Source organism: Dendropsophus ebraccatus, chromosome 3, assembly GCF_027789765.1.
Source record: "Dendropsophus ebraccatus isolate aDenEbr1 chromosome 3, aDenEbr1.pat, whole genome shotgun sequence".
NCBI classification, from domain to species: Eukaryota; Metazoa; Chordata; class Amphibia; order Anura; family Hylidae; genus Dendropsophus; species Dendropsophus ebraccatus.
Genome location: NC_091456.1, coordinates 98325936 through 98398024, shown reverse-complemented (window position 1 = coordinate 98398024; position 72089 = coordinate 98325936). Strand labels below are relative to the sequence as shown.

At 44.8% G+C, this 72089-nt stretch overlaps 1 protein-coding gene across 1 annotated transcript; it reads left to right on the top strand.

The window, feature by feature from the left end:
* The first annotated feature begins 19506 nt into the window (after positions 1-19506).
* Positions 19507-53046, top strand: NR2F6 (nuclear receptor subfamily 2 group F member 6). Its single transcript, XM_069962319.1, has 4 exons — positions 19507-20785; positions 39781-39875; positions 48748-49275; positions 49860-53046. The coding sequence occupies exons 1-4, from the start codon at positions 20514-20516 to the stop codon at positions 50132-50134; spliced, it is 1170 nt and encodes a 389-aa protein (XP_069818420.1). The 5' UTR covers positions 19507-20513; the 3' UTR covers positions 50135-53046.
* The last annotated feature ends 19043 nt before the right edge of the window (positions 53047-72089 follow it).

Genomic DNA, 72089 nt, shown 5'->3' with positions numbered 1-72089 from the left:
GAAGACCTGTCAAGGAGAAGCTTTATAGGTTTAGATTTCCCCACTATAGGAGGAGTAACTACTGTCTCAGTCAGATTGATTGACAGCCGATGGACCTGCTGCGCTAGTTCAGATACCAGACCTGCCACCTCCTCTAAACGAGTCCCGAGGTCATGGATGGATCCATATCCATTTAGAGGGAAAGGAAGTATGGGCAGTTATTCTGTCAGAACTGGAGTAGGAGCTGAGAGAAGAGCTTGGTGACGGTGACAACAGTAATTAGGTCTGTGTGAGTTAGGACACTTCCTGGTGGGGGGTGAAGGGGGGAAACGATAGGGAAGGGAGCCAGATAGGTGATTGAAGCATATTACAGAGTTATATAACTTTGTAACGTGCTTCAATTACTGGGAAAAAGTTTTTCATGGCACTTGTCCTTTAATGTGTATTCTGCACGGGGGGGGGACTCTACTATATGTGTATAATGCATGGGGGGATTTTATTATATGTGTATGTGTGGTGTCCGACCACAGGTGTTGCTAGTCTGAACACCCCTCGCAAAAGGCTGTACTCAAAGTCAAATGGTAATGAAGTTATGTCTAAGTTTTGCCACTAGATGTCGTTAGTATGTATCTCTGTATTTGTATATTGCACAGCTGTAGGGAGCAAGGGGTTATTGTTTATTTGTGATCTGCACCAATAAGACCTGTTCTCCTTCTTCACCTATCTTTGTTCTCCTTTTTGTTTGCACTCTCTTCTCCACCACTCACAGGAGTTGTTACACACTCTGTAGGAAGTTGTCACATGGGCAGAGGAAGTGTACATCCAAACTAGTTGAGTTCTTCTCTGGTTCTTGTAGAGGCTAGACACACAAACCAGAGTCTCCTGCAGAGCTTAGTCAGGAGCCTGGCTCTGCCAGGTTCCCCCTCTGGGACAGACCAGCTGTAGTGTTTCTACATGGGAAACATAGAGACTCTTTTCTTCCAAGGTACACTTATTCCAACTATGTTGTGCTAAACATCAACAGAGAGGATAAGTCAGGGATCACCCCGACCCACACCGTTGAACATCTCTGCAGGACAGTATTCTACCAGCTAGAGGAACTGATCCGGATAGAGCAAAGTTGCTATAAGCCCACGTACTCTATCACACAGCACGGGTGTAACCAGGTAATCTTGGCCACCTTGCTTAACTCAGGTAACAAGGACTAGAGCTTGTGTCACCTTGTTAGGATGGGTCACCCGACATTGCAGGGCAAAAGGTGCCCCTGTAAAAAACTGATCTATTCTCATCCATCTTAGATGTGAACAATGTTTGTAAGAGATTTGACCCTAAGGAGACATTTCTTCAAAGATGAGGAATGATTGAATCCAAATGAAATCAATGGACAAAAGGAGAATATCCTTAAAGGATTATTATTTCAAGATCAAATAATACTTAACTGTTTAAGTGATTTACATTCAGATGAGAGAAATATAACCTGTCGAGACCTTAGAATTTAAAAATACAAAATCTACATTATTATCCTGTTTAAACTCGGGTTCCTTAAATGGAGCGCTTTCAAGAGATTATATTGAGAGAACTGGACAAACTATCAGAAGCTACTAAGGACACTATTGTTAAACAAAATCTAACTGTCAAACAAAAAAGAGGGGGTAACATTAAATGTGTTGACAGATAGGGAAGCAGAATTTGCTGCAGCCCCTCGTGCAGAGAGTGCCTGGCTTCTTGCGTGATACAGGTAAAGTTTTAACAGCCTTGTCTGGACTGGAATTGCAGGGCAACTTCACATGGCTGGGCCTGGATGTTGTCTCGATATATACGAGCATTCCGCATGCCCTAGCCATGGAAGCACACAGTTATCATTTAGACAAACACAGCCCATACGGTGAAGATCTCAAAAATTTCATGAAGGATGTTGTGTGGTTCTTGATGAACCCTAATTTCTTTTTATGTCAGGAAAAATTTTACCTTCAGAAGAATGGAGTTTCGATGGGGGCGAACTATTCCCCATCGATCGCCAATCTTATGATGTCGTATTGGGAAAGTAAATTTATTTATACTGAAGAAAATCCATATCATTTTCAGATTCTATGGTTCATAGATGATCTGCTGATCATCTGGTGTGGACAGCAGGATCATATCAATGAATTTGTACAATATACAAATAGCAATCCATAAGGATTACAATTTACCTCTTATTCAGATAAACATACAGTGGTGTTCCTTGACTTAGCATTAGAGGGTATACCTGGTAAAGAGATTCTTACACGGACACATGACAAACCCATATCAGGAAACACTTTTGTGGAGGAGCATCAGGGTTCAACTGATTTTTCTCAGGTAATTGCTATAGAGAAAATGTTCAAATCATCCAGAGGGGGCAACATACAGCAGAAAATAAAAACAGGTAAGTATATTGGATGTTTAAATTATATACATATGCCCCATTAGGTTTGAATTTACGTAAGGAATTATTGTTGTATTATTAGAATAAGTCTCTTTTCTGATCATGAATAATCATATATTTATTGTATATATCTTATCCTTTTGTGCATATGAAATGCTTTGTTTAAATTGGTATAGATCGTTCAGTAGGGAAAGGGTTAAGTTCCCTTATCCACAGTTAGCTTGTATTTAATGTTAGTTAATTATAGTTAGGGTCCGTTTACACACACAGATTATCTGACAGATATCTGACAGATGTTTTCAGCCAAAGCCAGGAATGGACTATACACAGGGAACAGGTCATAAAGGAAAGACTGAGATTTCTCTTTTTTTTCAAATCCATTTCTGGTTTTGGCTGCAAAAATCTGGCAGATATCTGTAGGTGTAAACGGACCCGAATGGTGCGTTTACACAGAGAGATTTATCTGACAGATTTCGGAAGCCAAAGCCAGGAATGGATTTGGAAAGAGGAGAGATCTCAGTGTTTCCTTTATGACCTGTTCCCTGTTTATAGTCTGTTCCTGTTTTTGGCTTCAAAAATCTGTTAGATAAATCTCTCTGTGTAAACGCACCATTAGTCTTCATGTGTAGAGTGAGAGGTTTTCACGCCAGCCACGCAAGATTAGTGAAGGGCTATATGTATATATATCACTACTCTAGTGAGAGAAGAAAGCCAAGAGTAAGAGTGCAAAAGCTGCACTCAAAACGCGTTGGAGTTTTTGTGCTGGGGGCATGTGTTCAAGTGTACCATAAGGTGATTTTTACTGAATAAATGTAATGTAAAAATAAATGTGATTTCACTTGCTACAACTAAGCCTGCTGGATTATTTGTCTTTTTCTCATTACTCCGTCACCTACCATTGGAGTGGATCCGTGCAAGCTGCAAGATTTTCACAGGAGAGGTGAGCTGGCAAATCTTTCTCTTTTTGTATGAGGTGGTATAGTGACAAAGGTCGAAACACGAGCACAAGTATTCTTCTACTCTTAAGTATTTTCAAGTATTCTTCTTCTTAAGTTCTGGCAGAGCACATTACTAAATTGGGTTGGGACTCTCACCACCTACTCCTCTCCTCTCCTCTAAACTCGCTCTACTTCTCGGCACGCAACCTACAATATAGTGGTAAGGCCCCTCTGTGCATCCCATGTATAATGGCTGGGCCCCCTCCGTGCCTCCATATAGTATGTAGATCTCTTTGTGCATCCATACAGCAGTTAGGCCCCTGTGTGGCCCCATATAGTACTCAGTCCCCACCCTATATAGTATTTAGAGCCTCTGTGTGAGAAGACCTCCTATTGGTAGTATCCTCCATGCTGTCATCCCCTTTAGGTAATAGTAGTTAGCCCACCACCGAGCAGGTAACATAGGTATTTCTACTATAAGCATTAGTAATTCCCCTTCCCCCTAGCAGTGAGCCCCCCCCACACACACAGTCAAATAGGCAGTAAGAATCCTCCATGTAAGTAACACCCGACCCCAGACACCGCCACCCCTCCCCCGTTCCACTTTTTTACACATTTTGCTTGGGTATATGGCAAAATTTTTAAAAGCACATACTTACCCTCCTCGTTCTCCTGCTGCTGCTGTCATAGAGCCCAGGCCCCTAATGTGCCACACTTCTGGGATCATGGACAGCATAGGCAGGCCATTGCTTGCATAGTCATTCAGTGGCTGAGATGGGACAACCCTAGCCACTGAGGACAATGCCTCATGCCTACCCTGATCACAGAAGTTCAGCCTATTGAAGACTATGACTCCTTGGCAGCAGAGGAGCTAAAAGAGTAGATATGTGTTTTGTTTTTTCACACCTGCCTGAGCACAAATGGGTAAAAATTCGGATTGCCAGAAACCCCCTTTAAAAGTAAAGATCCAGCTGGATACCCTTGACTGTGACTTGACTAGGGTTTTATCCTTTCTAACTAGTTCAAATTTGTTTCTTACACTGTGCATCTAAAGCCAAGGGCGATAGCCCTTCATCTGACATATATGTAGGTTTCAAAATTGGATTAGTTTATGGAGAGGATGTATAAGGGACAAGGTAGTAAAGACTGGGAATATTGGCTGGGAACACTGAGGTGTGTCACACAAACATACATATATAACAGATCATCTTAGAATAAATCATGATGTGTCATGATTGTTTTCACCTATATCTGCTGCTGACAGTATGCCATATAGGTGAAGTAGATTAGTTTGATTATGCAATATGTTAAATACCTATGAGAGTTCTTCTAAAATGCAAAAACAGTGTAAAACATTGCAAATAAGAAAATTCTGACATGATCAAGATTGGAGAGGACTATTAGGACCACTGAGCTATTCAGAGATAGTCTCGCTGTGTTGCTCCCTGTGAGCATGCATAGACAATACACACTTTGAATTACCGTCATAAACATATGTGGCTTATGTACATAATAATAATGAAAAATAATCTGCAAAAATAATTGAGATTTTCCATTAGTTTTCTTTATGTAGCAACACCCATTTTGCCAATTTCTATCAATTTGTGTAAGGAAGTGCAAACTAGAGATGAAGTGCAATCATTAAGCATGAGATGTTGGAAGAAGTAATAAGGAACAGCTTCATGTGAGAGACAAATAGAGAGAGGGTGAGCACAGGGTGAAGACATTCCCAGGCTGGTAATAGTATGGCAGATGTTACTGCCACCCAAACTTTCCCATAATCCAGCAGTCACTATTTTCAGCTCCCTGTCCTGACTGCCCAACTGAGAGAGAGGTCACAGGTTAATACCAGAGCAGGAAAGGGATAGAGGGGGGTGTATTTGAGAGGGCAGAGGTTAGAGTACTGGAGGAGGAGGGGGAGGAACTGTGTGAATGCTATGTACTGGACAAACTGAAAGGTGGCATTGGTTTCTTAACCCTATTTAGGAGTATGTATTTAGTAAAACATTCATGGCAGAAAACAGTTTGATATTTACACTGCTCTCAAAGCTGTGCAGAGAAACATGTGACACCAGATCTGGCTATCATCCAGTTTAGATTTCTCAGAAAGCTTTGGATGATGTCCATGATTATTATGACCTTCCTAATTCTAATATCCAAAAGATGAATACTGAAAATCTTCAGGAGCAGGTTTACTATTTAAAATGCACCACTGAACTAGGCTTTGTGCCAAGCGTATCATAGGTCATGGAGATACTTTTCAAAAGTATCTACAAAAGTGGCTGTGGTTAAGTGTAATCCTAATTGCACCAAATGTATTAGTAGGAAAAAGTATATATATATATATATATATATAAGTATATGTACCACAAATAGCTGTTAATTTCAAGACAAAAGTGAGCAAACCAAGAGTTGGAAGGTGGAAAAAAATGATGTGCTTTTTGCAAGATGTGAAATCTATCACATAGCATGCACCACCGTCTTGTCTATATTTAAGCTGTCTAACGTGGATACAAACAATGAGTATTTGCCTTTTAAAAGAAAGATTTTTCTAAGTACTTAGCATTTACTAAGTACCAAAATTTTGCACACAAGTCTTTATCTAATCTGCATATTTATTAACCCCTTAAATTTGAAGCATTTTAACAGCCATAGCGCTTTTATTTTTCCACCTATAGGGCTGCTTGGGGTGTCATTTTTTTGTGCCATGATCTCTAGTTTTTATTGGTATCATATTCGTGTAAGAGAAAAATGTTGCTTTTATGTCTTTTTTTTTTTTTTAATATTTTTATTTGTATATTGGGAAAGGGGAGAAATATAAATGTTTATTGGTGCATTATATATGATTGCATATACCGATGAATGCTATGCCATAGCACAGCATTCATCAGTATTATCGACGATCTGTACATAGAGTCTGCCTAAGAGCAGACTCTATCTACAGATCGAAGATCCGACAGACCGGAGGTAAATGGCTTACCCTCGCCTGCCGGTAAAAGTGATCGGGACCCCATAGGAAGCCATGTCCTGCTCACTGTAAACCCTGCCCACTTTTGTAAAAGTGGTTTGAAAGGCAAAAGTAAAAGTCACAAACATATGCGCATAAGACATGTACAAAAATGTGCCGTCTTTTATAAAGGATGATGTTTGCTGACTATTTTATGCAGAGATTCTAACGGACATTACTTGCTATGTGCTGGAGGAACAGAAAGGGACTTCTAATCTAAAGGAAATTATACAGATTTACAGTGGCAGACGTTTTATGTTGTCTCGTCACCACTATGGCAGTCACCAGACTCTTTTGTGTTTATAAAATAACTGTAATATGGACACAGTGTCAAGTGACTCTTAAAAGTTAACCCTTTAAGGACCGGGGCAATTTTGATTTTTGCGATTTTGTTTTTTCCTCCTTGTGCATAAAAGGCCATAGCAGTTGCATTTGTTCACCTAGAAACCCACATAAGCCCTTATTTTTTGCGCCACTAATTGTACTTTGCAATGACAGGCTGAATTTTTGCATAAAGTACACTGCAAAAGCAGGAACAAATTCAATGTGTGGTGAAATTGAAAAAAAACCCACATTTTGTGTTTTTAGTGGACATGTGTTTTTACACCGTTCGCCCTGGGGTAAAACTGACGTGTTATATATGTTGCACAAGTCGTTACGATTAAAACAATATGTAACATGTATAACTTTTCTTGTATCTGATGGCCTGTAAAAAATTAAAACCATTGTTTACAAATATACGTTCCTTAAAATCGCTCCATTCCCAGGCTTATAGCGCTTTTATCCTTTGGTCTATGGGGCTGTGTCAGGTGTCATTTTATGCGCCATGACATGTTCTTTCTATCGGTACCTTGATTGCGCATATACGACTTTTTGATCGCTTTTTATTAACATTTTTCTGAATTTGATGCGACCAAAATTGCGCAATTTTGCACTTTGGGATTTTTTAGCGCTTACGCAGTTTACCGTACGAGATCAGGAATGTGATTAATTAATAGTTGGGGCGATTACGCACGCGCTGAACGTCCTTACCGGCATCAGGGTGTAAATATAAGCCCGATGTCGTTAAGGGGTTAAGGTACCCAACAGATAAAAGACTTTTACCTGTTGTACTTGACGTTTCAGTAAAGTAACTGTTGAACGATAGCACCTAGTTTCCCTGTTGGCTGATTTGTACTGCACCTCACCAAAACCAAGGACTCTGGACGGTGGTGGATCACTGGCGTACAGTAAATGATTATACGTCAGTGACCCATCAATGTCCACCGCTCACCAGGGTGAAGTAAAATCTGTCAGTCACCTGTCAGGTTACGTCAGGTGGTCTGTTGTAAAACTGTGTCTGGCAGCAGAATAAGTGCTACCTGCTCTGGGTCGCACTGTGCTGTGATAGTTTCGCTAAGGGTATGTGCACACTACGGAATCCCAGCTGATCAACTGTCGCGGATTCTGCAACTCGCACCCGCTCGCGAACGCCTGCGTCCCCACTCCTCCCATAGACTTTATTCTATGGTTTAACATATTCCGCCGTCCACCTGAAGAATGAACCTGAACAACCCGAAGAATGAATCTGAGTAGGTGCCAGCTGGGTGATCCGCCGGGATTCCGTAGTGTGGGCATACCCTTACTCTCAGCTTCCCTTGTTCTGAGCTGCCCTCCTGGAGGTTTGGGTTCCCTCTAGTGACAGGCATGCGCCTGTTCACCTGTATTGATAGGCACCGGCCAAAGGCTCTGGAGTCTTCTGGCATGTTCTGTTGAGGGTATATATAGTCTCCACCTCCTCACCTCTTTGCTCAGTTGTTGTTTGTCAGTCCGCAACCATGCCTGTGCTCCCTGGCTATCCATCACTTCCTTGTAGTCTTCAAGCAATTTGGATCTTAACCCATTCTTCGTTCCAGCTTAGCTTCAGTCTGAACTATGTCCTAACGTTGCATCCTGCATTTCTACCACAGACGACGAACACTTAGTCCCTGACTCCAGCACTCCTTCCATTCTTCAGTCTGTGGTCAGCAAGGTCCTTCTCGGGCTGAGGAGCTCCTTAGACTTGGGGAAGGAACGCCAGTACTCCTTAGTGATCCAGGGGATCCACCTCCTCATGCTTGGACCATCTATTACATGCTGCCAGACATGGTTTTACAACAGGCCACCTGACATAACGAAACCAGTGACTCACTGGGTTAACTTCCCACAGGAGAGCTGTGGACAGGGTGTACTGGCACACAAAATCACAGCACAGCAGCCATTTCACAGTTACACCGCTTACACTACTACCCTCAAACTATCCTTCATCTTTCCCTGATACCTAATTAAACTTCTATAACCCTCTCTAATTGTACCTCTACCTATCTGTCTCTAGTCAGTATAAGTGTATGTGTTCAGTTCACTGCACACGAACTGACATACTAAAATTTATATAGTGAGGGATAAATTGTGATGTGGCTGGAGGGGTGCTTTATTGCCTATAGCCTGGCTTCAGGGGATTATGGATAAGCCCTTGCACCTGTGCTGAAATGTAATGTATTTTGTGCGTCCCCATTTTTGACGAACTTTTGAAAAATTTGTTCACTTCCCAAATGAAAATTCTTTTGCAAAACTTGGAATAAATCTCGGTTTGGGAAGTTAAGTTCGGTCATCTCTAGATTCTATCAATAACAGAATTTATTGTGGACAAGGCCTAAATAATCAGAATAAGGATCAGACATGCAAAATTTTAATGCCAGATCCTCCTTTTTTCAGAAATAAATTGTGGCCAGAGATGTCTGGCAGTGCTTTTCCCTTTCCCCACTGACAACACACACTTGGCCGAACCAGGAAGACATGTGTATGAGAAGTTTATTAGGAATAGCTGTGGTCTGCAGTTGTATTGAAAGTGTATGACCAGCTTAGGTAAACAGAGAGCTTAGCAGCACAGGGCCATGGCACTGTTTTACATTTTAGTGATTGTGGGGACTTAGGCCCCCTTCACATGTCCATGGTTCTGTGGAAAATAGGGCCAATAGATTACAATGGCCCCGTTCACACATCTGTGTTTGAACTGGGCTGTGATCCGTGCCACAAAAAAAAAAAAAAAAAAGCACAGGTTCTAGTGCGGACCTGAACTTGCAGCATGGATCGCTTTCTTCTATGTAGTCGTCAGTGAAGCATGGAGCACTACTGATGCACATGTTGAGACAAAGAATGCATTCCATATTTCTTATTATCTCTTCAGTCTCCTTCCCCCAGTTCTGAGCTGCTGCTTTCTACTGAAGACACAAAAAACAGTGTGTATTTCTCTCCTTCTTCCCTTTCCTCCCCTCCCTTCTGAGATGGCTGATGTAAACAAGTCCCAATCTGCAACTTTGTAATGCTGGGAGGGTAAACCACAGTGAGTTCATCAACAACTTGACCTCAGTTTAACCCTCGAGCATTACAATCAAGCTACAAAGTTGCTGATACTAGCAAGAAGATAGCATACAGCAACACATCACATTAAAACCTTCATCTTTATTGAATTCAAAAGCACATACCAGGACATAGAGGAACACTTACTCCCTGCCCACAAACATTTTCTGCTACCAAGCACTTTCTCAAGGCCTTCCCCTACATCCTGTTATGTTCTTTTGGATACAATAAAGATGAAGCTTTTAAGATGATGTGTTGCTGTATGCTATCTTCTTGCTAATACTTACATGGATCTATGTGTAAGCTGAGCACCACCCGAAGCATTGAGGGCATTATGCACCTGACAGACCACAGAAAGCCTGTGATCAGTAGTGCCGGTGAAATACCTATTGTCAAAAGTTGCAGATACAGATGGCCAGGGACTTGTTTACATGAGCTGTCTTGGAAGGGAGGGGGAGGAAAGGAAGATGGAAAGAAAAGCTCACACGCAGTTTTTTGTGTCTTCAGCACAAAGCAGCAGCTCAGAACTGGGAGAAGGAAAAGTATGAAATGAATTGTTAGTCTCACAATGGGCAGCAACAAATAAAAAGTATTGTATTCATTCCCATCACATTATACATGGTTTATGTTCTGTAAGGTAAATTCCTTATTATATTGTGTACTGTGTAGACAACTGGACACACACACACACACATACATATTTCACTAGAACGGGGAGTATTTTAAAAGTCAAAACTTATCCTATTGTAGCCAAAGGAAACCTAGGACTATTTTTTACAAGATTATCATTAAATGTATTAATATACATCTCTTTTCCTATAGACTTCAAAAGATTCCTTTACAATACAGACTGACATTGGAAGCCATGTCCATTAAGTGCCAAACACAGAAATGAACTCCTGTTTACATTTGCAGTCTCTAGGTCTTAATAGTCTTCACTGTTCCTTATGCTGATATTCATGAATTCTTCAGTTTTCTCCAATAATGATTTTACACTACACAATCACTGTTTATTCACAATATGCTATTTTTGTGCATACAAAGTAAGAATTTAATCAAAGGGTAACAAAAGAGTTAAAAAAAGGGTAAAATCTCAAAGTTTATGGGAGAGGTCAAAGATCAAATAGTGTCCAGGGTTCTAGTGTATTATGAAAACAAACAGGCATTCCCCTCTAGGGGGTGGTGAAGGGAAAAGTTAGGCTATATCAAATTACAAATGCAAATCACTTATATTACAGAGCAAAAGGTACTCGAACACTGCCAGGAAGGTATACAAACCTTGTTACTTTTATAGGTGGGGAGAAACTATACCTGCTCTTTTCTGTGTTTTTTTTTTTTTTTTTTTTTTACATAATTACGCGTTAGTTTTCTGGGATAAAACCCTTCTCTATTTTACATAAACTTACGTAAAGTAAAAAATAAAGAGAGTACAGATCATTCTTTCGCCTGCCTGCTACGAGACCTGTCAGCTCCCCTTACCTTCAGACTTCCTAAAACCTCATATTACCACATGCACTGTGCCACACCAATGCCACTAGCCACTATTACTGATCACTGAAATAAGTACAGCTATAGTCCTTCCACCACTTGGCAGTTTCTGATGGAATGTTTGGCTTGTAAACAGAAGCTTTATTACTGCTGCACCCCTGCTTCTGCTCTGCTGGTAACATGAATGTTGTTTGGGGCCACCTGTCAGCATAGAGGTGGGTACATTTCTGACTGAATGATGACTAACAATGAAGGCCGAAAAAAGAAAAGGAAAAAAATTGGTCAGCTCTCCTAGAACACTGTTCACACTAGGCAGGAGCACGTTGCCATGGCTGAAATTGCAAACACACAAAAACACATAAAAATGCAACAGCTCACCGCAACAGCAAGATACAGACCCACCATAGACATGAAAATTAAAAGCAGCCCCCCCAACTGCCCAAAAAATTCCCACAAAAATAATGAGTCTCTTGGTTACTATTTGCAAACAGCGTAAACTGCCTCACCACGATAAGGTGGACTCATATCGAGGCAGACCCTACACTGTATGTACACTATGGCCTCTCCATGGCGTATAATACGCCTATGCTCTGGGCATGCAAGATCCGTCTAATACCTGCAAAAATAATTGCATCACCTGGGTGAGACAGGTGGAGTGCACGACCAAATAGAGGCAGCCACTCCCCCAACTGGAAAACAGAAAAAAAAAAAGGAAAAAATTGGTCAGCTCTCCTAGAACACTGTTCACACTAGGCAGGAGCACGTTGCCATGGCTGAAATTGCAAACACACAAAAACACATAAAAATGCAACAGCTCACCGCAACAGCAAGATACAGACCCACCATAGACATGAAAATTAAAAGCAGCCCCCCCAACTGCCCAAAAAATTCCCACAAAAATAATGAGTCTCTTGGTTACTATTTGCAAACAGCGTAAACTGCCTCACCACGATAAGGTGGACTCATATCGAGGCAGACCCTTCACTGTATGTACACTATGGCCTCTCCATGGCGTATAATACGCCTATGCTCTGGGCATGCAAGATCCGTCTAATACCTGCAAACAATGAACAATGAAGGCCACTGCCTACTTAAAGTGACACTGTCACCCCCTTTGTTCATTTTGACATCTCTACACAGGTGTAAAGGGTAAATTTAGTGTTTTTCATACCTTATTTCATATCATATGTCATGGTGCTTGTTCAAGTAAAAAGTGTCCTTTTATCATCTGCAGATTGTATTAAGTGGGCGTGGCCTCGCGGGACTAGCGCCACATAACCCCGCCCACAACGGCACAATTGGCCCCGCCCCCTCGCCGGCCATTGGAACAGGCTGGCCGAAAGGTCTAGACTCCACCCCCTTTACGTTGGACAACCAATGGGCGTCAAGGGGGCGGGGCCAACCGTGCCGTTGTGGGCGGGGTTATGTGGCGCTAGTGCCGCGAGGCCACGCCCACTTAATACAATCTGCAGTTGATAAAAGGACACTTTTTACTTGAACAAGCACCATGACGTATGATATGAAATAAGATATGAAAAACACAAAATTTACCCTTTACACCTGTGTAGAGATGTCAGAATGCACTAAGGGGGTGACGGTGTCACTTTAAAGTGATATTGTCACCCCCTTTCCATATAAGAACTACATAACCTTCTGACACCAGCCAGATTTGAAAGAAAACCCCCTTTCTCAGGGCCGGGACAAGGGGTTTTGGTGCCCTAGGCAGAGAAGGCAAATGGTGCCCCCCCCCTGAACTTAGCGTTATCAGAATTGGTGCTCCCCACACAGTATAATGCCCTGAAAGTTCCCCCACACTGTATTAAGAGCCCCAATACATACGGTAGTTCTCTTATAACACTCTTACCACCATGCAGTGATTATATTACATATGAAAACTGCACTGAACAAAACAGAAAGATACGACCAATGATACCATTACATAATACCGCCACACCATGACCCTTATCACTACAACCCTATAGCAGAGTGCAGTTACATCCAGTGACTCACAAGGGGCATCTTCTCTGATCAGAGTCTGTCACCTTTTCTTTTTCTCTCCATCCAACATGGGCCACCATGAACTCTCCCCCAGCTGTGAATCTTCTCTCCAGAATCTGCCAGAGAAACATTTTAGGCTCCAACACATCCAGTAGTTAGGTCCCCTGTACCACTATATAGTAGTTACACCCCTCTGTGCCCCCATAGTTTTAAGGTGTCCCTGTGTCCCAGTATAGTAAGGCCCTCTGTTCAGCCCAAATATAGTATAGACTGCTGTGTGTTGCCCCAGTAGTATATACACTCACCGACCACTTTATTAGGTACACCTGTCCAACTGCACGTTACCACTTAATTTCTAATCAGCCAATCACATGGCGGCAACTCAGTGCATTTAGGCATGTAGACATGGTCAAGACAATCTCCTGCAGTTCAAACCGAGCATCAGTATGGGGAAGAAAGGTGATTTGAGTGCCTTTGAACGTGGCATGGTTGTTGGTGCCAGAAGGGCTGGTCTGAGTATTTCAGAAACTGCTGATCTACTGGGATTTTCACGCACAACCATCTCTAGGGTTTACAGAGAATGGTTCGAAAAAGAAAAGACATCCAGTGAGCGGCAGTTCTGTGGGCGGAAATGCCTTGTTGATGCCAGAGGTCAGAGGAGAATGGGCAGACTGGTTCGAGCTGATAGAAAGGCAACAGTGACTCAAATAGCCAACCGTTACAACCAAGGTAGGCAGAAGAGCATCTCTGAACGCACAGTACGTCCAACTTTGAGGCAGATGGGCTACAGCAGCAGAAGACCACACCGGGTGCCACTCCTTTCAGCTAAGAACAGGAAACTGAGGCTACAATTTGCACAAGCTCATCAAAATTGGACAGTAGAAGATTGGAAAAATGTTGCCTGGTCTGATGAATCTCGATTTCTGCTGCGACATTCGGATGGTAGGGTCATAATTTGGCGTCAACAACATGAAAGCATGGATCCATCCTGCCTTGTATCAACGGTTCAGGCTGGTGTTGGTGGTGTCATGGTGTGGGGAATATTTTCTTGGCACTCTTTGGGCCCCTTGGTACCAATTGAGCATCGTTGCAACGCCTAAGCCTACCTGAGTATTGTTGCTGACCATGTCCATCCCTTTATGACCACAATGTACCCAACATCTGATGGCTACTTTCAGCAGGATAATGCACCATGTCATAAAGCTAGAATCATCTCAGACTGGTTTCTTGAACATGACAATGAGTTCACTGTACTCAAATGGCCTCCACAGTCACCAGATCTCAATCCAAAAGAGCATCTTTGGGATGTGGTGGAACGGGAGATTCGCATCATGGATGTGCAGCCGACAAATCTGCGGCAACTGTGTGATGCCATCATGTCAATATGGACCAAAATCTCTGAAGAATGCTTCCAGCACCTTGTTGAATCTATGCCACGAAGAATTGAGGCAGTTCTGAAAGCAAAAGGGGGTCCAACCCGTTACTAGCATGGTGTACCTAATAAAGTGGCCAGTGAGTGTAGACCCCCTGTGTGCTGCCCCCAGTAGTATATAGACCCCCTGTGTGCTGCCCCGTTATATATAGACCCCCTGTGTGCTGCCCCCAGTTATGTATAGACCCCCTGTGTGCTGCCTCCAGTTATATATAGACCCCATGTGTGCTGCCCCGTTATATATAGACCCAGTGTGCTGCCCCCAGTTATAGACCCCTGTGTGCTTTTCCCAGTAGTATATAGACCCCCTGTGTGCTCCCCCAGTTATATATAGATCCCCTGTGTGCTGTCCCCAGCTATATATAGACCCCCTGTGTGCTCCTCATTATATATAGACCCAGTGTGCTGCCCCCAGTTATATATAGACCCCGTGTGCTGCCCCCAGTAGTATAAAGCCCCTGTGTGCGCACCCCAGAAGTATATAGACCCCCTGTGTGCTGACGCCAGTTATATATAGACCCCCTGGGTGCTCCCCCAGAAGTATATAAACCCCCGTTGCACTGCCCCAGTTATATATAGCCCCCCTGTGTGCTTACCCATTATATATAGACCCCCTGTGTGCTGCCCCGATAGTTACAGTGCAGGGCGGGCGAGCGGGGGGCAGGATGCATGGGTAAGTAAATTACTGCGCCCCATGACGTTTGGCTCCCTAGGCAATCGCCTACCCCTGCCTTCTCTTTGTTCCGGCCTTGCCCTTTCTATATAAGGAATTCTCAGCACCCTTCTCATGCTTATATTCTGGACATTTTATATCTTACCATATAAGGGTGGGTTCACACTGACGAATTTTCACAGATAAATTGAGCGGAACTCCGTCGCCTGTACGCACTTACGGCCGCGCGCCTCTCCGCCCGTGCCATAGACACCATTCTATGCACGGGCAGATTCCGCATTCCGCCAAAAGAATTGACACGTTTTGGTTGAATGCGGAATCAGCTGGCCCATAGAATGGTGTCTATGGAGCCAGAGGAAAGGCGCGCGGCCGTGCGCGCGTACAGCAGATGGAATTCCTCGGAATTTATCCGTGAGAATTCCTCAGTGTGAACCCACCCTAAAGGATTTCTTGGTGGTCTCTCCCCTCAATAATGTATGATATTGGTGGTGGACAGTGACGTATGGGAGGGGCTTAACAGCTGTGGTGATCTAGAGGGAGCAGGGCCCCAGCGACGATAATGTCACAGAGGGGACAAGGCCTACAGTGCTGATGTGGGTGGAGATATAGGGCACCTTGGTTGTTAGGCCCCTACTATACGGCACTGTCCACTAATAATAACATGCATTTTTATTAGATAGACCACCAAGAAATCCTTTATATGGCAATGTATGAAAAAAAATATAAACTTAAGAATGGTGCTGAGAACTTCTTATATGAAAAGAGGGTGCTATTGTCCTGTGTCACTGACAGCCCACACAGCCAATCAGTGCAATATACCGCCGCAGCCACTGATTGGCTGAGTGAGACATCAGTGACCCAGGAGCTGGTGAGGCAGGCAGGAGCATGGGCACCTAAAGCATTATCTTGTTTAAAGCCTGGCAGCTAATTAGTTAAGTAGGCCATATTTTCGCAGCGGAATGAAAATCCATAACAGTACAGAGTATGACAGCAGATTTTGATGCAAAATTTGCAGAATGAAATCTGCTGCAAATAACTTATGGCCCTGCAACAACTACGGGGATAAATGCATTAGAAATGAAGAAGATTGTTGGCAGAAAAAGACCACTTGGTCCCTCTAGTCTGCTCTTTTAGTATTTCCTCCTATTATCTTAGGCTAGATATATGTTTACCCAGACATGTTTAGTTTCAGCTATTGTAGATTCCTCCAATTAATCTCAGACTGTGTCCCCTTGTCCTTGTGTTCAGTTTTTCTTTTAAATTAAAATCACTCCTGTGGTAAACCTTATTTAGCCCTTTAAAGGGAATCTGTCAGCACCTGGGCTGGCCCCAAGGTGCTGGCAGTGTAGTGTTGGTGTGTGTCCCGTTGTGTCTATACTCCTTTGTTTTCACCATCGGTGCTGTAGATGTGTCACAGTCTTGCCCAACACAAGTGTCAAAGAGGAGTACTGGTGAGGCGTTTGTGCTGCACTCCGACACACCTCACCACTGCTTCCTTCTCCCTGTTTTTGTGCATATTCATTCCTGTCCGGCCCCCTGCTTCCTTCTGACGCCATCTTTTGGCGCGCAAGCACTGCTGCTGCCAAGGGCCGTGCACCGACTTCACAGTTCGCATCTGTGCTCTGGATCCATCGAGTCCACTCACTACAGTGTCAAGAATCGCACATGCGCCATAGTGCGGAGGAGCACACAGTCACTTTGTCAAACCATAAACACACCCAATCTCTATTAGCAAATACTAAATCCAGTATATTCTCTCCTGTATCTCATCACCTTTTCCTGATCTTTACAAAAATGGGTAGAAAAGTAAAGAGTCTCATATTGTTGTCAACATACTGTATAAACTATAAGGAGGTTGTGGCATGTAATGACGCTCCAAAGAAAGTAATTTTTTCTGTCCTCAACTTATAAAAATGAAACCTGAGGTTGTCTTCTGCTACTGTAGCCCTTCCATTTCAAGTTCTGACATGTTTTTATTTCAAAAATGCTTTCTGCATATCACTGTTGTTTATATAGTTAACTGAACTGAGGCAGATTTACACTGCAAACCATATGTAACATTGTCTCTATTTGGGTGAAGCACAAAAGTGGATCCAACAGTAAATAAAAGTATAAAGGAAAGATACTGCATTTCTGTTATGTAATACAAAAAAACATTTCTGTATTGTAGATTTTGCTAGAACTGTTGAATTCTCAAAATTTATTTGAAAAAAAAAAAAAAATCAACCATTAACCCCTTGCCGCAAAATGACGTTCCTAGAAACAAAGAGTCCATTGTGTGTGTGTGTGGGGGGGGGGGGGGGGGGGGATCTGTGCTGTTCTCTTCCTGGATGCTGGATGACTGTATATGAGCAGCAGTGTAATATGAAGATATCCTGTGTAATATAGAGGAGGAGGAGGCAAAAGTAGTGTAGCAGTAACCTCTGTCCTCAGTGTGGTGTTTTCTCTCTGGGAGAAGATTGTGTTTTTCTTCAGTGTTCTATGGCTGCAGCTGTGTGTGTGTGTGCGCGTGCTATGGCTGCAGTAGGTTGTGTGTGTGCTATGACTGCAGCAGGCTGTGTGTGTGCTATGGCTGCAGCAGGCTGTGTGTATGTGTGCTATGGCTGCAGCAAGCTGTGTGTGTGTGCTATGGCTGCAGCAGGCTGTGTGTGTGTGCTATGGCTGCAGCAGGCTGTGTGTATGTGTGCTATGGCTGCAGCAAGCTGTGTGTGTGTGTGCACTATGGTTGCAGCAGGCTGTGTTATGTGTGCTATGGCCGCAGCAGGCCGAGTGTGTGTGTGTGTGGTCTGCGCTATAGCTGCAGCAAGCTGTGTGTGTGCTAAGGCTACAGCAGGCTGTGTGGGTGTGTATGCTATGGCTGCAGCAGGCTGTGTGTGTGCGTGCTATTGCGTGCCCCCACAGTGACCTTCTATATCACTATGGCTGACCTCTATATTACAGGGATCTGGCATTGTTAGCAGTGTTTCTTTAAGTATGGTGAATATTTAGTCAGAAACATAGAAGACTGTCAGCAGGAAAAGACCAACTGCTCCATCTAGTCTAGTTGTGAGTAGTTCAGGACATGGAGGCTGGAGACTGGCTGCATCCACTGCACACAGGAGAATCTGCTTTATATACAGTATTCCTTTATTCACTCAGAAGTCGCCCCAGGATCATGTAGGACATTAGGGAGAAGCTGCTGAGCCAGTGTGAATAAATAACTTCCCTGGTATATGACGGGCCATTTATGATGGGGCAGGAGTCGGTCCTGATAAAATTCAGGAGTCGGAGCTGCGCATTACCGATTCCACAGCCCTGGTTATAAGGATGGTAATAAAGCAATTTTAAGGAACATTTCATTTTTTTAAAAAAAGGTTTTCATTTTTCTGCTTTTAGCCTATCATTGTGCGAACAGCGTAAACACAAAACCACCTCAAATAAAAAGTATTAAGTTTTATTTTCAATGTCACCGTGCATATAACTTTTTCCAGTTTTCCAGCATATTTTATGCAAAAATTAAGTCTGTCACTGTAAAGTACAATTAGTGCCGCAAAAAATAAGGGTTCATTTGGATCTCTAGGTGAAAAATGAAAGCGCTATGTTCTTTTAAACACGAGGAGGAAGAAACAAAAATGCAAAAAATGAAAATTAGCCCGGGAGGGAAGGGGTTAAATGTGTACTATTGGTCTCGGTATGGTGGAGTTGGTCAGTAACAGTAAGGCGGTAATGGTGAAAAGTCTGCTGCTTCAAATTACAGAAATCAGCATGTGTTAACCACATGGTTAATGTTGTTACAAAGACATATGGGGGCTGAACAGTGAGCCCTAGGTAGAAGTATGGGCACAAGAGTAACCACAGCTGGTGGGCCCCAAAGGTAACTACCTCTGGTGGACACAAGGGACTCCAGTCCCATAGACTATAAAACCGGACAGACATAAACCAAACGGACATTTCAAAGTGATGTAGAGGTGAAGTGAACAGCGTCTAACATGGCCTCCTGACTATCCTGGGCCCTTTATAACACTCCAGTCATGTCCTCTGATTCCTCTGGTCATCCTCCAGCAGCAGAGCCCGGTGTGACTGGCATCATCCTTACCACCTCCTACAGCATTGCCCCTGTATGGCCGTCTCATGCCCCTTCATGTGTTGTATGTGGCTCTCCTCAGAGGCTGTGCACATGGGGAGGCATCCTCGCCTTACGGCCCGCTGAGGTACCAGGCACCTGTGAGCTCCTGTTTGCTTCTCCGCCGCATACCCGAGCTCCCCCCCTACCGCCCGGATGCCGGACCCCTCCTCTCCCCAGGACCCTCCTCCCGGGTGTCACATGGTAGGAGGGGCCCCAACTCTCCGCCCTACCCGCTCCCTTCGGCCGCACTCCGGACCGGACACCGGGCATGGGGCGCACAGGCAGGCGCTTGGCCGGGTAACTGCACCCCGCGGGGGGTCTCACACACTCCTGAAGCGGCTCGTAGACTACGGTCTCTGCTTGGAGATATTCCTTGAGCCAGCGGGCTCGGTAGGACCCCGTTACACCTCGTCCACTACCCGCGGCGCTGAACTCCGTGCCCCGCACGTTGTAGCCCCCGCACAGTCCGGCACATCCGGGCGCTCAGCTGCCGCCCTACACCGGGCTCCCGAGCCGGGCGCACTCACTGCCGGCGCCACAAAACTTCTCCTCAGTGACTGTTCACACTAGACTCCGGGCGCTCCGACCCGCCATAGCACGGCTGTGCGGCAGCTCTGTCATAGCCCCAACATCCCTCAGGGCTGCTGGATCTCATTCCATCCTGTAAGGTCCCACTCAACCGGTCTGTCCTGTTCCGTCTCCCAGGCAGTCCAAACAAGGAGGACACAAGGTGCTGCTGCTGCCTGACCTCCAGCTCGCCCAGACTGCCCTCTACCTGGCATTCTGCTCCCCCAGACTCTGCCCTTTGCCTGGCATCCAGCTCTCCCAGACTCTGCCCTCTGCCTGGCATCCAGCTCTCCCAGACTCTGCCCTCTGCCTGGCATCCAGCTCTCCCAGACTCTGCCCTCTGCCTGGCATCCAGCTCTCCCAGACTCTGCCCGGCATCCAGCTCTCCCAGACTCTGCCCTCTGCCCGACATTCTGCTCCCCCAGACTCTGCCCTCTGCCTGGCATTCTGCTCTGGCTATGGCATAATTCCTACCACTGGCAAGGACTATTGACTACAGTGTTCTGTTCTTTTCATAACTTTTGTTGCCTTTGGTGCTGTTATGGCCATGGTGTCTGGGGGCTGGGGAGACCCCAATGGGGACACTAATGGGATGGGGAAAGGATACCCCCGAAACTCAGAGGAGGATGAGGCCTCACCCCCTGGAGGTATGAGTGACCCAGAGCAGGGGGATGAGGAGCGGCCCGGCATCCAGGTGGATTGTGTAGTGTGTGGCGACAAATCCAGCGGCAAGCACTATGGCGTCTTCACCTGTGAGGGGTGCAAGAGCTTCTTCAAGAGGAGCGTTCGCAGAAATCTTAGTTACACGTGCAGGTGAGTACCAGGATGGCTGCCCCATGGGAATGATCAATCTGTCTAGATTAGTTCTGCAGTAGAATGTGTTTGTCCACAATAAGTTCCAGTGTGATGTTGGATATTCCAGGATGGATGTGATGATGTCAACATGTCACGTGAAAAGTGAAGGCCCAATGAAGGATGGTCGCTAATCCACTACTCTGTTTTTAAGCTGTGTATTGTATATCTAGATACAGACTACTCTACAACCTATGAAACTGTGTGCCAGGTGAAGTGACTATACTAGGTGTATAATTGTTTAGAAGAATGACATGGTCAGAGGTGGTGTTGATGGGTGCAGAATGCAGATGCACAAGGGCCGATATGTGGACACGTACCTTTATAGAATGCAGAGCTGCTAAAATACAATTGCTTAAAGGAATTCTTCATTACAACAACATCTGATTATTTGCACAGGCGCTAAGACTAGACCAGCATCGATGTGAAGGCATCTGAGTAGTGTTGGGTGGACTTATCAAACTGTTTGGGTTCGGCATCATTCTCTGAACCCCAACACTTGGCGTTGGATGCCACCCTAGGGAGTCCACAAAACATGGAAACAGCCTCAGGTTGGTTTGGCAGGGCCGCTCAACACTACATCTAGTAGAATGTGTCCAGTGGACCTCCAATACCTTATTTTAGCTAGAAGGTCAGAAGGGGCAATATAAGGGAATCCTTGTAAATTTTGTCTTCTGACGGCGATTTTCTGGTTTCGTATACATTTGTTGATACTATTATCATAGTTTCTGGCTGCCTCAGAGTTGATGTTTGTAGGGTATATGATTGATTTCTTTGGAAATGTTTTTATAAGGGTCAATTCTGGACATACCATTATTCTCTGCCTATCAGCACGCAGTGTGGGGATGATTTAGTGGCCTGTCTGCCTGTCAATCATCCCTGCACTGCGCGTCAACAGGCAGAGAGCGGTGGCTAGTCACGTGGCTCCCCGCCCAGAAGACTAGTTTCCACCCCTCTCTCAGCCTCGCGCGGCAGAATAAAACCACTTTTTCTCCTTACTAAAGCCACGTGCCGCAAGCTGCACAGTAGCTCTATACTATGATTCCGGCAACCATATCGGCACAGTCGTGCAGATTGGTTCCCTTTAAGTTTAGAGTTTAGGATATACTTGCCATATAAGACTACCCCTCTTCCAACACACACCAAATAAAAATGAATAAAAAAACACCAGACAGCAGCGAGATCTGAGAGGCAGAGAAGGAGGTGCAGTCATACCAGTAGAATACAAGGGCGAGCCAGACAGGTGAAAGATGTGTTTTTCTGGGCACAGCGACCATATCCCTTTCTCCATACCCCTTCCGCGAGCAGCTTGCTCTGCCCTTCATATGGTTGCTGGATGCAGCCGTTTTGACCCCCCCCCCCCCCCCCCACCACTGCATGCGGCGACCACAGATTCTCCAGTACAATTCTGAAGTTTTTCAGCGCCTGGTGTATAAGACAACCCCTGACTTTTGAGATGTTCATCGGTTAAAAAGTAGTCTTACACACAAATACAGTACCTGTCATTATAAATACCTTTTGACCTATCACTAAGCATGGACAGGATAGGAAAGCAGGAAAACAGGAAAGTGCAACAGCAACCTGCAAGTGCCAAGACTTACTGTACACATGACGAAAACCTGTTGTAGGGTAGCTTCACAAGTACCAGATCCGCGACGGATTTCATGCTCTGAATTTGCAGCTGCATGTTTGGGACCCGGCCCCTTTTAACTCCCTTGCCGCAGCCTGCAACCCGGCACCGAGCATACATTACCTGCTCGGCGCCGCGGCTGTGTGTGAGGCTCCCGGCTCCTCTTGCTCCTCATCAGCCAATCAGTGCACAGCAGCACTGATTGGCTGATGAGGCGTGAGAAGAATCGGGAGCCTCACACAGTCGAGGTGCCGAGCAGGTAATGCTCGGGGCTGCCGGCGGTGGGGGGGGGTTGAAGGGGCCGGGTCCGTTGTGTGTATGGGACCCATTCAGCTTCACAGTACTGGATCCGTAGTGGATTTTGCTGCAAACTCGCAGTGTGAAATCTGCTGTGGATCCAGTACGTGTGAAGCTACCCTTAAAGATTTTTTATTTTTTCTTAAATGAGGTTCTTTGCAAACTATTTGATCAAACAGAATGTGTCATTTCACCATACCAAGGTGCCTTCAGAGAGATGGTCCTACTCTGTCACCAGGCATGTCAAAAGCTATCGATCACAGCACGTCTTAGGGCCCTATTCCACCGGACGATTATCGTTTGCATAATCGTTAACGATCCCAAACGACCGCTATTGCGAAAGACCTGAAATGTTCACTCTTTTCCATGGAACGATAATCGTTACTTATGATCGTATTTGTGACCGTTTTTCTTCGCTATTGCGTTCGTATCTACTGCGAACAACCGAACGACGTCTTATTCAATGCGAATGTTTTGCGAGCGAGCAACGATAAAAATAGGTCCAGGTCTTATAAAGCGATCAACGATTTCTCGTTCGGTCGTTAATCGTTAACTGCATTTCAACCTAATGATTATCATTTAGATTTGAACGATTTAACGATAATTTGAACGATAATCGTCCAGTGGAATAGGGCCCTTAGTCTATAAGGCTGAAGTGTCAGAATTAGCGAGCGGCCTGGGAGTGGATCTCACTGCCGCTGTTCTCTCTCCTCTGCAATATCTTAGTATCGCAGTGGGTCTCAGGAGTGGCACCCACTGTGATCAATAACTTTGGACATGCCTGATGACATGTCAAGTTATTTATAATGGCAAGGTACTCTTTAAAAGTGCCATATACACAGTAAATGGCCATATATAGTGCTGCTCCTCATGTACTTACACAGGACAGCTTATATTGATAAGTCACCTGAAATAACAGGTAAGCTTGAAAGGGGCACTCAGCGATGGAAACATTTTTTTTAATATCTTGCTATCCTTTGGTTCAAGTTAATAAACATGCTGTTCTTACCTGACTTTGACAACATTGGCCTAGATTTATCAACCTGCCTGTAACCAAACTGCCTGGTTTTGCCCATAGCAACCAATCAGAGCTTAGCTTTCATTTTACCAGAGCTCATTAACATATGAAAGCTGAGCTGTGATTGGTTGCAATGAGCAAAACCTAGACAGTTTGGTTTCATGTGGATTGGTAAATCTGGGCCAGTGTGAAAATGTAAAAACAAAGTTAAATATCTCAGAAGTGTCTGACACGAGGTTGAGGATGGTTGAAAGATTCTTACTATACATGAGGTTGTTGATAGACAGCCATCCTGGCTTAGAGAGGTTATACATTGAAGCTCTACTATGCTATCACTGAAAATCATTAATACCCGATAATTCAATATTTTGGTACATGCTTTTTAAACATGTCACCGGATTGTACTGTTAAAATATAACCTTTAATATTTTATGCATTAAAAGTTTTTTGCGCAAGACACAAAATGGTAAAATCAATTCCAGCGTCTGTCAACGGACCATCAATGTCACCAGAAGGATTGATCCCATGCACTAGGCAGTAGCTAGGGGGAATAATAATCACTAACATCAGATACTGTACACTAATCTGGTACATGTATTCACACCTCTTTCAAGCAGAGATGATAGATGTGGACCAGTATACACAATGCAGTGATCATTTAACTAGAGTACAAAAGTACAGTACAAAACTTCATGTTGATTATACCAAATTATCATGCAATATCTATGGTTAGTTCCCTGCAGGTCATGCACCTCCCAATGCATTTCCCCTACTTTTTTCAGGTTGTTATGGAGACCAGTAATGGGGTAGATGCAAAACAATGTACATGAAAGTAAAGTAACCATGCCGCTACCAAACATTTACCTTTGCAGCACACCATCAAATGCAAAGTAATGACATAGGTGTGATAACCAGCCCACGATGGAGCAAATCGTATGACGGAAATCCTTGGATTCCATGGAAATACATATGTATTGTATTTGTTTAGCTTATTGGTAACAGTAAAACTGGAATCCCTATATACATGTACAGATCATTCAGAGATTCAATGATTGTTTCTAAAAGTAACATTTTTATTATTGATAAAAGACATAACTGTCCACAGTCTGAGTTATCTCTATATATTATAGTTCAAAATATAAATGTAAAATAAAGTATCAACTCGGTTGTGTGGTGTAAAAACATTTTCTTGGTCTACTTTCAAGTGAAAAGCACAAGAGACATAGCCTTTGCAGAGAAACAAGTATATTGTATGGTTAAAGGCAACAAAATGATAGGCCACATAGTTAAAGGGGTTGGCCACTTTATAGTAAAATAGGTCAGTACAAGGTATCAGTAAGTGTACTCACTGTATATACTGACAGCAGCTCCCTGTGTACCTCATAGAGCTAAAATCAGACTCCTCTTCACCAGGCTGTGCTGCCCTGCTCTGTTTTGTTTCAGTCCACAAAATGGCTGACATGGAGGAGCATGTGACCAGGCCCTGTCCCCTGTGTCCTCCATAGACATATACAGGCTCAGTGGTGGACACTGGGGGGTGGGGCCTGGTCACATGCTCCTCCATGTCAGCAATCTTATGGACCAAAACACCACAGAGCAGGGCAGCCCAGCCTGGAGGAGGGGAGTCTGATATTAGCTCTATGAGGTACACAGGGAGCTGCTGTCAGTATATACAGGGAGTACACTTACTAATACTGTACACTTAGCAATTTTACTATAAAGTGGCCAACCCCTTTAATAAAGAATAATTCGCTAATGATTTTACCAGTATAAACCAGGGAACTAGTGAAGGGAAGGGTAGGGGCTGGGAGTGTAAGAGGGGGGAAAGTATCTTATTTGAACAAAGAGAAGTATTGTAAGCTGGTTGTGGCCGCTATTGGGGTATCGGTACCGGACACACATGCTAAGAAGGTGGGCATAGTTTTATAAGTTATCCTAGATGCACAAGAGCTTCCCATTAGTGTTGAGTTCCTCTGATCTCATCTCTTCAATTCTCATCAGGAAGTTCAAGGCGTCCACCCACCAGCCCAGGACTGAGATGTAGTGGATTTCCACAATCTAGGAATGACCTGTTTAGTGGGTATTATGACGTAACCCAAGAGTCCTTCTTTTATTTTAGTTATGGGCCCTGGTAAGATAGAAAGGAGCAACATTTCAGGGGTCAATGCAATGGTTAGCGAAGTGATGGAGGTATACAGAGCATGGACATCCTTCCACAATGGTGCAGTAAGGGGACAAGACCACCATGTATGAAGCATGGAACCCACAGCTCGCACGTCCAGCACATGTTAGAAGTTGAAGGGAACATTTTTGGAGCTGTTTAGGTGTCCAATACCACCGTGTAAGGATCTTTAATTAAGTTCTTGTACCTTACTCGCTATAGAGAGCTTGTGTGTAAGTGTTAGGGCTTTGATCCACCCCTCTAAAGAGACTTCATGGCCCAACTCCTTCTGCCATGCTTCCTGGAAGCTCAAAGGTATGTCCACCGACCCCTCGGATATAAGAATGCCATACACCACCGAGATCTTATGAGTAGGAGCCTCAGACGATACAGTTGTTTAAATGTAGTCAGAGAGGCTGTGAGGACCTCTACCGGTGCCATGGATCTTAGCATACCTCTCAATTGAAAGTACTGAAGCCACATACCTGTGAGGGTCTCCCCCCTCACCCCTAATTTCTGCCAGTCACTTAATCCCAGAGGTGGACATGAAGAGACTTTGAGAGGGTACCAACTAAGGGAGTGAGGGGACCAGGTTCCCACACCAGGTCAATAGAGGAGGCAAATCCCTTCCAAAACAGGAATTTCTCTATATTTTTTCAATGATCAAATATATGTGTTTAAGGGCTCTCACACAAAATGATCATGAGCCAAACAGGCTGATACTGCCTTGTGAAGGCTCCAGTTGAAGATCCTATTACTTGGAGAGATTATCTGTCGAATTGGGCAGATATCTCCCTTGTCAGCTGATTGTTGTCATTCAACATATTGAAAAATAATCCACCAGTAGCCGCACATCTTTCTGTTTATAAAGAGATGCATAGCCGACGGCTGATTGCAGGAAAGAGCCGTTGGACGTTGCTAGCGACGTTCGTGCAGCCCTGGCCGCATGCAGTTTAGCAGATCAGCGCTTGCTTACTGCATAGTTTGGGGTGGGTAATATGGCCTTTAAATTTGTCATAGTTGTAATTGTGCAGTGAGTGAAGCAAAAATTTGTCATCTTGCATATATCAGTTAGACTCTGTGGCTCACAAGCTGAACATTGGGGGTGGTATCTGTGTTCTTTTTCATATTAACATAGATATTCAGATGGGAAAGGATTTGTTCATCATTTTGAAAGCAGTTCAGTTGTTTCTCAAGTTATAAACCAAAAAAAAAAAGTGGCTCTACTTTTACAGAGCTCTACCAGATTATGCTATACATAAATCCCATGGGCTTCTGTTACAGAGAAATGATGCAGCTGTCTTTACCAGTGTTCTGACCCTTCCTCCTACAATGCACTGTTAAAGTTTACGTCACCTACTTGACCAGTTGACCAGTTTGCAAAGTGTGTGTATATATATATATATATATATATATATATATATATATTTTATATATATATATATATATATATATAAAGTATATATACTAGAAGTCCCCTAGGGGGGCTTCTAGTATAAGTGAAAAAAAAAAAAGTGTTGTTTATAGTAAAAAGCCCCCTCCCCTAATAAAAGTCTGAATCACCCCCCTTTTCCCAGGTTTTAACCCCTTAAGGACAGAGCCAATTTAGATTTTTGCGTTTTCGTTTTTTCCTCCTTGTGCTTAAAAGGCCATAGCATTTGCATTTTTCAACTTAAAAAACCCACATGAGCCCTTATTTTTTGCGTCACTAATTGTACTTTGCAATGACAGGCTGAATTTTTGCATAAAGTACACTGCGAATCCAGAAAAAAAATAAATGTGTGGTGAAATTGAAAAAAAAAAGGCATTTTGTTTATTTCGGGGAAATGTGTTTTTACGCCATTCGCCCTGGGGTAAAACTGACTTGTTATATATGTTCCTCAAGTCGTTACGATTAAAACGATATATAACATGTATAACTTATATTGTATCTGATGGCCTGTAAAAAATTCAAACCATTGTCAACAAATATACGTCACTTAAAACCGCTCCATTCCCAGGCTTATAGCGCTTTTATTCTTGGGTCTATGGGGCTGTGTGAGGTGTCATTTTTTGCGCCATGATGTGATCTTTCTATCGGTACCTTGATTGCGCATATACGACTTTTTGATCGGTTTTTATTACAATTTTTCTGGATTTGATGCGACCAAAAATGCGCAATTTTGCACTTTGGGATTTTTGGGCGCTGACGCCGTTTACCATGCGAGATCAGGAACGTGATTAATAGTTCGGGCAATTACGCACGCGGCGATAGCAAACATGTTTGTTTATTTATTTACTTTTATTTATAACCTGGGAAAAGGGGGGTGATTCTGACTTTTATTAGGGGAGGGGGATTTTTACTTATAATACTTTTTTTTTTACTTTTACACTTATACTAGAAGCCCCCCTGGGGGACTTCTAGTATAAGTGCATTGATCTCTCATAGAGATCTCTGCAGCATAGATACGCTGCAGAGATCCATGAGAGAGGCACCGGAATAGGCACGAGTGCCGAGTCGGAGACAGCGTCATCTTGGAGCGGTCCCCGGCCGGCTTCAGTTACGGAGATCGCTCCTCCGGGATAACATCCCGGAGGAGCGATCTCCCCGCTAGACCCCAGGGATGACGCTGCGTCCGGTAATCGGATGCAGCTGTCATGTTTGACAGCTGCATCTGATTACTGTATTAGCGGGCACGGCGATCGGACCGTGCCTGCTAATACCTGCGGTCCCGGGCTACAAGCGGCACCCGGGACCGTGGCGGTTCAGAGCAGGGTCGCCGCGCGGCCCCGCTCTGAACGTCCTTACCGGCATCAGGGCGTAAATATATGCCCTATGTCGTTAAGGGGTTAAATAAAAGTAAACAAATAAATAAATAAACATGTTTGGTATCGCCGTGTGCATAATCGCCCGAACTATTAATTAACCCCTTAGCGACCCATGACGTATCTGATACGTCATGGTGCCGCGGGGGGTGTTCAGAGCGAAGTCCCGCAGGGACCCCGCTCTGAACGGCGCTGATCCCGGCTGACATGTGCAGCCGGGCAGTGCCTCTATTAGCCGGCGCGGGCCCGTTGCCGCGCCGCCTAATTAAGCCTCTAAGTGCAGCTGTCCAACCTGACAGCTGCACTTAGAGGCTTCAGACCTCACGTCCCTGGTGTCTAGTGGGACGGATCTCCCCCCCGCGATGCGATCGCGGGAGGGAGATCCGTTCCTCTTGCTGGCCCGGGCCTCTGTGTCGGAATGACGCTGATCCCGGCTCGGCAATAGATTGCTGTGGCCTGCAGCAGGCCATAGCAATTTATGACCGATCTCATCGATCTTTGCTGTGTATATATGTCTATGAGAGATCAGTGCTGTCTATATACAAGTCCCCCAGGGGGACTTCTAGTTACAGTAAAAGTAAAAATGTTTTTTTTATTAATAAAAAATCCCCTCCCCTAATAAAAGTCCAAATCACCCCCCTTTTCCCATTTTATAAATATAAATAAATGAATAAACAAACATGTTTGGTATCGCCGCGCGCAATCGCCCGAACTATTAATTAATCACATTCCTGATCTCGCATGGTAAACGGCGTAAGCGCAAGAAAATCCCAAAGTGCAAAATTGTGCATTTTTGGTCGCATCAAATCCAGAAAAAATGTAATAAAAAGCGATCAAAAAGTCGTATATGCGCAATCAAGGTACCAATAGGAAGAACACCTCATGGCGCAAAAAATGACACAGCCCCATAGACCCAAGAATAAAAGCGTTATAAGCCTGGGAATAGAGCAATTTTAAGGAACGTATATTTGTTAACAATGGTTTGAATTTTTTATAGGCCATCAGATACAATATAAGTTATACATGTTACATATCGTTTTAATCGTAACGACTTGAGGAACATGCATAACAAGTCAGTTTTACCCCAGGGCGAATGGCGTAAAAACACAGTTCCCCCAAATAAAAGAAATGCGTTTTTTTATTTTCAATTTCACCACACATTGAATTTTTTTCTGGTTTCGTAGTGTACCAAATGCAAAAATTCAGCCTGTCACTGCAAAGTACAATTAGTGTCGCAAAAAATAAGGGCTCATGTGGGTTTCTAGGTGGAAAAATGCAAGTGCTATGGCCTTTATAACACAAGGAGGAAAAAACGAAAATGGGCCCCGTCCTTAAAGGGTTAAGCTATGGCCGGGGAGGGGGGGGGTTATAGATGGCGGCGGTCACTTACCTCCCCTGTTCCAGCGCCGGGTCCCGGATCGCACCGCCCCGTACACCCGTCCCGCAGCCACTTCCTGGTGTGAGCTGCGGCATGAGACGTGACGTCTCAAGACAGCTGAGCCATTCAGCTGCCGAGGCAGGACTCCACTATGGCCGCTGAATGGCTGAGCTGCCTTGAGACGTCACGTTTCATGCCGCAGCTCACACCAGGAAGCGGCCGCGGGAAGGGTGTACGGGGTGGCACGATCCGGGACCCGGCACTGGAATGGGGGAGGTAAGTGACCGCCGCCGTCTATAACCACCCCCTCCCCGGCCATAGCTTAAAAATGCCTCCAGGCCGTAGTACCCCTATAAGGGCACCCTAAGGTCTGAGCAACAGCTAAATGGGCGCAGATTCCCTGCATATTAAGGCTATGTTCACACAACATCGTTTTTCAGCCATATTTTTGGACAGATGGTGTTATCAAGAGAAAATGCAACTGTCCAAAAATATTGGCGAAAAATTGTTGTGTTAACATAGCCTAAGGGCCCTATTATACCAGGCAATTATTGGCCGTACTTGGCCAATTACTGGCTTTTCCAGATGATAATCATTTAGTGTAATAGCTCATGGTAAAACACCATAATTTGCCGACATGCACGATGTCGGCTGATCGCGGTCTTACAACATGTTGAAAAATCACAATAATGACGGCGACGGCAGTGAGCAGGGAATGAGGCAGGAAGAGAGTGCTGACCTGACAGGTTGTCGCTAGCTTCCTCCTTAAAATCGTTCCATCTAATACGGCCTTAAAGGGGTATTCCCCCCAAAATTATTTTTGCATTAATACATTGCCCACCCGTAGCTTTCCATCTTTCCAATATCAATTTATTACGAATTCTGCACAGTTTTGCTGTTGTCCAAATGCATTCACCCCCACCAAACAGATAGAATCATCAAATCTAAGTCCACTCCGACACGCTCCCTGCTCCTGGCCCGCACCCTCCGAGACGGCATCACGTGTCCTCCCTCTCTTCAATGGGCCGGGTTAGCACTTCTAACCCAGCCAATCTGAAGAGGAGGAGGACACTGACAGGGATGGCTGATGTTAGAGAGGGAGATAGTGATCAGTGCAGCTGTAACTGTCTCCCTCTCTAACAGCAGCCACCCCCGTCACCCGCACCGTGTGCCTCCAGCCCCAGCGCTCCCCTGCACTGTTCCCCCTGACTGCGCTCACACGGACAGCGCTCACCCGCGGCAACCCCCCCTGCGATCACCCGCGGCACCCCCCTTCCTCACCCGCGGCACCCATTTTCCACAACCCCCCACCCCCCCGGTGTCACCTGTGGGCATTCCCCGCTGCCCGCTCTCATCATACACCCGCGGCAGCACCCGACCCCCCCCCCCCCCCCCACCCCGTCTCACGGGCGGCCATCACCACCCCGGCCTCACCCATGGCACACGTTCCTCCCCCCCCTCCCCCCCCACCCGCGGTAGCACCAGCCTAGTCTCCCTGCTCTTCCGAGGCCTCCCGCAGCTCAGTAGCATCACTGAGCTGCGGGAGGCCTCGGAAGATCAGGGAGACTGGGATGGTGCTACCGCGGGTGAGAGGGGGGGGGGGGGAACGTGTGCCATGGGTGAGGCCAGGGTGGTGATGGCCGCCCGTGAGACGGGGTGGGGGGGTCGGGTGCTGCCGCTGGTGAGAGGTGGGGGGGGGACCATGGGTGAGACAGGGGTGGTGATGGCCGCAGGTGAGACGCGGTGGGGGGGGGGGGGGTGTCGGGTGCTGCCGCGGGTGAGACGGGGGGTAGGAACGTCCCGCGGGTGAGACCGGGGGCGGGGGGAGTAACATGCTGCCACGGGTGAGACCGGGATGGTGATAGCCGCAGGTGGGGGTGGGGGGGTTGGGGGTCGGGCAATGCCGCAGGCTACATCTTGAACACCAACTTAGCTCTGCTACATCCCCAACACCAACTTAGCTCTGCTACATCCCCAACACCAACTTAGCTCTGCTACATCCCCAACACCAACTCAGCTCTGCTACATCCCCAACACCAACTCAGCTCTGCTACATCCTTAACACCATCTCAGCTCTGCTATATCCGTATAACCATCTCAGCTCTGCTATATCCGTATCACCGTCTCAGCTCTGCTATATCCGTATCACCGTCTCAGCTCTGCTATATCCGTATCACCGTCTCAGCTCTGCTATATCCGTATCACCGTCTCAGCTCTGCTATATCCGTATCACCGTCTCAGCTCTGCTATATCCGTATCACCGTCTCAGCTCTGCTATATCCGTATCACCGTCTCAGCTCTGCTATATCCGTATCACCGTCTCAGCTCTGCTATATCCGTATCACCGTCTCAGCTCTGCTATATCCGTATCACCGTCTCAGCTCTGCTATATCCGTATCACCGTCTCAGCTCTGCTATATCCGTATCACCGTCTCAGCTCTGCTATATCCGTATCACCGTCTCAGCTCTGCTATATCCGTATCACCGTCTCAGCTCTGCTATATCCGTATCACCGTCTCAGCTCTGCTATATCCGTATCACCGTCTCAGCTCTGCTATATCCCCATCACCGTCTCAGCTCTGCTACACAATCATCAGACATAAGCATTGCATGATGGGAAATGTAGTTTCCTATCTTGATAATAGACCATCTTTTAGAAAAACTTGTAACTCTGGAACGGCAGCAGCTAGAAAGACGGGGGACGGCTCAAAATACTCAGGGGGGCTTGGTTGGTAAGACCAGCTAGGTTTGGGAGCATTTCATTTTTTTTTGCTCCTGGGGGAAATACAACTTTAAGGCTTACCACTGTGGGTATATGTCAAAACGATATAAAAGTGTATACTGATGCATGCAAGATGGCTGTGGGATTTAAAAAGACATTGATTTGTTAAAGCGTAACTGTCATGTTTTTTTTATTGCAGAAATCAGTAGTATAGGCGATTTTAAGAAACTCTGTAATAGGTTTCATCCGCCAAAAAAGCCTCCTTCTGTACTCAAGAAGCAATCTCCCAGCCTACCCCCCGGACTTTTTATCAGGCAAACACGTCTTCATTACAGAGAAGCCAGTGAAGACGGGTTCTGCTCTCTCCATTGTAAGCTTATGAAGGGGGGAGGGGCCGAGGGAGATGAGGGAGCAGGAAGAGGAGACATGAAGGTCAGCTGTTTGTAGACTCTCTGGGCACCTAAACCGCAGGATTCAGGTGTCAGAAAGGTCAGTGCTTATCTATGAACTTACTGAGAGAAGGTTGCAGGGTGTTGTGCTTTGCAGAAATCCTCCGTGCTCAGTCACTCCTAACAGCCCCTCCCCTCTCCATAGCCACATAATGGAGACAGAAATCCTGCTTCATTTGATGTGAGGGGGGAGGCTGGTAGATTGCTTTTTCAGTCCAGAAGGAAACTCTTTTAGTACATAAAACCTATTACAGAGTTTCTTAAAATCGCTTGTACTGTTGATATTTAATGTTTTCAGAAAAATTACCCTGAAATGACAGTTACGCTTTAAGTTCTCTTAAGACAACTGCACTTATCTGTCCCATAAAAGATATATTGGTCTAAAACAGACCAAAATGAGGAAAGTTGACTGCAAATGTTTTATACCATAGAATACATTTAAAAGCAGTAAAAAGTAGAGTAGACAGAGCACTCCCCAGATAAAAGCAACCTTCATTATTTTGTCATTACAGGTACATAGACATCGCAGGGTGAGACACCAGCACACTGATCAGCTATAGCTGTTTTTGCATATGTGTGAACATTCAGTGACATATGTTAGCCATTGACATTGCATAATGGCATACACCACAAGACATAACCTAAATAAAAAAAACAAAAAGAATGTAGGAGAGAACAGAGCATTTATACACTGTAAAAAATCTTTTATGAATGTTGCCTGCAGTAGGCCAGGGCAGGTTTTACTGCCCTACTTTAAAAACAGTAAACTTTTGAACACTTTTAAACTTTTGAAATTAATAGTTAAAGCATAATAGATTTTTTTTTTGTATATTAATGGTGTGTTCACACCTACAGGATCTGCAGCTGATTTTCTGCAGCAGATTTCATTTATATAACTGAACACAGCATTAAATCTGCTGCTGATCCTGTAGGTGTGAACGCACCCTGAAGTAGTCTTTTGTGGGGCTTATTTGTATCTCTGTATTTTGCATAGTTTATATGAAAGCATGAAGAAATGTTTTCAATTGGATGTCATAGGGTGAAGCTGTTGAACTGTTACTACTAGAGTAGAATATCTCTATTATACAGCACTGTATGAGGGTACATAGAGGGCTGACAAATCTATTGTCACCCCATGTCCAGTCCATCTGTGAATAGGTGTATAATTCAGGGGGGATACCTGTGCTATCTTTGTATCTTCCAGGGAGGATAAGGTTTTAGGGATTTTAAAATTTTCATTCTCTATCCTTTCTCTGACAGCAGGTAAAGTCTCACCGCTAGAGCCAGCCTTTCAGATGATGGGAAGAACGTGATAAAGGTGTCTTTTATGACAGCTTTCTAACCACTGCATTTGTTTAATATGTACTTTAATAGTGAAGTGCTGATGAAGTTCTCAGTTTAAGGAAAGTGGTATAAATTAAGATTAAAAGCTGTATTTATCAAATCTTTTCGGCTAGAGTTTTTCTCCTGAACCCAACAGTTATCTGTGTGATCTTTGTAGGCCTGGCCTCAGCTAAGAGCAGCGTTATTACTCTTGACCTTTGCAGTGTTTGTTTAAGACATAACCCAGCCCTCCTTCCCTTCTCTTGTTCTGTTTACCTTTACCCATAGGGAAGAATGGATTAACCCCATCATGAAAAGTATTACTTCATAGGCAAAGCTCATGCTAACAATCAACGTATGCAAAAAGCTCACATGCATCTAAGCTAATGCTCACAGTCAACATGCAAGTGAAAAAAATAATAGGGCAGTCAGAATTTGGACATTCACGTTTCCACAATTACATCAGATATCTGACATCAAGGTCTGAAAGTTAAAATCTTCGTGCTACTATACTGATACAGCCGTTCAGCTTGCGTGAAGACTTAAAGGAGAATTCTGGTGAAGATATTCATTAAAGTATTGTATTGCCCCCAGAAGTTATACCAATCAACATTACGGGAAATGCACATAAAGTGCTTTTTTCCCTGCACTTACTACTGCATCAAGGCGTCACTTCCTTGATAAAATGGTGATGTCACGACCCGACTCCCAGAGCTGTGCAGGATGTGGCTGCTGGAGAGGATGATGGCAGAGGGATGCTCAGTGTCCCTCCAGTGCCCTGTGTCCCTCAGTGTCCCCTGCCATCATCTTCTCTAGCAGCCACAGCCCGCACAGCTCTGGGAGTCGTGACATCACCATTTTATGCAGGAAGTGACGCCTTGATGCCGTAGTAAGTGCAGGAAAAAAGCTCTTTATGTGCATTTCCTGTAATAAGTGTATATTGGTAATTTGTATAACTTGTGGGAGGCAATACAATACTATAATAAAAATTTTCACCGGACTTCTCCTTTAGGCTTTTGGAGCTCCCGGCTTGGTTACATATCGTGCTTTTATCATAAGAAGATTGGAACATTATTCCTTTTAATTTCAGGATGTAGATTCAATGTTTAAGACCATTTGCATGTTAAGATGTTTAACCAAATTTAGTCTGGATCTGTCCAATGAAGAACGGTTTTAGGGTGCGTTCACTTCTACAGGCTCCGCAGCAGATCTGCAGCAGATCCGCAGCAGATTTGATGCTGTGTTCAGTTATTTAAATGAAATCTGCTGCGGATCCGCAGCAGAAAATAAGCTGCGGATCCGGTAAGTGTGAGCGTACCCTTAGGGTGCGTTCACACCTACAGGATCCGCAGCAGATCTGCAGCAGATGCGCAGCAGATTTGATGGTGCAGATTTGATGCTGTGTTCAGTTATTTAAATGAAATCTGCTGCGGATCCGCAGCAGAAAATACGCTGCGGATCCGTTAAGTGTCAACGTACCCTTAGGGTAAATTCATACACAGTGTCTGCAGTATGTTTGGTGCAGTGTGTTTTTAGCTTTACTTCTGCTTGTTTTCGTGCTTCTAGCTTGTAACAAAAGACAAAACATAGTCGAAATTACTAGAGTATGTGTTAATGTACTCTGAGGCTACATTCATGCGTACTGGATCCGCAGCAGATTTGATGCTGCGTTAAGTTATCTAATGTGTGATTTCACAAAATTTTTTAAATAACCTAAAAATAAGATAAATCCAGTCACATCTGCCCCCCCCCCCCTCTTTGCAGCCTCATAAATTGACAATAGCTCACTGTTTAGGCCTACAAATTTTGATTGATATGGGTCAAGGTGTAGACATTAATAAATTCTCCCCCATGTATTTTCTGTTCTTGTTTTGTTCTGACTGTTACTAGACTTCTGTTAATAGGGGGCACATCTGTAAGTATTATCCATATCTACTCCTGACGATGGGCAGAAAGAGTCCAGCAAGGCTGGTAGACTTCAGTAGGTGCCTTTTTTAAGGTCCTTTGCATTTCATAATGTTTCCAACAGTTAGCTCAAGAAATCTAAATCTTTTGTTATCTAAAATTTCTAGTGTATGGCTAGTTTTAGAATACTTGTTCTCCTAGATCAGCGCTTGCTTACTGAGCCTATTACGCAGCTCGACAATCGTGTAGCAAGGGCTGCATGGGCATTGTTAACAATGTCCGGCGCTTGCTTTCACATAAAAAATAATAAGGTTTTTACGTAATCATTTTGTCCAGACATTTTTTTTTTAAGTGAAAGTATTATTTTTATTAATCAGAAAGTTTTGAATATTTTTTCATTTGGCGTTAATATCCTGTGAGAAAACACCTGGAGGATGTATCTAGACCAGGGGTGGGGAACCTCCGGCCCGCGGGCCGCATCCGGCCCGACACCTCCGGATGTGGCCCGCGGCTCCCCTGTGACATGCTCTGGAGGAGAAGGAGCCGACACACACGGCATCCTCCTGTGTCTGTGACAGCTGCCAGGAGGATGCTGTGAGTGCCGGCTCCTTCCCCTCAGAGCGGTGCACATCTTCTGACTCCTGCCCTCCTGTGACGTGCGCTGCGCTGGTGAGGCAGGAGCTGGCACAGACACAGGAAGATGTGTTGTATGCCGGCTCCTGCCTCACCAGCGCGGTGCAGAGCGGCGCACGTCTTCTGACTCCTGCGGGCCGCGCGCGATGACGTCATTTCATCGCGCGCCGCCTGCAGGAGAAGACCGGCACAGAAGAGAGTAGGGAGAAGAGGACCTGGACAGCGTGGGAGCGGGGGAAAGGTGAGTGGGATGTTTATTTTTTTCATTTGGGGCAGACACTGGGGGTTAACTAGGCCACCAGGGACATGACTGGGGGGGGGGGGTAACTAGGCTACCAGGGACATGACTGGGGGGTTAACTAGGCCACAAGGGACATGACTGGGGGGTTAACTAGGCCACCAGGGACATGACTGAGGGGTTAACTAGGCTACCAGGGACATGACTGGGGGGTTAACTAGGCTACCAGGGACATGACTGGGGGGGTTAACTAGGCCACCAGGGACATGACTGAGGAGTTAACTAGGCCACGAGGGACATGACTGAGGAGTTAACTAGGCCACCAGGGACATGACTGAGGTGTTAACTAGGCCACCAGGGACATGACTGAGGAGTTAACTAGGCTACCAGGGACATGACTGAGGTGTTAACTAGGCCACCAGGGACATGACTGAGGAGTTAACTAGGCTACCAGGGACATGACTGGGGGGGTTAACTAGGCCACCAGGGACATGGCTGGGGGGTTAACTAGGCTACCAGGGGCATCACTAAGGATTCAAATCAGGTACAAGGGGCATCACAGAGGGTTAACTACAATAGCAGGGGCATTAGGGGAACAATACTTTGCCTTGTTCGGGTGCTGCAAACCCCCGCTACTAACTGCCGCACACGGTATAACATTGAGTGCGGCCCTCGAATGATTTTATTAAGGCCCGACCGGCCCTCGACATGGAAAAGGTTCCCCACCCCTGATCTAGACCATGCTGCTTTTTTGAAAAAGCAAAGCTCAGAGGATAAAAAAAAACAAGATATAAAAACCATTGTTTTGCATTGTTGTGATTGCATCATTTATATATATATATATATATATATATATATATATATATATATATATATATTTAAAAAAAAAAAGTGCACAACTTTTACCAAAAAGCACATTATGGACGACTTATAGTCATAAATAGAGGATATTATATAAAACTTATGGTCTTTTGAACAATTCTGCTATTTGTGGGGGAAATATTTATAAACCCCATCTCATATTACAATATATATCGTAATTGTCCTTAATTCTATCTATAACAAAACCTTCCCCATGGTTCTGCTAGTGGAAATCAGGGGTACTGTGAGCTTTGTGTAGAATCCCAGAACTTCCATGTTTTACATCTGGAATATGGACAGATAGGTTTATCTGCATGAGGCCTTAGTAAGTTATTGTAAGTATTAGGCTGGGTTCACACTGGCGTTATTCCCTCCACCACAGTTCTGTTTAGCTTTTCCGTTTTTAAAGTACATAAACATATCTGTCCAACATCCCATTTATTTCTATGTATTTTTTATTGTGTTCCGTATGTCATAGTTGTGCTCTGTTTTCATGTCTTCCATCCCTTTTTTTTTTTGTAACGGAAACAAATCCTGCATGCACCTTTTTTATATCTGTTAAAAAAAAGACTGACCACTAAGAAAGTGCACTTCTGTTTTGCTTTTTTACATTATAGTTAGAGATGAGCGAACCGGGTTCAAGTCGATCCGAACCCGAACATTCGGTATTTGATTAGCGGGGGCTGCTGAACTTGGATAAAGCTCTAAGGTTATCTGGAAAACATGGATACAGCCAATGACTATATCCATGTTTTCCAGATAGCCTTAGGGCTTTATCCAAGTTCAGCAGCCATCGCTAATCAAATGTCGAAAGTTTGGGTTCGGATCGACTCGAGCATGCTCGAGGTTCGCTCATCTCTAATTATAGTCAATGAGGATAGATCTACGCATCAGTTTGCAAGTTAACAGTTTTAATCTTTTTTTTTTTTCACTGAGCATGCGCAGAACAAGTGAGAAACCAAAGAAAAAAAACAAAAACTGATGCTGACTGAAGCAACTGATGTACAAAAGTCATTTTTTTAAGCCAAAATGCATATAGAGCATTAAAAAAATAAAATAAATAAAAAACATTTTGCAGTCTGTTACTTATCAGTTTATGCTTATCCATTCAATAAATATAGACTGATCTGGTTAGCAAGTAAGAAAAATACTAGTGGAAACCCAGCCATAGGAATAACTTAACCATTTTCTCTTGAATACAGAGGCATTGTGTGGTTGAGCTCCTGTGCATCGGTGCTAGGAAAGTCTGACCCAGTGTGAAATGGGCAGATTTTTATCCACGCATTACCTATGAATTATTAATCAGCCACAAAATAATTTATTTATCTCTCAACAGCTGGGAGAAGTCTGTATGTCTAACATGCGTGCTGCTCTGTTTTCCCGTTATGACTTTGCTTGTAGATTGTATGGGATCTACTGTATACTGGTTTTGTATATTAGTGGTTTATTCTATTATTTTATTTTTTCCTGGGAAAGTATATGTTAACAGATAAGTTTTCTACGTTTTATTGACCTTTCTTTTCTATATGTGTTTAGGTCAAACCGTGACTGCCAAATCGACCAACATCACCGCAACCAGTGTCAGTACTGCCGACTAAAGAAATGCTTCCGTGTGGGCATGAGGAAAGAAGGTACTGTATTTACGGAGTTCAACAAACACTTAAGCAAACTTCTGACTTGTCATAGCGGCATGTCAGAGGAGGATTGTATTGGTCTAGGTGAGCAGGGCTGTGGAGTCGGAGTCGGAACTACTTTTGGCTGAAGTCGGAGTTGGTGTCGGAAAAAATGTTCCGACTCCAGCTTTAAAAAAAAATTATGAACAACATTCTAATAGGACACTGGCCCTATTAGATAAGGGTGGTCGAGAAAAAGTTGTCTGTCACTATTTGGCAGTTTGTTTCTGAGCTGGAAAAATCCATTGTGTGGGGGGAGATCTGTGCTGGTCTCTCCCTGGATGCTGGATGACTGTATATTAGCAGCAGTGTAATATGAAGATATCCTGTGTAATATAGAGGAGGAGAAGACATAAGTAGTATAGCAGTAACCTCTGTCCTCAGTGTGGTGTTTTTCTTCAGTGTCCTATGGCTGCAGCAGGCTGTGTGTGTGTGTATGCTATGGCTGCAGCAGGCTGTGTGAGTGTTATGGCTGCAGCAGGCTGTGTGTGTGTGCTATGGCTGCAGCAGGCTGTGTGTGTGTGCTATGGCTGCAGCAGGCTGTGTGTGTGTGCTATGGCTGCAGCAGGCTGTGTGTGCGTGTGCGCGCTATGGCTGCAGCAGGCTGTGTGTGTGCGTGCGCGCGCTATGGCTGCAGCAGGCTGTGTGTGTGCGCGAGCTATGGCTGTAGCAGGCTGTGTGTGTGCGCGAGCTATGGCTGTAGCAGGCTGTGTGTGTGCGCGAGCTATGGCTGTAGCAGGCTGTGTGTGTGCGCGAGCTATGGCTGTAGCAGGCTGTGTGTGTGCGCTATGGCTGCAGCAGGCTGTGTGTGTGCTATGGCTGTAGCAGGCTGTGTGCGCACGCTATGGCTGCAGCAGGCTGTGTGTGTGCGCGAGCTATGGCTGTAGCAGGCTGTGTGTGTGCGCTATGGCTGCAGCAGGCTGTGTGTGTGTGTGCTATGGCTGTAGCAGGCTGTGTGTGTGTGTGCTATGGCTGTAGCAGGCTGTGTGTGTGTGTGCTATGGCTGCAGCAGGCTGTGTGTGTGTGTGCTATGGCTGCAGCAGGCTGTGTGTGCGCGCTATGGCTGCAGCAGGCTGTGTGTGTGTGCTATGGCTGCAGGCTGTGTGTGTGTGTGTGTGTGTGTGCGCGCACATGTACGATGGCTGTATGTGTGCGCTATGGTGTGCCCCCCACACTCAGTGACCCCTCTATATCACTGTGTGACCTCTCTATATCACTATGTGTGACCCCCTCTATATTACTATGGCTGACCTCTATATTACAGGGATCTGGCAATGTTAGCAGTGTTTCTGTGGGTATTGTGAGTATTTAGTTAGAAACATAGATTGTCAGCAGGAAAAAACCACCTGCTCCTTCTAGTCTAGTTGTGAGTAGTTTAGGACATGGAGGCTGGAGACTGGCTGCATCCACTGCACACACAGGAGAATCTGCTTTATATACAGTATTCCTTTATTCCCTCAGAAGTCGCCCCAGGATCATGTAGGACATTAGGGAGAAGCTGCTGAGCCAGGGTGATAAATAGCTCCCCTGGTATCTGACTGGCCATTTAAAAAGGAGCAGGAGTCAGTCGGTCCTGATAAAATTCAGGGGTCGGAGTCAGAGCTGCAGCTTACCGACTCCACAGCCCAGGTGCTGAGACCCTGCTGATTGTTAGAATGAAGTGGCAGACGTGCGCAGTAGCGCCGGCTCTGTCTTTTCATTGCTGTTTCACTGCTAAACTAGCAGGTTTGTGCTAGAAGCTGCTGACATGGCTCAGTACTTCCCCAGTTATACTCTAGCCACCCTGAGAAGTGTGATCACTTCATTACATTGAGTATTCAAGATATCTTTGGTAGATATCTTTTTTTTTCAGTTTGTTATAAACAGCAGTTGTTTTCCTACTTTGTATCCTAGGTTTTGTGTGTGCGTGTGTACCCTAGTGGGTATATGCCATGTCTCTAGGGAGTAACAGTGGGGTGTACACAGTGCTCTATTTACCACTAGCCACCCGTGGTCTGGTGCCTAGGACAGCACCTTTTAGGGGGGCAGCACCAGGGAGCGGGGGGAAGGAAACAACTTACCCCCCCTGTCTCCCACCTACCATTCAGACTTGCCAGTAAATCTGGTGTTCTTTCGGTGAAGGGGGGGGGGCTTTCTGCTGTAATCATTGATTCAGTTAAAAACCATGAAAAACGCGATTCAGTCAATGTTTATTCATGTAGAGAAATGCATGTGGCCGAAACCACTCTCCCCCACGCTCCCCAAGATGGGGCGTCCTCAGGCTTAGAGCCTAGAGCAGCAGCAGCTGTTAATACGGCCCTGGGTGTGTACATGCCTTCCTTTGGTGGCACAGTGTATGATCATAACCTTGGGGGTACATTGATTTGATTTGTTTGCGAAAAAGCTGCTCTACATGACCCAGGAATAATATATTCATGTACCTGTGCTGTTTCTGCTTTACAAACCTGAAATGACACTTTCTAAACCATAATGAAGTGGTGGTCACATTCAGGGCCTCCTTTTTTTAATCTCCTCATTCCGCAGTAATGAGTTATTTGTTGATGTATCAGAATTGCTTTAGGTGTGTTTTAGATTTATATAGATGAGTAAAAAAGTTACTAATGTAGTTGAAAGAGTGGAAAGGGTGTGTTATTAAAGGGCAGGTGACAACCAGGAGCAGCACCTTATCATGTGACCACATGACCTTCTTACAGATAAAGGTCACAGAAGCTATTAACATGTGAATGCTGTGCATGTGATTGCAGCTTTGTCAGTAATGAAGTAAAGAAGAACTGTGTAACTGTGAATTGTGAAGGTCACAAAGTGCACAACAGGTTATGAAATCAGTAACTTACACTGAACATATTCATAGCACTCCACTGACCTGATGTATGGTAGAATACCATTCAGTACTGAGTCAAAGAGATCTGCAGAGTGGGGTAAGGTATGTTACCAAATGTTTATACGGTGGCATATTCTCAGGACACATACATTTGGTGAAGTACTGTGGTGTGATGTTTGTTTCCCTAGTCATTGTCGCCTGTGGGTTGTGTTATTACCCCAGGCTGACTTTTTCCAGTATTGCCCCACAGCAGTCACTATGTCTTCCAACATTTCAGCTTTCTTCCCTTGCCACTCATCAGTTTGCTCTCATTAACCCAAGCTTCTGTCCCTGATCTTTCTTTCATGGTGCCCTTCTTTTGATGAGCTTAAAGCTCTGTGCCCTTTCCTTGCTTGAGTGAATCCTAAGCGCCCATTCAGGCATCAGAAAGTAAATAAAAGCTCATTCTTTCCCCCTCACCTCCCTCATTCCGCTGCCACTTCCTCACTTCAGCACATTCCTCACAGGGCTCAGCAAACATGGCGTGAACCAACCAAGTGCAGAGATGGGGGGAGACACGGATGACCTGAATGTACACAAAGGGGATGCTGAGATCTATCACATCATACATTACACACATCTAAATATCGCAGACATTATTTCAAGACACATCCCAGACAGCTGTATTATATTTGCATCTGGTAGACTGTCAATTGCCGTATTGAAATAATTATAATACTGCAGAGATGTTTCTAGAAGGATCACTAGGGTGGTACATTTGAGTACATGCTAGATATGTCAGTGTGTCCTTTATCTATCTATCTATCTATCTATCTATCTATCTATCTATCTATCTATCTATCTATGCGTATATATTTTCTATTTTTATTATATAGTAGTCTTTACAAAATACAAATATGTTGTGGTGGCTGCTTCATAACCCAGTATATATTGTGAGTTCACCCCATTTTCTCTCTAGACAGAAGAGGCTGCGAGTGTTACTGCATGTATCCGCAGGCAGCACAATGGTTGCTCCTGCACACTGAAGTATTGCTTGAGGTTGATACTGTGCAGGGAGAGAAAGAGGTCAGGGCTGCCGTTATCAGCTCAGAGGAGTATAGAAGGGGTCAACGCTGTTTGTGTACAGAGAGGAGGGGGAAAAGAGCCCTGCCTGTGTGTGTGTGTGTGTGTGTGTGTGCGCGCAGAGGGGAGTGGTCAGCCTTGCTTAACTCTGCATAGAATAGAAAAAAGCCTCCTCACTGTTTGCATGTGTTTATGGAAGAGGCCTGTAGCCCTATTGAACAGGGCTCATTGTATCTATTCAGGAATGAGTTCCATAACTGTATGGAGACTGTTAGCTTTTATACTGCACATAATATGGTGGAAAAGAACTACTTCTGTAACCATGGGAAGGAATGGGAGTCGCTTGCATCTGCCCAGAGACAAGGGGGTGGAAGGTCATCTCGGAGAACAGTAGATTAGAGGGGGTGAAGGCCACAGCTGCTCTTATAATGGCTGTTGCCTGCACTCTGAAAGTACATAAAGTGCACATTATTGTCCTTTTATTTTTCTGTTAGAAAGCATCCAATAACTTTACAATTTCTGATAGTTCCCATAATAATAAATATAAAGCTTGGGCATGTTTTATAAATCTTGCTAATCCTAAGGAATAAAATAAGTGTTTGCGGATATGAGGGTTCAGAAAGGATGTAGTTGCAGTGATATTTTGTTAATTTTCCAGTTCACTCATTGGACTATGTGCAATAACTAGTGGGGCCTTTCTTAAGGCCCTATCCCACGGAATATGGCCGATAATCGTCCCGTGGAATAGATCCTGATCGTTGCAGTTGTTTTGTTTTTCAAGATGTTGAAAAACAAACGACTGATACAGCAACAGTATGCTGCCGCCGCTTCGTGGTGTAGGGACGGCGGCACCAGACGCTGCTGTATGCTATGGGCTGCCCGGACGATCTAGCGATCACGAGGAGCAAACGATCACTGAGGGCGCTCGTTTGCTCCTCAAGTCGGCACGTGGAATAGGGGCTTTAATGTTTGTATTAACTTTGTCTGCTGCTTGAACTATTATGTAAGACATAAACGCATCAAACACACCAAGAGGTTGTGCAGTTCCTTACTTTGTCATAGAGTAATCTTTGAAGCCCCTGTGGAATGGAAAATACCTTAACGTACGCTCATAGAAAGCGGTCTTTTAATCCAGTGCTGATGAATAGATGTGGCTGCTTTACATTTACATTTTTTTTTTGCATAATCGTGCATGCTAGTCTATTATTATTGTCTTGAAATCATATGGTCACAATAGTTGACCTGGGTAAAAAAACGGTTTTCAATATATTCTCATTGTTGAAGAAGCTGTTGGCCATGTTGTGTTGTCATGTTCAAAAGAGGTCAAATTACAGTCAATTCGGGTAGTTGCAATGGAAAATGATTTATATAAAGAAGTTGTCTATAAGCAAACTGGATTAGTCACAACAAAAACATATGTGGGGAATTTATTAAGACCAGTGTTTCACTGTACTAAAATAAGATGTCAATTCTTTGAGCGGAGAGGGAAAAAAGCTCACGCGCCCTCCCATTCAGAGACAGCAGGACAATGAGCACAGCGTTTTTGCTCAGTGTGAACTGGCCTTAAGGGGGAATTCCTGGCATCATGTATCAATGTGATGCTTGGAGCTTCTAAACTATTGTACTGATGCAGCCTAGTTTAAATCTTTTGCGTTTCGAAGCTCGAGGCATCATAACAATACATGATGCCAGGAGTTGCTGCAGATATTGATGTAACTAAATGATGGAACACTGCATCAGATCTGCTACTTCAAATCTACGCCATCAAACCTGCTGCAGATCTTGCACATATAAATGGACCCAATGGGGGAGATTTATTAAACATGGTGTAGAGTTGGCCCAGTTGCCCCTAGCAACCAATCAGATTCCACCTTTCATTTTCTAAAGAATCTGTGAAGAATGAAAGGTGGAATCTAATTGGTTGCTAGGGGCGACTCAGCCAGTTCTACTTTACACCTGTTTGATAAACCACCAGTTTGATAAATTCATCAAATCTCACTTTTTTTTAGACTATGTATAATAGTTTATTGGAATTTGAGATGGAGGACAGTGAAAAAACAAACCCCAGAAACAAGTCAGTGCTGTTCATCTTCATGCAGGGCTTAAATACAGGTACTTTTCCGCTTGGGTAGTACTATAGATTCACATACTGCTCTCATAAAGTACTGCTCACAGATTTTAACTTGCTCAGAGCCGTTGTTGTTGTTTGTTACCATAATCCTCTTAACGTCCATCAAAATCCTTCTGCTGGTCTTATTCATTGGTGATAATCCTCTCACAATGCAAAAGTTTCTGCCCGTGGCCCATTAATAGGGGCCTGTGTTTGGTGTTATTGATGTGTGGCATAACATTAATGGGAACATGGGCTTGATCATTTAGATTAGACAGATGCAAACCAGGGTTTCTTTACGCTTTGTAAATTGATACAACAATTGATGTGATACAACAATTGATGTTTTACCCCTTTTTAAATAGTGCCATTACCTCAAAGATCCTTAGTTATTTTCTGTAGTTCACTATAGATTTTGCTGTCAATCAACAACAAAGTCTTAGGCCCCCTTCACATGTTTGTGCCCAAATGGTGAAATCATCAGTGTTTCCTGGCCATAAAAAGGAAGGAGAAAAAAAAAATGTAAAAAGTGGTGTCACTTGTTTGACGCAACGCTGGGGGGAGGTGGAGGGGGTGGGAGTGGAGGTAGCGGCCTCTTGTAGCCAGAAATATAATGCTGCCTTTGGCCATAAGAGTGAGTCATGAGCTGGGCCAGTCTATCACAGCACCACATGTAACTGTACACGCTCTAATGATGTACAGTTAAAGGGCCAGCGTCAGCACTCTGCATCACTTGCCCAGGTGCAAGTGCTGGCTCGGGCTACCGTGTAATGCATCCGGAGTTCCAGACAGATTCCGGATGTGCATCTGGAGCTGTGAGGAATTTTAGATGCCCCCATAGGGTTTTATGGGGCATTTGTGCCGGAATTCTGGACAAACATAGGACATGTCCTATATTTTATGGAGCTGTTTTGGAGCTTTAGTAGAAATCCTGAAGGATATTTGTGCATGGATTTCTGTGGGTTCTGTGGCATATTTTGTTGCAGATTTCCACCCTATCCATTGAAAAAAGTAAAATTTGTGGGGAAGATCCTCAAATCTATTCCACATTACACATTTTCACATTACATTTGTTATTATGTCATCCATTTTTTGCTGCCATGGTCATTTGTCAATTTTGTGTCTGGAAATTTAGGTAACAGATTTGGGCTGGGTTCACACTATGTATGACACTGGCCGTTCTGTGACACTGCCTTGTCAGAGAATGGCCAGTGTCAGTGAAGTTCATCCTGGCCTGAACTGCAGAATATCGGCCGATGAACTTCATTTCTTTTTAATTGGGATGTGGGTACATTCGGGTGTGCCCGCATTCCAATTACCCATAGCAGACAATGGAGCCGCACTTTATATTGTCTGCACTGTCAGTTTTGTGTGGGCTGATATTCGATGAATAGCGGCTGCAGAAAACTGACATGTCAGTTTTCGGTGCGGCCACAAGGAATCCCGGACGAAGTGTATGCTATGTGTATGCACTCCGGCCGGGATTGCATAGAAGTCAATGCAATGTATTTATTCAATTAATGGCTGGTGTTGCAATCTGCGACAACGGCCATTATTAATTGAATAATTACGTTGTGTGAACATAGCCTTGTAGTGCATTCACCTATTGTAAACTTGTCCTTTTAAAGGGGTATTCCCATATTTTCCTCTTATTACCTATTCATAGGATAATGGGGTTAATGAGCTGATTGCTGGGGATCCGGCAAATGGGACCTCCGCGATTCTGAGAACGGTGACACAATTGTCCGCTCAATGAATGGAGCGCTTACTGCCACTGAACACTTTCCAGCACTAGTGAACGGAGAGAAAGAATGGAGCTTAGGCTCTGGTGGCTGTGAGCTCAGTGAGCATTCCATTCATTAGGGGACTATTGCATCTTCATTCTCTGGGTCATGGGGTGGTTCCGGCGGTTGATCCCCAGTGATCACCTTATTATCCCATCCTTATCCCTATCCTAAAAAGTTATGGACCTTATACTCCACCCATCGCCCATGGATGATTTAAGCTGGTAAAATCTGGATCCTGCCTGCGCAGAATGTTTTGGCTTAAAGGGGAACTGACAGCAAGGATATGGGTATATCCCTGCTGCCTTTTTCCAGTTACCTGAATGGGCATCCCGTAGGTATCTTCCCATTCACTGTGTCATCCCACGTCTTTGTAAAAAAATCTTTTATTATTTCGGGCTAGCAATCCTAGAGGCAGGTCTGCGTCACTGTCTGTGCTTGCCTTGCTCTCTGGCCACCCCTCTTTCTTTAGGCCACCACCACCTTCCCTGACAATAATTGACAGCCGATTCACTGTGAAATATATATGCATATTTGTCTATAGTGTAGGGTCCATCCCTTTTGAGGTCACCTTATCATGATTGGATGCTATACGCTATTTGATGAAATGGTATGCAAAGAACCTACATTTTTTTTGCAGCAGTATTACAATTTAAACATATTTATATGATGCATATCTCATAGCATTTGCAGTGTGCTTTTATTTTTTTTATGTTTGTTTTTCTATTTCAGCCATGGTAGTGTGCACCTTCTTAGTTATAATAGTTCTATTGGATGTTCTGGCTCCATCATGGATCTTGCTGTCCTATCTTAGTAGTGACAGAGAAACTGAACAGAATGATGTATCACTTTGTTCTGTACATTTGATTTGGAGAGATACTCTGCACCCTTAGCAGAAAAAAGCTGGATGATGCATATATGTAGTGTAGGGTCCGTCCCTTTAGAAGTTATGTTACCATGGTGGGATGATACACATTTGATCAAATGGTTTGCAATTGTTTTACTAATTAAATGGAATTTCTCAAACTGTTTCATTTATATTTTTGTTTCTAGCTGTTCAGAGGGGTCGGATTCCTCCTGCTCATTCCAGTGCAAGCCCCACGGCGGCACCTGGTGGTGCTGAATATTTTAATGGACAGCCAGTTTCTGAACTAATCTCTCAGCTTCTTCGAGCAGAACCTTACCCAGCATCACGTTATGGTTCACAATATGCTCAGCAAGGCAGTGTTATGGGCATTGACAACATCTGTGAGCTGGCTGCCAGGCTTCTTTTTAGCACAGTGGAATGGTCACGAAATATCCCCTACTTTCCAGAGCTTGCCATGGCAGACCAAGTTGCTTTGCTGAGATTGAGTTGGAGTGAACTGTTTGTGCTAAATGCAGCACAGTCTGCCCTTCCACTACACATGGCACCACTGCTCGCTGCTGCAGGATTTCATGCTTCTCCCATGTCTGCTGACAGGGTGGTCTCCTTTATGGACCAAATCCGTGTATTTCAGGACCAGGTTGAAAAACTTAATCGTCTCCAAGTGGACTCAGCAGAATACGCCTGTCTGAAAGCTATTTCACTATTCACTTCTGGTAATGTAGTTCCTAAGAAAATAATTTTTTCTAATACATTTTCAAGTTTTTTCCCCAAATTGCTTTTTTGCCTTGTTTTAACTTGTTTCAGTTTCTAAAGGGAGCCTATCGTAATTTTTATGCTGTCTGAACCATGAACTATAAGGTTATTGCCAGTAGCTTCTTCCTGCCTCTCCAGCCTTGATTGATAGATCTCTCCCTAAACAGGTAGAGATCTACCAATCAAGGGTGATGGGGCAGGAAAAGCCCCCAGGAACTTCCCTGTTTACTTATGGTCCAGACAGCATGGAAGTGATTAAAGGTTTTCTTTGATTTCTTTTGGATGATGATTAGTATTGAGCTGACTTGGCAAACTGTTGGGATTCTGCAACATTCTTCGATCCTCAATGGTCAGCATTTGACTCCTGACGGCTGGAGAAAGCACCTGATGCCCTAGGATTGTGAGGAAAACATGGGGACAGCCTGTGTTCTCCTTGGAACCTGAGCAGTTTTTCAAGTTCGCTCAACACTAATGATGACATCTTTACCTTTTTCAATTCAGTATATTCCATATTTAACCGTGTTTTTTTTTCCCCTTACCTCAGATGCATGTGGTCTTACCGATCCAGCTCATGTGGAGAGCTTACAAGAAAAGGCTCAAGTGGCCCTGACAGAATATGTCCGTGCTCAGTACCCCTCTCAACCTCAACGTTTTGGAAGACTTCTACTGCGCCTGCCTGCCCTAAGAGCTGTACCTGCATCCCTTATTTCCCAGTTGTTTTTTATGAGGCTTGTTGGCAAAACTCCCATAGAGACACTTATTCGGGACATGCTTCTTTCTGGAAGCAGCTTTAATTGGCCCTACTCCACTGGTCAGTAGCAGCTGGCACACTTGGTCGGTACCAAAGTTGGTTGAATCTTCTACACTACATGGAGCTCACTACACTTTGCTCTGTGTGAGTTTCTTTTGCAGATAACCAAGGCACTTCCATAAATAATTGAGAAATGGTTTACAGTTTCCACAGGAACATTTCTTACTATTGATATATATGACTTGTTGGTTACTACCATGACTGAGGAACCATTTCATAAGCCAAAATGTCTAGGCTGGTTGTTTTTGATAAAAGCACTAAAAAGGCCTTTAGCATTTGCAAGTGGCACTCTAGAACACTCAAGTTTTGTTGAAAAACCTAGGTATTTTACTTGATTTTTCGTAAATAGCTCAGTCTACATCCTCTCTACCTCCTGAATGTCTGCATTTATTGTCCAAGAAAAAGGAAGCACCAAGGATGGGATAAAACTGACATTTTAAGCATTTATTAAAGGCCTCTCATTGGAACAGATTATTTAACAGACTAGACTAAGACCTTAACTTTAAGGGCAGGACTCTGTAATGCTGACAATGCAGTTATAGATATATTGATTTTATGTTGGGTGTATAACATTGTTGTAACAGATTTTTAATTATTTTTATTTTCTTTTTTTATAATCTTCACTTCCTCATCATTTCATAGTATTTGATTAACTAAGCAACAACGCAAACAAAAACTCCTCTGATATTCTTCCTTTTACCCTAATTAACCTCTTCATAAAAGTACCTTGAAAGTTATAGAAGATTGACTTTTTATTATTTTTTTTATCCTTTTTTTGTTTTTACATATAAACAAGAAAAGGAAACTAAAGTTTGATGTCCTAATCAGTTGTTTATTTCTATGATTATTTGGTTTATATGGTGCTGGACAGAATATGAATATTATCTAGCTCTAGCAGGGCGTGTGTCTAGATTGTTCCATCTAATGTTCCATGTAATAATAATTAAAAAAAAATTATTTTGTGTTAAGCAGAAATAGAGGGAGGGAAGAAAAGGTTATTTCTGTCAACATTATCCATTTGTACACGAGTACACTAAAGGATTTTTCCTACATGGTGAGTAGAGATCAACAAATTTACATTACAAACGAAGCGAAAGCACTTCGTGTGCTCGGCAGTTTATACACAGACTGCCTTTGATATCTGTGTATTCTCTGCCTCTCCATCCTGGGTGCCTGGAAAATCTGCTGATCCAGCTTTTCCAGGCACCCCGGGTAGAGCAGCAAGGACATCAAAGGCAGCCGGTGTATAAGCTGACTGCCGCGCAAATGAAGGGCTTTGATTCATTTGTAATGTAAATTTGCTCATCTCTAGTAATAAAGTATGGCATATATCCACTGTTATGCCATGCCTTAGTGATTGTGGAGGTCTTACCTCAGGGGACTTGATGCCATTCACTTGAATTCTGGAATTAGGCCATGTTGCAGTTGTAAGAAAAGCAATTTGCGGAAGCAAAGCTGTATGAGTCATGTTGTCTTTATTCTTAGTATCCATGGAGGGCCAGCAGGTGGATCATTCACTGTTTGTTAGGCTAAGCCATAACTTTCTCATGTCCCATTGCTTACTTTAGTGCAAAAACCTATTTAAGGGCTCATCATTAGGAATGAGGGGATGATAGAATCTCCAGCATGGTTGAGCTATGCAACATCTAAAATTCATGATGAGTAGAGATGAGTGAATCTTGAGCATGCTTGGGTTCGTCCAAATATAAATACTCTGCAATTAGTAGCCAGTGGCTGAAGAAGTTGGCTGCAGCCCTTAGGGAGTCCTGAAATATACATTTACAGCCTATGGCTGTGGCTGTACCCATGTTTTCCAGGCAGCCTTAGGGCTGCATTTAGCGCCTTCAGCCACTGGTAATCAATTGCAGAGCGTTTGTATTCGGATGAACCCGAGCATTTTCCTCAGATTCACTTCTCTCTCTCCTCATCATGAATTCTAGGTGTTGCATGGCCCATCTGGAATGTTACATGACTAAACTGCCTGATATAACGCTGGTTTATTAGGTAGGATATAAGCAAAGTGTTGACCAAAGCATTTTTGGCACTCCGAGCTTTATTTTTTTTGACTGAAGCACCTGACAAAATTTTACCTCCGGGTTACTTGAGCAGTCTTTTGTTTCAGCTGCAGTGTAGATGATTGAAATGATGAAGACTTCCAAATTATATTTCCTTCGTATATAGGATAACTGTGTACAACTTGAAACATCATCGTAGAGTGAAAAGGAAGGCTAGAGTACATTGATACATGTGGCAAAAGTTTAGGTATGTTTTTTTTAAATACAGTAATGCTAAGGTTTGCTAAGAAGTTGCATCCAGAGTATGCCATGTTGTTTTTCTTTTAAAGATTAAAAAAAAAATAGACTTGTGTTAAAGTAAACATCACAAAATGTAGCTCCCTTACTCCCTAAGGTTATAAATGCTAAAAGAAAACAAAATCTTGAATTTGATATTGAAACATGCTGCTATGAATAATAAAAATAGTAAATAAACCCTTAAAAATTAAATTTTGTTTTTAATACTCTTCTGCCAAATTCTATTACCGGAGATCTTCATGCACCCAGTCCAAAATGACCACTATTGATTGATTGTTTCAAAGCAGTTTATTTTCTATTAATTTGTAACCATTTGCTATGTATATTTTGAATATGTGATCTTATCTTGTGTATTCTTTTACTAAACCATGAGTTTGCCATTTTGGCACCAAAGATCCAGATCAATAAATAAGGTTTTTGTTGACTGCAGTTTTTCTCTGACAGGCAAAGAGGTTATTGTAATTGTGCAATGCCCATGTTTAGTGTGTGTTCCTACTCTTATATTTGTGTGTATAAACATTCTGCTAATGCCAAAAATGGGTGGAAGGGAATATTGCCAAAGAAGGAATGTCAGATCAAAAACAAATAATAAAAAAGTGTGCAAATTATTTTTCTCTCTGCTTGTTTGTAAGTAGTCAGATAGTGTCACAAAAAACACACATCTACAGTTGTACAGAGAAAACAAATGTATCATGATATTAAATCACTATTACAAAAGTCAAAAAGTTAAAGTACCTCATGTTGCAATGGCCTCAAGGTATACTATGTTTAACATGCAGTAATTCTTTCCTAAGCCTATCTGCTGCAATTCACATTCCAGATTTCTGACTGTATATTTGTATGTGTGTGTATATATTAGTGATGCACGATGCACCGAAATATCGATACTACTATCGATATTTCGGTCAGAAAAACGGTTCGATACCAGGATTTTCTGGTATCGATACTTCATGTTAATCTGCATAATAGTGCAGATTAACATGAAGTATGGTGCAGAGAACACGGCCGGCAGCTACCTGAGCGCCGGCCGTGTTCTCTGTGTGCCGCCCCCTGGTGTCTTCTCCTCCGCCCGCGAGCTCTCCGCTCCCGGCGGCGCCAAATTTAAATAGCCGGCACACAGCGATCGCTAGTGCCGGCTATTTTAAGGGTATATTCACACGGACGGGCTCGCAGCGAGAATCCGCCGGACCCGTGCAGCGAGGACAGGTAAAGTATGCTTACAGCGGGGGAGCCGGGCGGGAGCAGAAGGGGTTAAGGGCGGCAGAATTACATACTCGCTGCGGTCGTTTAGACCGCAGCAAGTATGTAGTGTATGGGAACTGCCAGGACCTGCCGGGCTGTCGGTTATGACGGCGGCATCTACCCTGGTATATTCACCCGGACGGGCTCGCAGCGAGAATCTCGCTGCGAGCCCGTCCGTGTGAATATACCAGGGTAGATGCCGCTGTCATAACCGACAGCGGCATTTAACCCCTGCAGAGCCGCTCCATATGCAGCACGAGTCTGCTGCATATGGATCGGCCCCTCACTGCTAATGACTGCGGCCCACAATCCCGCGGGCGACAGTCATTCAACCATTCCAAATACGGGACCCGCCGGTGCTGCGGCAGCGGTCCCTTACACCAGCCAGTTCCCCAACCTCTGGGTCCACAATCCTGTCGTCCCCTCCCCCCCTTACCGCGGGGCCCACCGATACAGTGGCACAACAACTCCCAGAATACCTTCTCGTGGGGAGTTGTTGTTCACAAGGAGGCATGCTGGGAGTTGTTGTGCCAGGAGGCTGCTAATGCATTACAACTCCCAGCAGCATACCTCCTTATGCACTACATCCCCCAGCATACCTCTTTGTGCATGAGGAGGTATGCTGGGAGTTGTAGTGCACAAGAATGTATGCTGCACGGAGTTGTGTCAGGAGCTGCACAACTGCAATTCCCAGCATACCTCCTTGTGCACTACAACTCCCAGCATACCTTCTTGTGGGGAGTTGCAAAGCACAAGGAATTATGCTGGAAGTTTTTGTTCACCAGGAGGTATGCTGGGAGGTGTAGTGCACAAGGAGGTATGCTGGGAGTTGCAGTTGCGCGGCAGCAGCCTTTCAAAACATCCTAGCATACCTTCTTATGCACTACAACTCCCCACAAGAAGGTATTCTGGGAGTTGTTGTGCACAGGGAGGTATGCTTGAGGTTAGAGGGGAATAAAAAATGTAAAAAAAAGTGTTTTAAAATAAAACAAAAAATAAAGGTTCTAATAATCCCCCCTTTTCCCTTTTTAAAAAAAAAAAAAAAAGAACATACATGTATCCATTACATGTGAATTGTCCGAACTATAAAATGTAACAAAGTGATCAAGAAGTCACATAAATAAAAATGTTGTGCATGGGGGGAACATATCTGTAGTCAGGGAAATTATATTTGTATTTTTACGTGTTTTTTTTCTCAAACTTTTTATTTAGTATGGAATTGGTATTGAGTATCGCAATCCGAAAGCTGGTATCGGTATCGAACTCAAAATTTTGGTATTGTGACATCCCTAGTATATATATATATATATATATATATATATATATATATCACACACACACACACACACACCTATAAGTGTGGATACACCCTGATAAAATGGAAGTGGTTGCTGATATCACCTTACCCTTTGTGGAATATTGCTACATGGGAGGGGGAAACACTCGAGGTCAGGTGACGCCCATGGTGGCCATCTGTAAAGCAACCATTTTTTTTTTTACTTTTCTTTTTTAATGGAAAGGGAGTCATGTGGCATACAAAACACAAATTGAATTGCACAAGAAAAACAATGATGTGCTAGTTTTTAACCTAGCTTTATTCATTATCGGGTTATTGACACATTTGTGACAGAGCAACAACAGAAACCCACTAAAGGATGTGCTCAAAGTGCTGCCCATTGTGTTGAATTGTCAATGTAATTCTCTTCTCTCACTCTTGACAAATGCTACCGTAGGCCTCTTTTATCCGTTGTTTCAGGTGCCCCACATCCTGGATCTTCACAGAGTACACCATAGCCTTCAAATAGCCCCAGAGATAGAAGTCCAAGGGAGTGAGATCTGGAGACCTTGGGGACCATTCCACTGGGCCATGGTGGCCAATCCACTTCCCGGAAACTGTTCATCGAGGAACGTTCGGACCTGACATCTGTAATGTGTTGGTGCATCATCTTCCTGGAATAACTCAGGGGATGTGCCAACTTCAGTGCACAGAGGGAAATACATCACATAGCAATTGCAGACACCCAGTGGAATTTAGGTTTCCATTGGTGAAGAATAGCCCCCATATACCACACCACACAATCCGTTTTGTGTTCCAACATATTTGGAGGGATATGTCTAGTGTAAGTTACTGTTGGACCAGTAGCTGTGGTTTTGTTTAACTTCAGCGTTCACATAAAAGTTTGCTTCATCACTGAATAAAACTTAGAGTAAACTGTAAGTCCTGTTCTAGTTGTTACCCACTCCAAGATGTTTGGTCAATTGGTGACCGTTTTCAAACATCTAGTTTTGGGCATAACCAACACTGAACCAGTAGCACAAGATTTGGCAAGCAGTTTGCGAACTGTGACATGGGAGATGGGTGGTCTGGTAGGGTTTCTTGCATTGAAGTCTGCTGCAATGGATCGGGTACTGTGTTTACCAGACATAGTTGGTTAACTTCTTCAACATGTCAATAGCTGTAACAATAAGCAATGGCTGTGTCAAGAACTCAATAATACTCCTCACAATAATAATCCTCACATGACCACCTTCCCCTTCTTAAAAAAGTAAAGTTGAATTCAAAATGGCAGCTTTGCAGATGGGCGTCACCCAGCCTCAAATGTTTTCCCCCTCCTATGTGCTAATATGCCACAAACAGTTAAGTGATATCAGGAACCACTTCCATTTCACCAGGGTGTATCCATACTTGAGGATGCAATCTAAGGCTATGTTCACACACAGTATTTTTGCTCAGTATTTTGTAACCAAAGCCAGGAGGGAACTGAAAACACAGAAAGGCTATATTCATACACTGGTAAAATTTAGTTGTTTAGTTGTTATTTTATTTGCTATAAAATAGTGGCCATCCACTTAATTTCAACAGTGTGGGAATGTAGCCTTTCTGTGTTTTCAATCCACTCGTGGTTTTGGTTGCAAAATACTAAGCATTTTTTTCAGGGCCTCTTCACACATAATTTTACTGATCTGTGATTTGGCAGTGATCTGTCCTGCAAAAAATACAATCATTACTACTATGAGCCATCATTGCATGGATTTACCAATAGAGGTCCATGGAAGCCTTCATAATAACGTCTGCAAATTACTAATCCGCTCCCCCGGTTTTGTTCACTCAACTTCTGCAAAACTTCACCTTATTATAAGGTCAGCAAAAAATTGCTGATGTGTAAATGAGGCCTAATTTTTTTTCACTATTTGTCCACTGTTATGGGGCTGCCATATTGCCTGGGCTGTTTTTAACAGAATTTATTGACATGCTTTACAGCAAGACTCATGGACATAGACTACAATAGACAGACTCCGTCCCGTTGAGTTGATTGTAGAACATCGTGCGCTCTGTGACCTTTGAAAAGGTAATTGTACAATACCATCCAATTAGAAAGAGGTGTGTTAATTAAATGAAAGTGTGCACACAAGTTTAAAAAAAAAAAAGATATCGGGGCGATGGGTAGAAACACCAAGACTACCTACAAGGGCTCTATGGGAGAGTTGCAGGAATTCAGTCCAAGTTATGCTTAAAGGGATTGTACCATCAGGTCTGGGCTGAAGCACTGGAGGCGGGCTGACCCACCCCCAATGGGAGGAAACCCCCATTCCTCTATGATACTGCACCATTGATTCTAATGGAGCAGTGTCATAGAGGGGCGGAGGTTTCCTCCCACTGGGGGTGGGTCAGCTCGCCTCCAGCGCTTCAGCCCAGGTCTGATGGTACAGTCCCTGCATACTCACTTATTTATAGACATTCAATTTGAATGCCCACTTTCATCAACTCTGCTCCATTATATCCAATAAACCTAGCATAATGTTGGTCATCACCTTTGTAAATTGTTTACCTTTTTCTTTTTTGTTTCGTTTATGGGTTCTGTGTAATGCTGTGAAACCATTACTGTGTTCATAATTACTCCGATGTATGATTCCGCAGATGTACGATCTTAGTATGATGGGTTTTTCTTTTTGATGTGACTTTTTTTTTTCTATGTCTGTGCTATAATAAAATAAATTCTAATAAAAACTATATTATTTAAAAAAAGAAAAGTTAGTTTCATATGGAGCTGCTATTCTCTTGTATTAATGCTATCTACCTACTGGTGTCACATGTCGCTGCAATGTTGTACAGATTACTTTTACAGCAGACTCACCATAGACAGAACAGGAAGTCTCAGTTTAAGCCCCAATAGTCAAAAAAAAAACTGCAAGATGTCAGTATTATTTTATAATATAGATAGAAAAATTGAAGATTTAGAAAAAATGTCATCAAAAATATGTTTAACTTAAAAACTTTTCTAATGACATATTCCCTATAAATTACACTGATTACATCACAACTGTGTTTTTCGTGGATTGCACAGATTTAATAGACTACTATGGGGGAATCTGTGCCATAATCCATTTGCAATGCCTTAGACTCAATTAGGGTAAGCTACACCTTTTAAAACTAAATAAGGGTGAATGCGTGTTAATTTTCTAGTATGTTGGGCCTAATTTATATTGCAATGTGTAACACTGCAATTGCTATAGATTGTGGCATTTGCCTGTAATTATCCCCGGCTGTTGGCACACTGTGTGCGGTGTTGCTCACACTAAAGCAGACCCCTCGTAAGGCTGACATTTACATCCATTTGCATATCCATTTATATACTTTACTCTTTTTCACCTGTTCTGAGCATGCTCAGTGAATAAAACTGTGATGTAGGGCTAGGTGATTAATCAAATTAATTCAAATAATTTTCCATTGAGAAAGCCATTTTAAGTGTGATGGTCATTTAAATTTTTTTGTAGAAATTAAAGGGGAACTCCGGATAAGAAACGAGAACTTGTTAAATTTATGTGTTTGTACAATGTATTACCGTATCTAAACGGTTCTGCCACACTGATAGCTGATAGAAATCCAGGAAGTGAAAAAAAAAATGGCATCTGTGCAAATCCACATTGTCTCCTGCTCCTTCTGCTCTCCCCCCTTAGGAGACAAATCTTCTATGCCTCTGTCTCACATTGTGTGTGTTTGCTGAGATCAGGCTGATGATGCAGACAGGGGGCAGGGTGTAATGTCCCAGGAGGCTTGGCTGGATCCCCCAATCCCCTGAGTGATTCACCATCTCTGACCGGCCAGAAGCAGGTGTTGCACTGATTTCTCTAATTGTGCACAAGTCTGTAGTGAAATTAGGGCTGTGTTTACACATGTTGGAGTGTCATTGCAGTACTGCAGCGTATTCACAAAAATGATGCAGTAACACAAGTAAATGATTCTAAACGGCAGAGAGGATCAGAGCCTTATTGTGGGGCTCAACTTCAAAGATAAAAGATGCTTGATCATAATATATGATCATAAAAAAATCAAAAAGTTCTTTACTTTATTCCAATATCAGGGTTACAGGTAGAGAATACAGTGTGCTGTGTGGTGTTACAGGTAGAGAATACAGTGCGCTGTGTGGTGTTACAGGTAGAGAATACAGCATGCTGTGTGGTGTTACAGGTAGAGAATACAGGGTGCTGTGTGGTGTTACAGGTAGAGAATACAGCGTGCTGTGTAGTGTTACAGGTAGAGAATACAGCGTGCTGTGTGGTGTTACAGGTAGAGAATACAGCGTGCTGTGTGGTGTTACAGGTAGTGAATACAGCATGCTGTGTGGTGTTACAGGTAGAGAATACAGCGTGCTGTGTGGTGTTACAGGTAGAGAATACAGTGTGCTGTGTGGTGTTACAGGTAGAGAATACAGCGTGTTGTGTGGTGTTACAGGTAGAGAATACAGCGTGCTGTGTGGTGTTACAGGTAGAGAATACAATGTGCTGTGTGGTGTTACAGGTAGAGAATACAGTGTGCTGTTACAGGTAGAGAATACAGAGTGCTGTGTGGTGTTACAGGTAGAGAATTCAGTGTGCTGTGTGGTGTTACAGGTAGAGAATACAGCGTGCTGTGTGGTGTTACAGGTAGAGAATACAGTGTGCTGTGTGGTGTTGCAGGTAGAGAATACAGCGTGCTGTGTGGTGTTACAGGTAGAGAATACAGCATGCTGTGTGGTGTTACAGGTAGAGAATACAGAGTGCTGTGTGGTGTTACAGGTAGAGAATACAGTGTGCTGTGTGGTGTTACAGGTAGAGAATACAGAGTGTTGTGTGGTGTTACAGGTAGAGAATTCAGTGTGCTGTGTGGTGTTACAGGTAGAGAATACAGCGTGCTGTGTGGTGTTACAGGTAGAGAATACAATGTGCTGTGTGGTGTTGCAGGTAGAGAATACAGCATGCTGTGTGGTGTTACAGGTAGAGAATACAGCATGCTGTGTGGTGTTACAGGTAGAGAATACAGAGTGCTGTGTGGTGTTACAGGTAGAGAATACAGTGGGCTGTGTGGGTGGGTGGGACAACACAATGAAACTGCAATGTGTGAACACAGCCTAGATGTTTTTCAACAGCTTTGGGCGGGGAATAGGCAGGGTGGAGGACTGTGATGAACAGCTGAGGGAAAGCATTGCATTCTGGAACCTGTAGTACTGTGTACAACTGATAAACCAGGAAGTTCAGAAACACAAAACAGAACAAAACCTTCCAAAACAAATGTATTTTTTGGTAGTTTCAAAACTGGAATAGATAGGTAAGTAATGCTTTATGCTTCTGCAGAAGTTTAATTTTTTAACCTCTACCTGGAGTTCCCCTTAAAGAGGATGTACCACCAGGTACATCCTCTTTAAACTGAACCCACGGATCGAACGGCACCGTCACGGGGAAGCTGGTGCCGTAGTACGTTTTTCGGAAAGCGGTCCGGTTCCCGTGCACGGCGCCGTTCTATGCACCAGAACCGGCCGGTGCTCAAGCACTGGAGGCCGGCCGGGCCGCCCCCAGTAGGAGGGAATTCCCTCCCCTGTATGACGCGGCTCCGTTCATTCTAAGGGAGCCGCGTCATACAGGGGAGGGAATTCCCTCCCACTGGGGGGCGGCCCAGCCGGCCTACAGTGCTTGAGCACCGGCCGGTTCCGATGCATAGAATGGCGTCGCGCACGAGAACCGGCTTCCCCATGACGGCGCCGTTCGATCCGTGGGTTCAGCGTAAAGAGGATGTACCGTGTGGTACATCCTCTTTAATAGTACAAGCAATTTTAAGAAAGTCTGTAATAGGTTTTATTTCTGTACTCCAAAAGCTGATTTCCTACCCCTAACTTCTTATCTGTGCATTATTAGGCAAAGTCGTCCATATCAGTGTTTCTCAACCTTTTCAAGTCAAGTACCCCTATGCAACAAGATACTGAAGGATGCGATCTATATTATAAACTTTCCCTTAGGGTACAAACCCACTTGCCGGATCTGCAGCGAGTCTCCTTGCTGCGTTTTTGCAGCGAGACTCGCTGCAGATCCCAGCCCTATACTTTCATTAGCAGAGAAACTCGCAGCAGGGATGTACATCCCTGCTGCGATTTTGTCTGCAGCCCTCCCCATTAACCCCCTAGCCGCCGGACATTATACATTACCGGGTCCCCGTTCCTGCTTGCTTCGGGGCTCCTGGCGTCTTCACGGCCCGCCCGGCCAATCAGTGCGCTGCGGCAGGGCAGCGCACTGATTGGCCGGGCAGAACGTGCCGGGAGCCGCCGAAGCAAGCAGGAGCGGGGACCTGGTAATGTATATCCTGCCCGCCCCCCCCGCACCCCCCGGCCGCAGGATGGCCCCCCCGCATCCCCCGGCCGCATGATCGCCCCCCGCACCCCCCGGCCGCATGATCGCCCCCCGCACCCCCCGGCCGCATGATCGCCCCCCGCACCCTCCGGCCGCATGATCGCCCCCCGCAGCCCCCTGCAGCCCCGATCGCCCCCGGCCGCATGATCGCTGCGGGGGGCTATCGTGCGGCCGGGGGCTGCGGGGGGTGATCGTGCGTCCGGGGGGTGCGGGGGGCGATCATGCAGCCGGGGGCTGGGGGCAATCGGGGCTGCAGGGGAGGCGGGCAGGATATACATTACCAGGTCCCCGCTCCTGCTTGCTTCGGTGGCTCCCGGCACGTTCTGCCTGGCCAATCAGTGCGCTGCCCCGCCGCTGCATGATCGCCCCCCGCACCCCCCGGCCGCAGGATCGCCCCCCGCACCCCCCGGCCGCACGATAGCCCCCCGCAGCCCGTGCGGCCGGGGGGTGCCGGGGGCGATCATGCGGCCGGGGGCGATCGGGGCTGCAGGGGACTGCGGGGGGCGATCATGCGGCCGGAGGGTGCGGGGGGCGATCATGCGGCCGGGGGGTGCGATCATGCGGCCGGGGGGTGCGGGGGGCGATCATGCGGCCAGGGGGTGCGGGGGGCGATCCAGCGGCCGGGGGATGCGGGGGGGCGATCCTGCGGCCGGGGGGTGCGGGGGGCGATCCAGCGGCCGGGGGATGCGGGGGGCGATCGGGGGCTGCAGGGGGGGCGGGCAGGATATACATTACCAGGTCCCCGCTCCTGCTTGCTTCGGCGGCTCCCGGCACGTTCTGCCCGGCCAATCAGTGCGCTGCCCTGCCGCAGCGCACTGATTGGCCGGGCGGGCCGTGAAGACACCGGGAGCCCCGAAGCAAGCAGGAACGGGGACCCGGTAATGTATAATGTCCGGCGGCTAGGGGGTTAATGGGGAGGGCTGCAGACAAAATGTACATCCCTGCTGCGAGTTTCTCTGCTAATGAAAGTATAGGGTAGGGATCTGCAGCGAGTCTCGCTGCAAAAACGCAGCATAGAGACTCGCTGCAGATCCGGCAAGTGGGTTTGAACCCTTAGGGAAACAAAAGTATGTTTCGCAGTGAAATCTGCTGCAGTACTCTGTACTTTAATAGCCTATGCTTCTGCTTTCTCGCTGCAGATTTTCAATTTGTTGCGAAAATGTAGCCAGTGATCATATCAATAATGTCTTCTGCTGTGCCCCTTCATGTAGTAATAATGCCCCTTGCTTCCCCCCCCCACCTAAATAATGTCTTTTGCTGGGCCCTCCATATAGTAATAATGCCCCCTGTGCTTTTACATATAGTAATAATGCCCTGTGATGAACCCACCAAATAATAATGACCCCAGCTGTGCCCCCCACATAGTAATAATGCTCCCTGCTGTGCCCCCATAGTAATTATGCCCCCTTCCCTGTTGTGCTCCCATTGTACATATGCCCCCTGCCCTGTAGTGCTCCCATTGTAAATATGCCCCCTTCCATGCTCTGCCCCATTAGTAAATATGCCCCCTTCCCTGCTGTTCCCCCATAGTAATAAACATAGTAATGCCGAATTAAAATCGCTTGAACTATTGATATTTGTTGATTTCCAAAGAATGACATTTACATGACAGTTACGCTTTTTAGCAAAATTTGCAAATTGCAAAGTGACCAAACCTAGTGGATGCTTGGTGATCCTAACCAGGTTATCAAACAAAGCAGGCACATGGGGGAATTAGTTTATATGATACATTTTAAGAAATGCTTGCATGTTGGAAATATGTTTTATTTAACAAAATGCAGCAGTATATATTTTTTTTAACACAACTGCAGATTGTGCTAAGTGGGCGGGGCTTCATGGCAACAACGCCACTTAGCCCCGCTCACAGTGCCACCATTTCCCCCACCCCTCTGTGACGTCATCAACACATAGGCTCTCGCTCCCTCGACGCCCATTGATATTGGTCGACCTAGAGGGGGTGGGGCCTACACCTTTAGGCCAGCCTGTTGCAATGGTCGACGAGGGGGGCGGGGCCGATGTACCTATGATGTCATGGAGGAGAGGGGCCAACGGTGACGCTTACTTAGCACAATCTGCTGTTGATAAAATATCACTTTTTACTTGATCAAACACCATGACTCATGATATAAAGTAAGGTATGAAAACTGGTAAATTTACCTTTTACACCTATGTAGAGAAGTCAGAATGCAAAACGGGTGACAGTGTCACTTAAAGTTTGTGGAGTGTGACATTTTTTTTAAATATATCTTCTATGGAACTGTGAGATAAATGGGACTTTTTAATTGCTTTTTATCTCATGATTTCTGGGATGTGAGGTGACCAAACTGCAATTCTGTTGCTAAAAAGGGAGTAATTTTGATTTTTTTATTGGGTTTTTAACATTTGTTTTTAACATGTTTCTTCCTAATTGAAGTAGAATTAGGCACATATGGAGACCTACAACGGGTCCCTGGCTGCTGTTACACCCTGTTGGCATTGTGTAATTCTATCACAATTGGAGGGCAATCGGACATCAGAAGCAACCAGAAATGGGTAGCCTCTGATTTCTCCTGCATATTATACTTTCAGCAACATTTATAAACGCATTAATAGGATACTGATCTCTGATGGGCATTTATGAGAAATATGCCTGGAATAAGTGATAAGACATTTATTCTGGTGTATTTAAAATACACACTTGAAATAAGGGTACATTCAGGGCCGTTTCTAGGCCACTGCAAGGGGCGCACCGGGCCACAGCAGGGGACACCCACAGCTAGGGGGTGCCCGGCGGCGCCCGACAGTACCCAGCCTGCACCCCCCACATCCTCATGGCTTGCCCAGGGATCTGGAATCTAAGTACAGATTCCCTGGCCAGAGTGACCTTTAGCTGTGCGTGTGCCTTTAAGACGCACACACAGCTAAAGGGAACAATATCCCGGGGCAGAGAGCCGGGGGTTTCCTGTGTAGGCAGCCTGTGTATGTAAGGCTGGCTGTCTGCACCAGAAGCCAGAAGAGGACAGACTCACCAAGAAGAGGAGCTGTGGAGATCAGGGTGAGCATGAGTAGCTGATTGGGCTAATGAAAAGGGGGTGGGGGGAATCCTGCACAGAGGGAGCCAACAGCCCCCCATAATGATAAGCCCCTACCCGGCACCAAAGTTCACAGGTCACCCAGCTTCCCCGGCATCCTGTATGTCAGTGTAATGGAGGTCACACAGCTTTCTCAGTATCCTATATGTCAGTGTAATTGAGGTCACACAGCTTTCCCAGCATCATGTATGTCAGTGTAATGGAGGTCACTCAGCTCTCCCAGCATCCTGTATGTCGGTGTAGTGGAGGTCACCCAGCTTTTCCAGCATCCTGTATGTCAGTGTAATGGAGATCACCCAGTTTTCCCTGCATCCTGTAGTCAGTATATAATGGAGGTCACTCAGCTCTCCCAGCATCCTATATGTCAGTGTAGTGGAGGACACTCAGCTTTCCGAGCATCCTGTAGTCAGTATATAATGGAGGTCACTCAGCTGTCCCAGCATCCTGTGTGTCAGTGTAATGGAGGTCACCCAGCTTTCCCAGAATCCTGTATGTCAGTGTAATAGAGGTCACCCAGCTTTCCCAGCATCCTGTATGTCAGTGTAATGGAGGTAACACAGCTTTCCCAGCATCCTATATGTCAGTTTAGGGGAGGTCACACAGCTTTCCCAGCATCCTGTATGTCAGTGTAGTGAAGGTCACACAGCTCTCCCAGCATCTTGTAGTCAGTTTATTGGAGGTCACACAGCTTTCCCAGCATCCTGTATGTAAGTGTAATGGAGGTCACACAGCTTTCCCAGCATCCTGTATGTCAGTGTAATGGAGGTCACATAGCTTTCCTAGCATCCTGTATGTCAGTGTAATGGAGGTCACACAGCTTTCCCAGCATCCTGTATGTCAGTGTAATTGAGGTCACACAGCTTTCCCAGCATCCTGTATGTAAGTGTATAATGGAAGTCACATAGCTTTCCCAGCATCCTGTATGTCAGTGTAATGGAGGTCACATAGCTTCCAGCATCCTGTATGCCAGTATAATGGAGATCACACAGCTCTCCCAGCATCCTGTATTTCAGTATAATGGAGGTCACACAGCTTTCCCAGCATCCTGTATGTCAGTATAATGGAGGTCACACAGCTTCCAGCATCCTTTATGTCAGTGTAATGGAGGTCACACAACTTTCTCAGCATCCTGTATGTCAGTGTAATCGAGGTCACACAGCTTTCCCAGAATCCTGTATGTCAGTGTAATTGAGGTCACACAGCTTTCCCAGCATCCTGTATGTAAGTGTATAATGGAAGTCACATAGCTTTCCCAGCATCCTGTATGTCACTGTAATGGAGGTCACATAGCTTCCAGCATCCTGAATGCCAGTGTAATGGAGATCACACAGCTCTCCCAGCATCCTGTATGTCAGTGTAATGGAGGTCGCACATCTTTCTCAGCATCCTGTATGTCAGTGTAATGGAGGTCACACAGCTTTCCCAGCATCCTGTATGTCAGTGTAATGGAGGTCACATAGCTTTCCCAGCATCCTGTATGTCAGTGTAATGGAGGTCACATAGCTTTCCTAGCATCCTGTATGTCAGTGTAATGGAGGTCACACAGCTTTCCCAGCATCCTGTATGTCAGTGTAATTGAGGTCACACAGCTTTCCCAGCATCCTGTATGTAAGTGTATAATGGAAGTCACATAGCTTTCCCAGCATCCTGTATGTAAGTGTATAATGGAAGTCACATAGCTTTCCCAGCATCCTGTATGTCACTGTAATGGAGGTCACATAGCTTCCAGCATCCTGAATGCCAGTGTAATGGAGATCACACAGCTCTCCCAGCATCCTGTATGTCAGTGTAATGGAGGTCGCACATCTTTCTCAGCATCCTGTATGTCAGTGTAATGGAGGTCACACAGCTTTCCCAGCATCCTGTATGTAAGTGTAATGGAGGTCACACAGCTTTCCCAGCATCCTGTATGTCAGTGTAATGGAGGTCACATAGCTTTCCTAGCATCCTGTATGTCAGTGTAATGGAGGTCACACAGCTTTCCCAGCATCCTGTATGTCAGTGTAATTGAGGTCACACAGCTTTCCCAGCATCCTGTATGTAAGTGTATAATGGAAGTCACATAGCTTTCCCAGCATCCTGTATGTCAGTGTAATGGAGGTCACATAGCTTCCAGCATCCTGTATGCCAGTATAATGGAGATCACACAGCTCTCCCAGCATCCTGTATTTCAGTATAATGGAGGTCACACAGCTTTCCCAGCATCCTGTATGTCAGTATAATGGAGGTCACACAGCTTCCAGCATCCTTTATGTCAGTGTAATGGAGGTCACACATCTTTCTCAGCATCCTGTATGTCAGTGTAATCGAGGTCACACAGCTTTCCCAGAATCCTGTATGTCAGTGTAATTGAGGTCACACAGCTTTCCCAGCATCCTGTATGTAAGTGTATAATGGAAGTCACATAGCTTTCCCAGCATCCTGTATGTCACTGTAATGGAGGTCACATAGCTTCCAGCATCCTGAATGCCAGTGTAATGGAGATCACACAGCTCTCCCAGCATCCTGTATGTCAGTGTAATGGAGGTCGCACATCTTTCTCAGCATCCTGTATGTCAGTGTAATGGAGGTCACACAGCTTCCCCAGCATCCTGTATGTCAGTGTAATGGAGGTCACACAGCTTCCAGCATCCTATATGTCAGTGTAATGGAGGTCACACAGCTTTCCCAGGATCCTGTATGTCAGTGTAATGGAAGTCACACCATACAGACTTTAGTGCACCAAGCAGCAGAATTACTACAGGTGAGAAAAGGGAAGGTAGTTGCTGGAAGTGTGGAGCCTAAGATGTTTGTCTGGCAGGTTCTGAAGAGGTGAGTTGTAGCTGCAAGAAACCATCATGGAGGCCGGGCCGGATGGAGAGGAAAAGGGAAAGTGATGCCTCAGATCAAATAAGACGTCACCTGTGAGTCACTGTATGATGATTTTGTATTCAGTTGAACATTATCTGGTAGGGGTGCAACACTGCTCTCTGCCGTAATACACACACTGCTTCTTCCTAGTAACCCAAATCTTGATAAAAGCCCCTTTCCTTCCCCGGTGCTGAACTGAGTGGGTCATTTTGCCAAAATAACCTAAAAACAGCCCTGGGTACATTGCACATGTATTTTAGCATGTAATACTTTGCAAATTATGTGGTAAAAAAACCTTGCGGCCTTATATTAACCCCTTGCCGCAAAATGACGTTTGGGGAACGTCATGTAAAGTAAGTAGTTAATGCAACATGACGTTCCCCAAACGTCATGTTGTTCCTGACTCCCCCCGCTGTCGGTAAGTGAGATCGGGCAGCGGGAGGAGGCAGTATCACACCACATCCTCCCGCTGCCTCTGCCCGGAGGGGAGCCGCGCTCCCCCCGGGCAGTAAACCCCATAAACGGGGGAGATGTCATGTTTGCCGCCGATCTGGTGGCGGGAGGAGGCTGCAGCACGTTGCCTCCTCCCGCCGCCACTGTCACTGTTTCCCCCGGCCCCCCTTCCCCTGCCGCCGGTACTGGAGATCGCCACTATCAACGTTATAACGGCAATCTCCGGTACTGGCGCTGCCGACAGCTTTCATACTATATACCGCTGATCGCCTGTTCCCAGTGCTGCCGGCACTTTTTATCCCCTGTCACCATAAATCATTGGTGACAGGGGATAAAAAGTGTTACAGTGTCGCCCCCAAGTCGCCCCCCACCCCCCCAGTCACCCCCATCCTCCAGTCACCCGCCCTTCCACATATACTCAACGGATCCACGGAGCTCCTTCCTCTTCGGTGTCCTGGCTGGTTATGAAGAGCGCATGCGCGCCACAACCATCCAGCTCTGAAAATTTAAAGTGACAGAGACCAATTTGGTCTCTGTCACTGAACTATGATTACTGTGATAGAAAATATCACAGTAATCATAGTAATACAGTGAAAATGAATGTATAAAGTACAAAAAGTGACAAACATACAAAAAAATAAAACACATACTTTTTATTATAGTAATAATTGCAGTTTACTCCCAAATTACCCCTAACCCCCTCAGATTACCCGTAACCACCGCACGTTGCCCATAACCGCCCCAGGTTGTCCGTAATCACGCCAGATTGCACGTAACCACCGCACGTTGCCCGTAACAACCGCACATTGCACGTAACCACCGCACGTTGCCCGTAACAACCGAACATTGCCCGTAACCACCGCACATTGCCCGTAACCACCGCACATTGCCCGTAACCAGCGCACGTTGCCCGTAACCACAGCACGTTGCCCGTAACCACCGCACGTTGCCTGTAATCACACCAGGTTGCCTGTAGTCACACCAGATTACCCGTAACCACGCCAGACTACACGTAACCACCGCACGTTGCCCGTAACCACCGCACGTTGCCCGTAACCACCGCACGTTGCCAGTAACCACCGCACGTTGCCCGTAACCACCGCACGTTGCCCGTAACCACCGCACGTTGCCCGTAACCACCGCACGTTGCCCGTAATCACGCCAGATTGGACGTAATCACGCAAGATTGCACGCAACCACCGCACGTTGCCCCTAACCGCCCCAGGTTGCCTGTAATCACACCAGATTACCCGTAACCACCGCACGTTGCCCCTAACCGCCCCAGGTTGCCTGTAATCACACCAGATTACCCGTAACCACCGCACGTTGCACGTAACCACCGCACGTTGCCCGTAACCACTGCACGTTGCCCGTAATCACGCCAGATTGGACGTAATCACGCAAGATTGCACGCAACCACCGCACGTTGCCCCTAACCGCCCCAGGTTGCCTGTAATCACACCAGATTACCCGTAACCACCACACGTTGCCCCTAACCGCCCCAGGTTGCCCGTAATCACACCAGATTACCCGTAACCACCGCACGTTGCCCCTAACCGCCCCAGGTTGCCTGTAATCACACCAGATTACCCGTAACCACCGCACGTTGCCCCTAACCGCCCTAGGTTGCTCGTAATCACGCCAGATTACACGTAACCACCGCACGTTGCCACTGACCACCGCACGTTGCCACTGACCATCGCACGTTGCCAATGACCGCCGCACGTTGCCACTGACCTCCGCACGTTGCCACTGACCGCCACACATTGGCACTGACCGCCACACATTGGCACTGACCACCGCACGTTGCCTCTAACCACCGCACACTGCCTCTAACCACCCCAAATTGCCAAAGACCCCCTCCAGATTGCCGTAACCAACCCAAATTACATATAAGCACTTCAGTTTATCCGTAACCAACCCAGATTGTCCGTAACCACCCCACGTTGGCCGTAACCACAGCAGGTTACCTGTAACCACCCCAGATTGTCTGTAACCACCGCAGATTACCCGTAACCACTACAGATTACCCGTAACCACCCCACATTACCTGTAATCTAATTTTTTTTATTGTATTTTAGTAACTGCGCTATTCTAATAACTGTTTCTAGCTGCGGTTTTGCTCCAGCAAATTGGCGCTCCCTTCCTTCTGAGCCCCGCTGTGTGCCCATACAGGGGTTTATGCCCACATATGGGGTATCGTTCTACTCAGGAGAACCTGCGGTACAGATTTTGGGGTACATTTTCTCTCCTGTTCCTCGTGAAATTTAGAAATTTCCAACTAAAGGAACATATTATTGGAAAAATTCGAGTTTTTAATTTTTACTGTCTACTTTTGAATACTTTCCTCTAATACCTGTTAGGTCAAAATGGTCACCACACCCCAATATGAATTCTTTGAGGGGTGTACTTTCCAAAATGGGGTGACTTATGGCGGGATTTTACTCCGCTGGCACTACAGGGGCTCTGCAAATGCACCAGGCGCTCAGAAACTTCTTCAGCAAAATCTGCACTGAAAATGCTAATTGGCGCTCCTTTCCTTCTGAGCCCGGCTGTGTGCCCATACAGTGGTATATGCCCACATATGGGGTACCGTTCTACTCACGAGAACCTGCGTTATAAATTTTTGGGTACATTTTTTCTCCTGTTCCTCGTGAAATTGAGAAATTTCAAACTAAACAAACATATTATTGGAAAAAATCGAGTTTTTCTTTTTTACTCTCTACTTTTGAATACTTTCCTCTAATACCTGTGGGGTCAAAATGGTCACCATACCCCAAGATTAATTCTTTGAGGGGTGTACTTTCTTAAATGGGGTGACTTTTGGGAGAGTTCTATTCTGCTGACACTACAGGGGCGCTGCAAACGCACCTGGCGCTCAGAAACTTCTTCGGAAAAATCTGCACTGAAAATGCTAATTGGCGCTCCTTCCCTTCTGAGCCCCGCTGTGTGCCCACACAGTTGTTTATGCCCACATATGGGGTACCGTTCTACTCAGGAGAACCTGCGTTACAGATTTGGGCATGCAGCTTCTCCCCTGTTCCTAGTGAAATTGAGAAATTTCAAACTAAACTAACATATTATTGGAAAAATTCTAGTTTTTCAATTTTACTGTCTTATTTTGAATACTTTCCTCTAATACCTGTGGGGTCAAAATGGTCACCACACCCCAAGATGAATTCTTCGAGAGGTGTACTTTCCAAAATGGGGTGACTTTTGGGGGGGTTCTCTTCTGAGGACACTACAGGGGCACTGCAAACGCACCTGGCGCTCAGAAACTTCTTCAGCAAAATCTGAACTGAAAATGCTAATTGGCGCTCCTTTCCTTCTGAGCCCGGCTGTGTGCCCATACAGTGGTTTATGCCCACATATGGGGTACCGTTGTACTCAGGAGAACCTGTGTTACAAATTTTGGCATGCTTTTTTTTCATGTTCCTTTTAAAAATGAGAAACTTTAATCTAAACGTATATATTATTTGAAAATTTAAATTTTCGATTTTTTTTACAGCCTAATTGTGAATACTTTCCTCCAGTCCCTGTAGGGTTAAAATGCTCATTATACCCCTAGATTAATTCTTTAAGGTGTCTAGTTTGCAAAATGGGGTCACTTATGGGGGTTTTCAGTATACAAGCCTTCTAAATCCATTTAAAAAAAGAACTGGTCCCTAAAAAAAATCAGTTTTGGAAATTTTCACAAACTGTGATAATTTGCTAATAAATTTTTAAGCCCCATAACACCCTAAAAAAGTTAAATATGTTTCCCAAATTATGCCAGAATAAAGAGGACATATTGGTAATGTGATTTAGCAACTAATTTATGTGCTATGACTTCCTTTTTTAGAAGCAGAGAATTTCAGAAGTTCATAAAATGCAAAATTTTCAAATTTTTCATGATATTTTGATTTTTTTTTTTAAAAATCCACAAAGTAGTGACCAAATTTTGCTACTAATATAAAGTGTCATATGTGACAAAAAAACAATCTCAGAATCGCTAGCATACGTTAAAGCATCACTGAGCTATAAGCACATAAAGTGAGACAGGTCAGATTTTGAAAAATGAGCCTGGTCATTAAGGACAAAACAGGCTTTAGAGGCAAGGAGTTAAAAGGCTGTGTGACCATCAAAGAAGTGCTCTGTCTAACTCATAAAGTAAGCAGGGGTAGGCAGTAGCACTCTCAGCAATTTTCTGGATGAAGGTAGTAGTCCCGGTGATGGCAGTTGGTTCCTTTCTCAGTTCTTTGGATGCCTTGATGCCTCCTTAACATTGACCTATGTTTTTTACAGCAAATTATATGAAATTTAGCTTCTGATCCTGCAATGTCTCTTAGGGCCCTATTACACCAACAGATGTTTGACAGATTATATGACAGATTTTT

Coding starts and splice junctions, on each gene's coding strand:
- NR2F6 (XM_069962319.1), top strand. CDS start 20,514: ATGGCCATGGTGTCTGGGGGCTGGGGAGACCCCAATGGGGACACTAAT. Junction 20,786..39,780: donor AATCTTAGTTACACGTGCAG/GTGAGTACCAGG, acceptor ATATGTGTTTAG/GTCAAACCGTGACTGCCAAA. Junction 39,876..48,747: donor TGTGGGCATGAGGAAAGAAG/GTACTGTATTTA, acceptor TTTTGTTTCTAG/CTGTTCAGAGGGGTCGGATT.